At 36.2% G+C, this 72,089-nt stretch overlaps 3 protein-coding genes across 3 annotated transcripts; 1 reads left to right on the forward strand and 2 right to left on the reverse strand.

Annotated features, from left to right (window-relative positions):
• The first annotated feature begins 1,515 nt into the window (after positions 1 to 1,515).
• On the forward strand, positions 1,516 to 31,478 carry LOC129278070 (uncharacterized). Its single transcript, XM_054914287.2, has 15 exons — positions 1,516 to 2,423; positions 9,883 to 9,934; positions 10,446 to 10,662; positions 11,056 to 11,254; positions 11,574 to 11,704; positions 12,988 to 13,055; positions 13,246 to 13,459; positions 14,498 to 16,898; positions 18,479 to 18,516; positions 20,627 to 20,671; positions 21,409 to 21,540; positions 22,175 to 22,257; positions 24,101 to 24,228; positions 24,650 to 24,773; positions 26,629 to 31,478. The coding sequence occupies exons 1-15, from the start codon at positions 1,992 to 1,994 to the stop codon at positions 26,733 to 26,735; spliced, it is 4,371 nt and encodes a 1,456-aa protein (XP_054770262.2). The 5' UTR covers positions 1,516 to 1,991; the 3' UTR covers positions 26,736 to 31,478.
• A 447-nt stretch (positions 31,479 to 31,925) lies between these two features.
• LOC129277658 (ciliary microtubule inner protein 2B-like) lies at positions 31,926 to 41,031 on the reverse strand. The gene is given in 7 exon segments (XM_064110620.1): positions 31,926 to 32,119; positions 32,572 to 32,886; positions 35,858 to 36,005; positions 36,487 to 36,656; positions 37,423 to 37,521; positions 39,981 to 40,126; positions 40,700 to 41,031. Coding segments are annotated over 7 exon segments (1,299 nt in total). The 3' UTR covers positions 31,926 to 32,030.
• A 3,149-nt stretch (positions 41,032 to 44,180) lies between these two features.
• LOC129278074 (monocarboxylate transporter 13-like) lies at positions 44,181 to 59,077 on the reverse strand. Its single transcript, XM_054914289.2, has 5 exons — positions 58,611 to 59,077; positions 49,135 to 49,278; positions 47,306 to 48,268; positions 46,610 to 46,858; positions 44,181 to 46,122 (listed from the first exon to the last, which is right to left on the reverse strand). Exons 1-5 carry the CDS (start codon positions 58,918 to 58,920, stop codon positions 45,971 to 45,973), a joined length of 1,818 nt encoding a protein of 605 aa, XP_054770264.2. The 5' UTR covers positions 58,921 to 59,077; the 3' UTR covers positions 44,181 to 45,970.
• Positions 59,078 to 72,089: the final 13,012 nt, after the last annotated feature.

A 72,089-nucleotide genomic window follows, 5' to 3' on the forward strand; every position in this document is an offset into this window, starting at 1 on the left:
TGATGTGTATAAAAGGAGAAAAATATAAAATAACCTGGAAAGAATATAATGCACGAAGAATGTGATTGATGCCGTGAACAAATAACCGGTAGGAAGGCGGATAAGCGGGCAGGAGAGGAGAAAATAGAGAGGATAGACACAATAATGTATGAGGTTCAATAATGAGCACATCTAAGAAGGACTTGTGTCAGATTTTTATTTTATTTTTTTTTATAAAAAAAGGATAATAATTATTGTATGTTTTAATTGTAGTCTTTAAAGTAATAATGATGACTTGACAGAGATGATGAATTAAACTTAACTTGGGAGTATATTATAAGGTTTTAATGGAGATAATTTTAATTTAGTCTTAAAATATGCCTACTGAGGGCGCGAAATCTGATGATATTATGGCCTGAAAACTGGACATTTCAAGCACTTTTGTAATTATGAATAGGATGCGTGTGTTAATATATTTTTAACAATTAATGCGAGCGCAAATCGCGAGCCGAAATTTTTTATAAACTGTCAGGAAATGGGGATTTTAAGTAAAAATTGTTGTATAATCAATATTGAGACATATATAACTCGCCAATCAAAGTGCGAGCGTGCAGCGCTAGCTGATACGTTTTGACAATCAGGCGTAAAAAGTGATATTAGGAAAACTTTATGGAATACACGAATTTAATAGGTACCTGTCAATCAAAATTTGCGAGCGCGCAGCGCGAGCAGAAAATGTTAATATTCATACCATAAAACTGACATTTTTACAGAGCACTTTTTATTGTAAATCAAACAAAATAATGAAAGTTCGATTTCCGAGGTGAAATATGTTTTGTATATTGACTTCCAAACTTATATTGAACAAGATATGTAAATCACCTAATGCGAGCGCGAAGCGCAAGCGAAAATTTTATATAGTGACATGAAAGATACTTTTTATTTTCAAAGTCTTCCCCTCATCTTTTTTCTTATTTTATTAACTCGTCTTCCTCCGCTTCTTTTTTCTCCTCTCTTTCCCCCTTTTTTTCTTTCTTTTCCTTTTTATTTTTATTTTTGCTCCGTCAATAGGGGGGGGGGGGGTGAGCCCCTCACGCCCCCTGGATCCGCCTATGGGGATGGGGCCGGGGAAACTCCCCAAAAAAGTTTCAAGACAAAAAATATGGGGAGGAACGAAAAAAAAGTAAAATATGATAGCACTTGTTAAATTTATAATTACATAATATTATATATTATGTATTTATTTTCTTTTCTTTTTCTAGATCTCTTGGAAACCCTATTATTATTATTACAATTTTTAAAATATATCAAAGGTGTGTTTTCCATTAGGACTTAGAAAAAATAAAACCCTCCTTTTAGCCTAAAAGTTTAACATGAGGATCAGGTCCAATGTCCTAAAACCATTTCAAAACATGTGAAAAAAATCCCATTGGAACAGTTTAAAAAAAATCATGAATATCAATACGAAGGTATGAAAATGATGATTATTTCAGTTTAGTTGATATCATTATCCGCTTCCGATGCAAAGGGGAGTTCAGTCAGCTTTACGACTTGTGACCCCTCCGATCCGTCGCGGAGATCTGTCACTTCGCGAAACAACGAACTAGCATAGCAACGGTTGTCAGGACGGTTTGCAGCTTAAACAACTGTTTCAGGTGATATACATGCGCTAGTAAAGTATATTCTACACTTGTAAAAATAGGATTAAGAATTCAAACATGAAAAAAAAATATCTCCGAAATATTTTCATTATAATTAAAGGATTTTGAATATACTTAAAATGTATTTAATCTATTTTTATGACAATTATAAGAGCGGCGGATTACTACAAGAAGGGTTTACTCCTAATACATATTCATCAATTATGCAAATTAGCAAAATATCCAAGATGGCTGCCGACCCGGCGCTGCACTGGAGGAGAGACATCACTTGAAAAAATACGAAAAGTGCTAAGAATATGGTGATGTAAAGGCATATTCTTGTGCAAAAAGGCACAAAAGATTGCAGACATCATGCAAGCTTTATCTCCGACAGAAGATTCAGTCAAACAGCCGGTACCGACGACGCTAACATGGAAAGACCCAGTGGAAATAACCCCTCAGTTCAGGGGCTCCAACGGAGTTAGCGGATCGCCGGCTGCTGGGCCGCCAGGAGATAGGCGTGGAATGAACCCTAGGAATGGCCCGTCCTTCAACCCGCAGCAGCAGCTGGGGTCGATGAACATCCAGCAAAATACCAGACCCCAGAATGGTCACCAAGAGTTTGGAAATCCATTAATGGAAGCTTCACAGCAAAGTGGGATTCCAGAGAGTGTGATGGTGATGCCAATTATTGATTCAATTTCGATTTCCAAGCATTCTTCCGACTTCAGATCAAATTCAAGTTCTCCTCCTTCATCGAGAAAGGCCGTTCGATCTCGTGCTCGCCCAAGAAAACCAGAAGAGGTAGGCACATGAATATAAAACACAACAGGAATAGCAAAAATCTACAGGAGTTTAACTTTAACTAGATCTATAAACACAGCACAGGAATGTTTCTAAAATACACAAATCATGCCTAGACAGCTGGCAGCCATCTGTTTCGAAGAGTTTTTTAACATTTTAATTTTTTTAATTTCTCCTCGTAGTCGTACACAGACGGCTCGCGATCGTGCAGCTGCCATTAGGGGGTTAACGATGCAAAATCCCCCGACGGGGCTCATCGATTTTTGTCTAAAAATAAGTTTACATGTATAGTCACATATCAGTAGATAGGCAGGACAACAAGAATTTCAAAATGTGTTTGTTGTCGAGAGAATGATATCAAAATATTCCTTAATATCTAATTTATCATGTGAAACCACTTAAAACTTACGTAAAATTCATTTAAACTGTAAAAAAACGGAAATTCATAGCACCAACATGGTCCGAAAAAGCCATAGACATCGCGGTACCTTTTTAATACACTGTACGTACTATCGATAGTTAAAACGATCACGATGTGCTCGCTAAATGCGCGCGCCCATCGGCGTCTGCTAGCCGTCATCTGCTGTGACTCTCCAATAGCCCCGCATGTGCAATTTTTTGTAAGATCGTCCCATATGCTGTTTTTCATGTTAGTACATACATGCGTGCACGTTATTTGCGGACGCAGATCATGTACGCATCTCCGTCGTCTGCTACGGCTCTCTTTATCAGTCCCAAGTGTGAAATATGTGTACATGGTGTATGTTCATTTGGTCTACATGCAGTTTGCCCACTTGTCATTTAGTCTAATGCCAAATGGGCTAAACCCATTAGGTCTACTGAATTGCCATTTGGTCTACACTACACTTGGTCTAATTCTCATTTAGCGAAATGTCCAGTTGGTCTAATTTCAGCATAACCTACATAATTACAATTTTTTTACTTTGTCAAATACCGGTACATAAAATTGGCTTTATATCATGCAGTTCCACAGTGTGAAATATGTATATATTCGTTTGGTCTACATGCAGTTTACCCACTTCTCATTTAGTCTAATGCCAAATGGGCTAAACCCATTTGGTCTACACTTGGTCTAATCCTCATTTTGCGAAATGTCCAGTTGGTCTAATTTTTTTAAATTGCCATTTGGTCTACACTTTGTGTAATTTACATTTGGTCTACACTACACTTGATCTAATTTTGAGTCCAGTCCAGGGTCTAATTTCAACATGACCTACATCATTATGATTTTATACTTTGTGAATTTTTTTTTTTCTTTATATAATTTCATTTCACCTTATAGTCTTAGCATTGGTTTCAAATAAATAATACTTGAACAGTGGGAAAGTCATGATAATGGAGCCAAAAGTTTTGAAAGGTCCATATATGGTGTATCAGGTAAAGTTATAGTTGTAAGCAGGAGAAGCAAACAACAAAAAATGTTGAAGTGGTGTTCATTAATTTCCTTTTATTTTCCAATGCCAGATCAATCTTTGTTTTTGCTTGTCATTTTTTTTTAATGATATGTTCTGTTCACTCTACAATTTTTACTAATGATCTTTTTTTTTTGGCTTATCATTTTTTTCAGACACATTTGCACCCGAACCGACTCTACAATTAAGGGAAGAGAAGGAATTATTGAACCTCTTGAGAGAATATACTGGTCAAGGGCTGTAATAGTATACAGGGGCACTTCCTGAGAGAAAGTTAATTTTATTTTAATTATGTGTTTTCAGGATATCTAATAGTACTATTGAAATGGCGGTGAAAAGTATTGCCCCTGCTGATGAGATTTTTCAGCTGCACCCCTCCTTTATTTTAGTGAATAAGGTGTGGCACTGCCCTATATGATTCATTTTGAATTTTAATGGGCTCCAAAATGCAGTAATTTATAAATTATAGCATAATCTTATTTCGATAAAGCCTTTGACATAAACAAAGCATATTTAATATTGGATAGAAATTCATTATTTTTTATAACCATGACAGTGTTCTAATTTCATATTTGCTAAATTGTAATAATTCTTTTGATCTTCCTTCATCTTCATGAAAGTATGAATTCTAGTCATCTGCTTCAAAGTCTGCCCAATACAATGGTTACAAAGGGCCTAAGCATCACTTGTCATTTTTTAATAAGTAGTTAAGTCATTAGTCAAGTAAGGGGTCAGACAGTTTGGCTGTATTATATTTGTTTAATTATCTTACTAGTGTCAATTTACTAAACTTTTGCTGTTTGTGATTGAACCCCCAAATTGCTCGATAGTACCATTATGTTGGACAGACGTTAATATTGACTAGAGGACTATTATTACTTTCCAAACCAACCTGAAGATAATATGATACTTCACGTAGTACAGGGGTATATTGTCTCCCTTCCATTGTTGTGATGTATGGGCTGGGTAATATCATCTAACTTGTCCTGGAATAATCATTCTCTGCAACAAGTTCCACTTCAGCGACTCTCAGTTGAACATCATCATTCCTGGCATTGGCGGCGGAAGCCAAAAATTTTAGGGGGGAACCGCCAAAACTTTTTGACAAAAAAAAAAAAAAAATAGTGACCAAAAATCTTAGGGGGGGGGGACACAGGAAACAAAAGTGAAAATTGACAAGCCAAAAAAAAAAAAGAAAAAAAAAAAGGTTATCAACAAAAAATTGAGGGGGGGGGGGTCGTCCCCTCCCCACCTAAAATTTAGTGGGATACGTCCCCCCCCCCCACTTCCACCGCCTATGATTCCAGGTGCTTGGAGATCTTCAAAAGGCATGCTATAACATCCACTTAAGTTCCAGTTCCTTTCATGTTTTTTCCTCATCTTAGTGAGCATCTCCAAGTGTTCATATTTTTAGTGTCCTTTTTTAGATTTACCAAACTCAGTTTTATTACCTGATAAATGAAATTACAAAATTCTATCCCAAAAATTGAACACTTTGATCAAGTTTGGTTACTTAAACTTAATGTTAAATAAACTGAAAATATGTAATAAAAGGCAAAATAATAATAATGATGAAAAAAATACCGGTAATAAAAACAAAAGTTACTCAAATTCACTCAAAACCATACACTTATCTACTCTCCTCAAAAATCAGTTCTCACTTTTAGGTATTGATCATTCATTCAGTCAATGAAATAATAAAAAGAGACAGGAGATCCTCATCAAAATAAACACAAACAGTGTCTCACACACACACTACACATTAATAGTAAAATCAGTTTGTATCTTTCGTGGGATTTTTTTAAATGTAAATCTGGATTCTTCTTGGTAGTAGGGCCTTAGGTCGCTCTGACTTGAACTTAAAACTTCCAATCTCAAGAAGGCAAGATATACCTCGGGAGATAGTCATCATCAAGATGTTTAGGAGTTCAACCTGGTGGTGAGGTTATTCATGATGGCATCTGGTATTCTGGCAGAAAGAATCAGAAATATAAAATGCATAAATACAATTGTTTATTTTTTTCAATACAAATTAAATTACCCGAGTCATTCAAGATAGTGGGTATTTTTTTTAGGGGGGGGGGGGTGATGGCATGACAAGTTTTTAGTCAAAATTATTTTTATCTTCATTTATCTTTTTTTTCCCACTTTGTATTACCATTTATTAAAAAATTGCAATAAACATATCAATAAATGAGTTTTTAATCTACCGGTAGTTGGCAAAAGAAAAACCAGTGCAAAAGTAAAGCCAGTATTGGCAGTAAAACACTGACACCACGGCACTGACACTGACAGTGAATGTTCATTTTCCAGTGCATGCACATCACTGCCCCATCATCTTCACTCGTTTTCAGAAAATATTTAGTTATTTCTTAAATATGACCATGATTATCTTATTCATGTCATTACTCTGGTGTTTATTCATGATTTTAAATTCAGGAAATCATTCAGCAAACGAAGAAAACAAAGCATTTCTTGACTGTGATTCCGTGTGATTCAAGTTCAATTTCATTTCTGTGTGTATCACAGGTACGCACGTACGTGACGTAATCTTAATCTCTATTATGATGTAAATTAATCATCCCGCGCGCGATTAAAATGGCTCGAAATTCGACCAAATTCAAGGACAGCTCAGCTTGCAAACCTCACTGAGAAGGGCTTCCCCAGCCCTTGCGATTCCCCGCGCTGCAATTTCACTGCAATACACAGAAAGGAAATCAACTCAAGTTTCACAATCAACGGAAAATCCGGAACCCTTCGAGGCCCATTTTACAAGAAATACAACTAAATAAGGTAAGAATTGAAAGCAACTCAAGACATTTTCGACTTACCGACACTTTCATGTTTATTTTCGGAAGATTTCATGGAATTTGGGGCACGAAAATGGTATCGGTAGCTCGCGAAAGTCCTGTGCAATACGATGACATATTTTTCATCGCACGGGAGGACAATCACAAAGAGAAAATATCATACACATCCGCGCTAACAGGGGCTTAATTTTGACGATATCGCATCGCTATGCGATTGCAATGATTGACATGCGAACGAAGCTTGCGTACAAATTTTGAGCACTTCCGCGACAGCGCCATCTAGTGACTACGGCCGTGCCTACAGTAGAGGCGCACGGCCAATATTGGAGACTGTCTCCAATGTGGGAGATTATCTCCAATATCAGAGACTTTTGTAAAGAATTTAGGTATCCAATTTCAGAGACAGTCTCCAGTTTTGGGGTCCAATTTCCTTTGTTTACATTTGCTGCAAAAGGATTAACTTGGCGGCAAATAAAAATGTGATAAGCAGATTCCTCATGAAAAATTACCCCTTTTCACCGTCTACTTTAAAACTTCACCGTCTACTTTTGTTTTGATAAGGATTTTTGTTGTCAATCACACACAAAACAAATGGGCTTCTGACCTCAGTGAGACAAAATTTTGGGTGGAAAAAATCATGCTTTTGTTGGTGTTGTTTCTTTTGTCCTTTTGCAAAGCAAGTCTCCAATGTGGGAGATTGTCTCCCCTATTGGAGAGAGTCTCCCATATTGGCCGTGCGCCTCTACTGCATATTGTTTTAACCCAGGGAGCTCCCGCCCGCTGTATTTTACCATACTCACGGGACTAGGCTTAGGGTGATTTATGGTCTAAATATTTCTCCAAATGAATTGTGAAAACAGAAATTATGCACTTACCACGAATATATGGATGAAGGTCTAACGAGTGGCAGTTTCCTGACATCTGGGCACAGACTGGAACCTCAAAAAACGAAAAGTTCTCTCCTTCTACCCCCGTCTCGATCGGCCATTTTTTTTTCGGGCGGGAGCTCCCTGGGTTAATATTGCTTGTATTACCGGACACTATCATGATTCCGGACGCGCATATTACTGCGTTCGAAAACAATTTCGCACCGTAAGACTTCCGCAATTCAATTTCACAGAGCAATACATAGAACAATATTGCAAAAACAAGGCAAAAATATCCAACCTTTACCTTATTTATCTCTAAAATGACAGAAAATGCGTAAAATATATAACAGTTTTGCATTAACAATTGATATATTTTCTGACGGAAATATGGGCATGATTTGCCGAATTTTAATCTCGTCCGCTCCTTCGATCGAATGATGAGGTGTGGTGGGTGATCGTCGACGGCTAGTTCTCGAGGTACCCGTGCGCGAGGTTTACCGTGAGTAGAGCGATAGAACTTGATGAGCATCACGATACGAACGAGCATAATATTGGAAAGTGCCATGGAACATGCAGCTAACAAGAAAAAAAAAAAAAGTTATCAAACACAAATTTATTACCAACATCTGCTCATATTCGATATGAAAAAAGCAAACAAAAACTTAGAATTTAGAAAAATCACACAAATTCTTTCTTACATCATTATAATGAATGATATCTTTACCCGTCCGGCGCGCGTCCAGAATCATGATGTTATTTGTCACGCACGAAAAATAACTTTTTTTGTGGAGGGGTATGCGACAAGTGCGAGGCAAAGAAAACGGTTAGTAAATATAAAATGATTTTATCATTTTCATAATTTTCATAATATTTGGAATAGCAAGTGCAATTTTTTCTTGATTATATTGTCTCTAGTTGTCATTTCTAAAGCACTGAAATAAAGGTGTCCGGTAATAGGATACACTGCCATACTTCGGCTGTCGCGCAACTCCCACTCCCTGGTTTATCCAAATCGAGTCCCTGTACAGATCGAGTTAGAACTTCGGTCTCTTTAAATGACTGTAATTGGTGAGTGGAGCCAACAGAGTTCAGTGGAACAACCAATATAACACTTAAAACAGACGGAAGCTTATAGTCTAAAATCATGCCATGGTCCCGTGACTCCTGACCTTGCTGAGTGCTGCATGCTGCTGCCTCTTTTTCCTCTTTGTATTTTTAGTTTTTGTTTCATTATGTACAGTTTTCACTTTTCTTGTACTGTTAATTTTTGCATTGCTAGACTCCATGCAACTTTATACACAAATTAATGCAAGGTTTGTATACCTCTCTAGCTCCTTGACCTTGGTCCACGTCTACTCAATACTCATTCAATCCACAAGAAGTTGTGACTAGACGTAGGGAACCACTGGCACTGACACTGTTCACTTTTTACAGTCAGTGCTTTATTCAGTCATGTGTATATTTTTTTATGTATCAAACTCAGCGGGCTACTCTTTCTCTGGATAAAGATTTTAAATAAATAGACCTCTAAGTGAATAGAGTCTAAATAAATAAATGAATAATTATGACCATTGGTTCCTCTTTTTAAAATACAAATGCATAGGCCTATGTTTATTTGAATGAATGCTTTCTTTAACCAAGGATATGATTACGACCCAGCTATTTTGCAAATGACTATAGCACACCCATCACCCACTGAACAAAGTTAATTTGATAATCTCACAAAGTGTCAGGGACCAATAATTGTTGGTAATTATCAAACTTAAACATGAAATGTTGGATAGAGCATGGATGCATTGTACATGCATAGATCTAGATTCTCTCTAGGCCTTTTTTTTTTTTGGGGGGGTCTTCTTCTTCAGGTTACATCTTCCTCCTTCAGGGTTGAAGATTCTTGCAGATGGTTTATTTGGCATGCGTGTATGGCCAGGTTTAGGTGTGCGGTGCGAATATATATATAGGTGCAAGTAAAAATTCCCATCTGATTTAGCTCTGGCCTTCCGCCAGTCTCAGGCTGAAGGCTTTTGGAGAAGAGGCATTGATTTTGTTGGGAGGGAGAGTATTCCATGCCTTGATCGTCCTTGGAAAGAAGGATTGACGGTGGTGGTCAGTCCTGCAGTGTGGTAGCTATAAAGGTTGAGTCAATTCAAATTCTCTGTTGATTTCCGCTTATGATATTGCAAATACTGTACAAAGATGGCTCACACTAGGCTAACTGTAAATGTAGCAAGCCTGGTTGTAAAATGTTCAATTAAGGATGTCGACAATAGTAATGATTTAAAACATGTAGTCTATAGATCAAGCTTTTGTTATATGATTGTTTTCTTTTGTTTTTCTTGCCTTTCAGCCTGCCCCATTTCTTAGTGTTGATACTTTACCAGCTGACAAAGTACTGATTGGTAAGTAATTTCTACCTATTTCTACCAATTACCAAAGCATCTTAGCATCATGTGTATTGCCTGAAAATTGAAACATCAATATATTTTTATAATATCCAAGTTCTATTATTATTTCTCCCTTTTCACTCTGAAAAAATAATTTTGTGATGAGTCATACTTCAAGTGCACAATTATTAATTTTTTTATATCATACCATGACAAATCTTGATTCAATTGGTTTTTCTCCATTTACTAGTAATTGATAAGTTATGAAATTAATATCCGGTACTTAGTAATGTAATATTTAAAAAAAGGTCATATTTTTTGTTCAGTTGAAAAATCAAGTATATCGTTTAATTTCAGCTACCAACTTCCCAGTCCCAGAGGGGACTTAGTAACCCATTTTAGAACAAATAATATGTTTAGACAACATGATGCCGAAATTTCAAATTTATTGTGTGGTGTTTGAATATAAAATTTCTTAAACCCTAAATCCATTCTTCTACTCCAATCTTGTTACACAATCATACAGAAGGAAAGTCAAATTCCAGCAAACAACTCTCCAAAAAGCCAGGTAGATCTGTACCAAAGAGAATCAGTCCAGACTTCATACCACCAACATCTGGTAGGAGATCACAAACTCCTAACCATCCTCCCTTCTCTCCTTATGGAGGAGGAAAGAGTACCCCAAGGGTGCCTTCTAGGGCTGGATCATCACTACACAACTACAATTCTTTCTTTACTCACAAGTGAGTTGAATAACAAGAGACTAAAATGCTTCATGCTATTCACAGGCATATGTTGTTTTGTTGTTCAATACATGCTCAAAGTGCAATATTTGATTGCAGGATTTCTATTATTTGTGTGACTGTATTAGACTTGCATAATATGATTTTTTACTTGAAAATTATTGAAAGCACCTCTTTCTATCAAATGTACTAGATTTACAGACCTTTGATTCAGCAGTACACAATTTGATCGCAATGGATATCTACCTACTTTGGGATATTTTTTATAAACAAAAGGGAGAGAAAAGCAATAATAATTGTTCAAGCATTCAAATGTATGTGTCCCTTACCTTTAATGCTTACATCAAACCATCTTAAGTTATATTTTGTCTCTTTTTTTTTCACTCCTGATAGAAATTCTGCATTTTTGGCTGGTCCTCCGTCATTGTGGTCACTAGGAAACCGATTCTGGCCTCACCAGGCAACTCCTAATGAGGGGAGACGAAGGCTTGCTCCTATTCAAGCTCCTTTAGCTCTAGATGCCTCTACACTCAAGGCTAACTACCAAGTCTCGCAGCCATTCAAACACAGTGTGGATAATTCAACACCAATAGTAAGTGAATGAATCATTTAATTTATGAACAAATGCTCCATAATTTTGTAAAGAAATATTTATATATTGTTATTTTGCTACAGAGGTTTTATGATGGTTCAACCTCTTGATTTAAAGTTTTTAATGCCAGTTTTGTAAATTACATTAATATGTTGCCATAGAAGATTTGTAATGCTCCAACATTGTAATTCAACTTTCAGTGACTTAACCATGAGATTACATTACATCAGTCATATATGAATAGAAGAAATATGATCAAAGACACTTCTGAGGTATGATGTTTATATTTAGAAACATAATTTTAATATTTTCCTATTAGGAAAGGCCTTTGTCTCCAAGCCAGGATTTGAAGGAATCTACACTATTAGCCTTGCATGAGGTAACCCAGGCTCTAGCACGGCAACAGGACCCACCTTCAAGTCGCAAAGGAGGCAGGTTGTTAAAGGGAAAGTAAGTTTATTGTAATTTCTTTCAGCTTTTATTTTGATAAAATGATTAGCATTCTTAAATATTCATGATTTGCATTTCTTTTGTACACCCTGTACAATTTAAACTTTAGGCCTAACCCTAAAAGAGCCGGGTTATTTGGACCCATCTCACAGCCGAGGGGGGGGGGGGCGGATTCCGCCCCCCCTTAAATATCGGCCGTCAATCGCACGAGCGCCGCGGAATTTGCACAGTGGTAGTATGCGATAAAATCTACAAGGCTGTATGACTAATTTTTCTGAAAAAATATGATTTTTTTAATGAATTAATTATGCTTATTTATGCATGAAATAAAAAATTTGCTCTAATTAACATATTATGGCCCCAAAATTGCAAATTTTTTATTCACAGACTCTTTGTAGGATTCTGATCAAATGTACATCAAAAAAAATTTGGTATCGCAAATTTTTTTAAATGTATTTTTTTTTTTTTTTTATTTATGTATTGCTCTGTTTTTTTACTTTTTGTTTTTTATTGTTTTTTTATGGAAATTGTTGCAGACTTAATTCTGATCATAAACAAGACAAAATTAGTTTATTTTAATCAGTAAAAGTAGAAATAATGATACATTTATGAATTTGGCTAAATGCACAATTTGCATTGGATTTGTACATGAATTCACGTTTTTGAGCAATTTTGGGTCTGACATGCACTTACATAATGTTGCGTAATTTCGTAACCGCGTACCCGGGCATCGCAAATTTGGTCTCAAAAGTTGCGCGAGACTTGAAAGTAAAAAGTCAGCGAGTGGCGCGGTCAAAAAATTTCGTGTGGCGGATTGATCGTGAAAAATGTCGAGGGGGTGGATTCCGCCCCCCAGGCCTTTTAGGGTTAATATACAACTCACCGGGAGATGGTAGTGAAAGCTAATTACATTAGAAATATTTAATCACCTGACACATTAATTACACTTTATTTGTATCAAATTTATGCTCATATTCATTGTGAATGTATTGAAAAGGGCTCAAGCAAAATCTTAGTCAACAAAATGATGAATCAGTTTTGTGATATGGTGATAATCGATCAATTAGCAGTTGGTTATATTACAAACAAATAAAATTACCTGTTTTCCAAAAAGTATTTCTTAGCTACTTTACATCATTTTAGTTTGCCCAATGTAATAAATTTACTTTCTATGTCCCTTTATTCCAATTTTCATATTAACTACATGTAAAGCCAGACATGGAATTGAATGCAGATATCGATTCTAATTTTGAATTGTGAAACCTCTAATTTTCTTCATCTAGGCTAAAGCCATTACATACATTTAAGATGGATGGACCAGGAATAGAGGAATGCCAAGGAATACTAACAGGTAAGATGGGTTTTTGTGTAAATAGAATGCATAATTATTTGTATTGAAATACTTTATGAAATGTTTACCTTTCCAACCATAATAGGCTGAAGCTCAAGTAGAATATTCATGATTAGTACTTTTCAGTAAGCGAACAATTCTAAAATTCTGTAGTAACTCTAAAACAATTTTGATATCATTTCCTTATCAGAGGATGGTAATGAAGGCCAAACAGCAGACAAGGCTCGTCTACTGCAACGGAAGAAAGAACTACTTAGTATGCTACCTCCTGATGTCTTCCAGAGGTCATCACCAGGAAGCACAGGACATACCAGACCAGCCACACAAGGATCTATCCATAGGAACTCTATTGTCTCAGCACTGTCCTTAGATAGAGAGAACTACCCTGCCAGCCAACCATCCATGTAAGTGTGTTTATTGATTACAACAGTACTGTCCTACTTTGACACAAGGAAGCATGTGAGATAGGGTTAGTACCATAATACTGAAATTGAACTTTTGCTGTGTTTTCAAATTGATTTCTTCTTCCAGGAGAAATCTAATAGAAAAACACTGATCATGCATTGTGCATCGTGATATGTCTAATAAACCACCATTTTATTATTTGCTTCCTTATGTTAAAGTAGGGCAGAGTAGCACCGCATTGCTGTAGTTAGGTGAAGATTTAGACAGCATGATATTGTGTGTTAACAATGGTTGGATCCTCCAAACTTTTGGTCAGAATGTCCTGCGTAGATTGAGATATTAAAGGAAGTCATCTTTGGTATTAGATTAAGTTTCCCAGAACTTAGATGAAGAAAAATTGAGTCGAGAGGGTAATTCAAAGTGTGAGAAAACTGTATTTAAAACAAGAAAGTACAATCACTGACAACTTTCCAATAATCCAAACATAACCTGAATGCTTGTTGATTCCTGTTAGTGTACAATGCTATTATGGGAGTTGTATACTTGTCTTGTAAAGATATTGTTGGAAATATTTTGTTAGCCAGCTCAGATTCACTCTGAAAAAGAATCCCCAAATGTCATTTATTCAGTGACACCATCATGTCAATGAGTGAGTTGACAAGTGAGAGTGATATGAAGCTTCACACGAGCTAATTGATTATAGTTGGACATTCTATGTTAGCATTAAGGCTGTCTTATCACATTTTCTCTTTTACAGTATAGATATTCCTTTTTCTTTTCATACTCCAAAATATTAGTTCCTCAGATTTTTTTAACGAAGGATGATTCTGATAAGCTAATATCTTCTGGTCGTGTCTTATTCACAAATTTAGCAGGTACCACATATGAGCTGTATTAAACAAACTACATGTATTGAAGCAGTTTTGTGGAAATTTTCTTCAGTCTAAACTGCTATGCTTTTCCAATCAGACAATGAATGCTAGCTTGGATATTTATTTAACAGTGTATCTATGTTTCATTCGTTTTTGCAACAACAGGCAACAAGGCCAGCTGAGATCACAGAGTATGGTGGAAGGAAGTGGATCCATAGCTCCATTCAATAGCATGGTGATGATAATAGATGACAGTGTCATCAACCAGGTTGATATCCCTGCTGTTGACCAAGATGCTAAGGGTCCTGAGAACACAGAGAGTTCAAGATCCAAGGAAGAGGGTGTGGCTGTTCAGGATACAGAGCATCTGACTGCTGGGGGCGATGCAGATAAGCTATGTGATGCTACTAGTGAGTCCAATATGAGTGACTACCTTAGTGAACTTGGTGGTGGTAGAGCAGAGATCCTGTGTAACATGGTCAAGAAGAACTCTCAGGCCAGAAATGACCTGACACAGGTGGATGATGAACCTTCTGATGCTACTGAACTTGAGAATGGCTATGATGATGAGTACCCTCTGGAGAGTGTCCAACAGAAGGATCTAGCTTTAGATACTGTAGAAATAGGTGATGACAGCAGTGAAAACAAAAATGTACCTACGGCAACGAAAAGCGAATCTCAGCCCAATGTTGATAATGAGGTTCCAATTAGCAATAATGTTGAATCAGAAAATGTGCCTAATGATAGAAGAAAGTCCAATGGTGATTACCCTGAACAAAGTGGCTCACCATCCATTTTGAAAGACAGTATTACACATAGTAATAATGTGGCAGATATCAGTGAACAAAACCAAAGGACTATGCAAAGCGAGTTCGAACAAGAAGCAGTCACTACACAAGAGCATCTTGAACAACTTCCAGTGTCAAATAAAGACAGTGGAGTATCCGAAAAAGCAACAGATGAGGATACAGGGATTGATGTTGTAGAGCCAAATGTACAAAGTGAGCCTAATATGCAGAATGCGTCAGATGAGTCAAATGGATCAAAACTTGTAGAAAATATGAAAGAGACAATAGATGAAAGCAATAATAACACTGTGCCTGTTGTGAATGAATCCCACAGAAAAGAATTTCAAGATCTGAACAATAATCCGTCCATTGATGATTCAGTCAGTGCAGACGTAGAAAGCCATAGTGTAAGCAATAACGTAGAGAGAAACCCTTCAAGGGAACAAAGTGCCACAGGGGATATTATCCCATCTGATGATGCCATCTCGCGAACAAAAAACTTTGATCCTGTTAAGACAGCAGGTACTGATTCAATACCAATAATTATCCATGAAAATGATAGTAGTATTACCAGCAGCCAAATAGAACCAAAGACTCTACCAGCTGAAGATCATCAGCAAGCTGAAATGTTACCTCCAAGTGAGATTGTCTGTAATACCGCAGACCACAAAAGTGATTCTGGTCAAGCCACCACCTCTGTATCAGGTGTCACTCAGGACTGTGAGAATGATGAAGTCAGAGAGGAGAGTAGTGAAATTTTATCAAGTGCAATGAAGGAAGAGAAGAAAGAAGAGGAAGAAGTGGATGACGATGCAAAGGACACAAAGGAAATGGATGATGGAGATGATGGTGATAGAGGAACAGGTGGTGATAGTGGTAATAATGGTGGGGATGGAGCGAGTGGTGGTGGGTCAGGTCAAGGTGGTAACAGCAGCAATTCTAATGGAGGTGGGGCTTCAGGAGGTGGAGAAGGAGGAGGAGGAGATGGGAACAATAAAGATGATCCTGGAAACAATCCAAATGGTAATAATGGCAATAATCCTACTGAGAACACAGAAGCCAAAAGTGATGAAGAGGACCAGGAGATCGATTTCAAGAACTTAGAACAATTGCTGAAAGAAATTCAGGCTCAGACTTTGAACAGGAAAGAGGAGATGTCCTCTTATGATGACATACCAGAAGTTGATGATCCATTCCTGTTTTGTGATAACTGCGGACTTGATGAGGACACCTGTGTTTGTCCCGATAGCTCTTTACATAGATTCCTTGGACAAGATAACATCCAGAATTGTTCAGAGCTTGAGGATGAGGAACTTCTTGAGGAATCCAGTCAGCAGCAGAATATTGTTCTGGAGTACAAGATGCTTCTTGGTGACCCTCATCCAGGTACTGGGTGCTATAGTGATGATCTATTGTCACCAAGGGAAGCATGGAATGAAGATGGAGATGACCATCGGACGTCGAGGTCATCAAGGGCAGGACCGAAGTCTGGACTTCCAAATGACATTATGCTAGCTACTGGTGTCTCCATGACACCCGTGCAACGTCCTATCTCCGCAAAGCTCAGACCAGGCTCATCAAGGCTATCTCGTCCATCCAGTCATCGCCGACCAAAAGAAGGAAGAGAAGCCAAGATCATCTCTGAGGATGTTGATACAATGAGTGATAGTGGATGCGGAAGTGAGATGTCTGAAGCAAAGACCCAAGCCAGTCAACTCTTCTCAGATGAGATGGAAGAAGATTATAACTTGGATCATTATTTGGATCCAAAAGCTCAGGTAGGTGTACACTTATTTCATCAAATATATCTTTTCACTTTTTGACTTGGACTCTTGGGCAAAGATAGCAAAGGTGTATATAGTTATCACACATTTATCTTATTTGTGATATCTCACTGAAAATGTATCAGTATTGTAAAATGAAGCCTTATGAGAAAATAGATCTGAACAATGATTTTGACAGATATCATTGAAAGTTATGTTCAACTTGAATTAGAAAAGTTACATACTTAAAATAAGCCACTCATGCTTTTGTTTCTTTAGATAAGACGTCTGAAGGTACATGTACAAGAAAATTATTTATTGTTGATCATCAAAAGATATTCCATGCAAAAATAAAATTATGTAAACTTGTCAATTGCTGAACTTTTGGAATGTTAAATACTGAAAAATTATCCCTTACATGTAGATTTCTTGTTAGTAAAATGTAATATGGTACATGTAGCTTTTTTCTAAAAGCTAAGGTATTCACATAAATCTACATACAGGAATATGTCATATCAAGAAAATACATACATGGATATTATCCAGGGGTGGTATTCTGGAAAACTGTCATAAATTTTGTCATTTCTCTCCGAGATGTGACATCGCTATGATTGTCGCAAATCGGTATTCTGAACATTGTCTTTTCCCTATCATATCTCTCAAAGTTCCCGCCCATCTTTTTGGAAGCAAACCAATCAAAATCATTGTTAGTTCCCAGTGGGAGCCCTTCTAGCCAATAGGAAAGCCCCGTGGCAGGTAGGGCGTATCCCCAAAACAGTTACTGGCATCGCGCAACTATGCGTATATTGATGCGCCTAATTACAAAGAGAGACAAGGAGCTTTGAAGGATTTTAGAGGAGAAGTAGAAAAAGAAGGAAAACAGATAAAAAAAGGAGGAATAAATATGTACATTGTAGGGCCTAACTAATTAGCATGAAAACTAGCATGAAAAAATAATTTTGAAAATTGTTATGGATGATGAGTGAAACTAATACCACAATCTAATCTGAATAATATCATTATTTTCTTGACATTTAGTCGGCAGGGTATCGGGATATTAATTTATGACTGCTACCTCCTGTCATAACTTTTGTCATATCTTTTGCTTGTATAAAAGGATTACGCGCATTTAAAACCGCATATTTTTGGTGCGTGTTAAAGAGAAGAGACAAAATTTATGACAATTTTTGTGACAAAAGTTATGACATCAGAATACCGATTTTGTCATATCTCTGAGAAACGATAAAATATGGAGAAAAGACAATGTACAGAATACGGCCCCAGGCTTCCTACGTTCTTCTTTTCCATTATTTGAAATTACTCTCTCTTCTACAATTTTGTAAAGACTATTATATTTCAGTATGGAGGGAATGCTATCTCGTCTCTTGAATATTGATTTGTGCTTAAACTGTTTTTGGATAACATGTCAACAGGGTGATATTTCTTCTTTGAACAAGATGATTTTCATTATTTTTAATACATTTTAAATAAGTTTGAATCATTTAGTTGAAATGGTACAGTCTCTTTTTATTTCATTGGTTATATTTACCACCTGAATGTTAATATTTTTTACATTATTCCTTATCTAAATTCAGCAACAAGAACATCTTGGAACTGAAATAACAGAAAATGAGTGAGTATTGTTTGTTTTATATAACTTTATCTACATGTAAGTGTGGATCTTGTGCGTACTGTGTAGGCATTAAATAAAATCAATTTGTGCAATATTCCATTATTTAGTAATTGTTCCATGGTATTAAATAATGGTTATATGAATGTATGTGATGTGATATAATATTTATGTGCAGATGATTTGTAGACTGGAAGAAAATTAAATCATTTGAAAGTGTGTTTAAACTCATAATTTTTTAATATCAATTTTCCCCCTTGATAGGCAGTGTGGAATATATTTAATATTTTTCAATATCCTGATATATTTTCTCAGCTGTTAGAACTGAATAAATCCATGTCAGTGAAATGCTACCTATTCTGTGCAAAGTACATAATATGGTGTAGACTAATAAAACTCATTTCCATAGATGAGAGTGTTGTTGCTAGGCAACCCAAGCTGTGCTATCTGACTCCAGAGTAGAATCCACCTGTTGCTTTGCAACCAGAGGAAATGGAGACAAAGACCGTGTCTATAAAGAACAAATTGCTTCTCCAACATACCCAAGGCCTCTTTATTAGCTTTTTGTCAATTAATAATTTACCCCATAGTCAGGCATTCACAATCGTTTAGAAGAGCAATGTTAAACTGTACTCCTTGGCAGTATCTCATTGGAGAGTGAAGAATTTGACAGCAGAGGCAGGGGGCTGCTCTGCCTCCTATATTTGCTTCCCACTCCTTGACCTTTGTAAGAGATACGGCTCTATGAATTCTCTTACATTATATCTCATTAATAAGAACTCTTGATTAATCGTTTTTCTTATAAATGGACAAAAGTGCCTTCAGTCATTTCAGTAGAGACTTTGCCATCAGAAATGGTTTGTCAGTCAAGCAGTGAGAGATGCACCATTGGCTTGCAAGGAAGGCTTCTGAATGACTTATAGCTTCTTTAGGCTTTTGTAAGTCTTATCAACTAAAAAAAAACATGCTTCTGGATAAACAGCTGTACAGAGACTTCCCTTTTTAAAAAATAAGTCTTCGGAGAGCTGAGTAGGTTTTTGCTTTGAGAAATACAGTGTGGATCAACTGGTTTTATTATTCTCCTCAATGTTGTAATGTTGCGCTACCGACGAAGGTAATTATCTTGAAATTAATCAAACCTCAATTCTAAGTTCTTGCATTGAATGTATACTCCAATCTCTTATTAATTGAATTCATGTGGTCAAATGTAGTGAAGGTATCTCTTTTTTACTCAAGGCGAAAGCATTATTTTTATGCATTTTTTTCCCTACACTTTTTCAGTTTAACTGTATATCCAGTTACTTTTCTTGTGTTACATGTACATCTGTTTTATTTTCAACATTTTACGTGTACATGTATGTATTTTTTTATTCCTGTATATTCAGTTTTAAAGGGATGGTTCGGGTTGAAAGTATTTATAGCTTAATAAATAGAGTAGAATTCACTGAGCAAAATGCAGAAAATTTCATCAAAATTGGATAACAAGTAACAAAGTTATTGAATTTTAAAGTTTAGCAATATTTTGTTACATCCCCACTTGTTCTTTTGTATTTTATATGAAATTAGGTTTATTCAAATGTTTTCCTCCAAGAACTAGAAAAATTAGATTGACAACTGATTTAGTGCATTATATATTTATTGCTGCAACTTATTTCATTATAAGGGAGACATACATTGTATTATTCACACAAGTACGAAATAATGAAAAAATAATGATTTTATGTAATAACATAAGAAAACGGAAAGTGGGGATGTAACATCATCAGCCCACCTAATGAATATTCATGACGACTGTTTTCACAAAATCTTGCTAAACTTTAAACTTCAATAACTTTATTTTTTGTTATCCGATTTTGATGAAATTTTCGGCATTTTGCTCAGTGAATTCTATGATAATAATAATAATAATAAACAGTTCTTGTATAGTGCATATCACGATTATGAATAATGTCTCTATGCGCTTCCAAAGGACTTCGATATTATTACCCCAGCTGTAGCTTGGCAGCCGTAATTACTAAGATTCTATGTATTACGATATAAATATTTTCAGCCCGGACCATCCTTTAAAGATATTTAGCAAGGTTATTAAAACACTTATATTCATGTCTTGCAGGAGTAAATCAGCTAATCTTGAGGTTATTGCAAGTTCAAAACCCAGGTATGAATTAAACCTTTAAATTACACGTATGATTCATTATAAAGATAGAACAATTTAGTAATTAACATTATTGATATGAAATTATTGTCCATTAGTTTGATTGACATTTCATGAGTTTCTTCAGTGATTTCATGAAATATTTTGTAGTTTTTCAATGTGTTATTAAATTTTTGAAAAATAAGTTTAAAAATATTGCAAGTAAATTGAAAATTGATCCTTGACCCATTAAATGTATCAGCAAGGAAGAGGGGGGGGGGGGCTGGCCCATTCATTGTTTAAAAAATTGATGTTCTATTTGAATCAATTTACCCTTTGATATATTGTTTTAGTATGCTTTGATTTGTTGTTTTTGTCCTGAAAATATTATAGTGAATAAAATTAAAAATGTACTTAGAAAATAGTGATTTCTGCTGTAACTGTTTTATCTGGCTTTCCACTGCAGATAAGTATGTAAGTACATGGAACTAGAAAAACAGTGCCCGGCATGAATGCAAAATATGTGCCTTTTCCAACATCATGCTGAAATTATCTGCAGTCCATTATCACAGCAATTCATTTTCTATTCATCTCTTCAAAAATATCTCTCTTGTTTTTGGTGTGCGTTCTTGTTTTCTTTCCCCATTCTTACTTTTACCTTTTTGTGGCTCCTAGAAGTGCACCCCATCGTACTGAATATGAACCACAGTGTGCTTGAATTGAATATACAATTACATGTATTTACCTTGTGTCCTTTCTAGGCATGCCAAGACTAAGACTGATGATGCTCCTGTTCTAGCCCCCTTCCCACCCCTCTGCTTTAAGATCAATGCCCGACCACCCCCAGGAAAACTCTACTTCTTCTCATATGGACCCACGATGAACCCAAATAGGTAAGACAATGATTAGAATAGAATATAACAGAATATATAATTTATTGTCTTCTTCCCTCTCCCCTCGAAAAGAAAGAAAATGATGCCATCCAGGTGTACAAACAGTATTCATGTAATTATAGCAAAAGAATATCAAATCATTCAATTATGTATAGCATTTATGAGGTACCAATTATCTAGTTGCCTATTAAATGACACACTTGATATTACACTACCTTAAGTACGGACAGTGATTTTCTGTTTAAAAAAAAAATGGTCTTTATGTTGCTTAAACCTGTTATTATGTCATAGAAAATGTACACATCATAACATGAATTCTGTTTTGCAAAGGTACATTCAATGAATTTTCACATGAAAAGTAAAAACCAGATTTTGAATTTTGATTTATCAGTAGAATTTGATTTACCATTAGACAGAAAACAACTGCCCCTACCTAAGCCCCAGCTGAATAAAGGTGCTTGGTGTTCTATAAAGCTAACAATACAAAAGTTCGGAACTTGAAAATGAAAATCATTTCTTGTCTAATTTTTGTTGTACCAATGTAATTGATATATTGATAAGTATCTTGAATAATTTTTCCAATTACAGATGATAAGAGAATATTTTTTCCACTGCATGTGTTTTACATTAACAGGTTGTCTATGTATATTGGATCACAAGCCGAGCAGAGACTTTGGGGTATTCTGTTCGGATTTGCTCTCAAATTCAATAAGAAAGGTAATTTCACATCACATATACAATCAATATGTAAAAGCTCTTATTCAATATCACAGAGACATTAATTGTTAGCAAGACTTCTGTATAAAAAGATAAAAAACAATTAGTTCTTAACTCATTACTTAAGGGTGTTCATTGAATGGTCAAAATGGGCCAGCTGTTTGTAAATCTCAATTATAAGGTCAGCCACTATGCCTGATTAACTTAGATGTAAAATGTTTACTAGTTGTAATTGGTTATTAACCAGCTTGGCATTATACAAGCAAAAAGCTGTCTTGTTGAGTTCATGCGGGAGTTACCATAACATAAATCAATAATTGCCCTTTTTTGACACCTTGATATCGATCCTTTTTCCGATGAGATATTTTTTGTTCACTGAGTTATTTTGTTTATGCTCATGATCATATGGATTATGCTTCCACTAAAATTTAATGACTTTTTTTTGTGAGTTTTATATATAACTTTTTTACTTGACTTCATTATCCATAATTTTTATTTTAATGGTAGGCCTATCAGATTTAATATTATGGTCGGAATTATTCCTGATATTTGCCTATGCTTTGGAGATTGGCCCCAACCTAATATTTGTAAACTTAGTATAGGGGAAGGCGGGGTAAGTTGTGACACTTTTTGCATTTTGCATGTTAAAATTGATATGACTAGTAATATTGTAGAAATAAGTACCTTGCCTTTAAATTTGATTCTTGGGAAATATTTTTCACCTATATATTACTTTCTACCCCCACACTGAAAGTCGTTGTGACCTTTGAAAAAAATGATGTCAAATGGCTCAACTTGCCCCATCTGTGGGGTAAGTTGTGCCACCGTCTGGGGTAAGTTGAGCCACAAAAACTATGTACAAAATGTATGCGGGAGAACCAGGATGTAAATTTTTCATTTAAAGTCTTTTCACTTGCTAATTCTCTATAAATACTGACATCTTCTAAAAGTAAAAGAACTGTCACGTGAATTTGCTCCTTTCTGCCTGCATATCAATGGCTTTTTATGTTTTTTAAATTTTTTATTATATATTACCATAAGAATTACCATGGCTCAACTTGCCCCATGTTCGTTGGCTTAAATTAGCCCCGTCCAAACTTTTTGCGATATTTTCACATCCACACATTTCTTATGCATCCATCATGTAAAAGACTATGACAAGAGTGAGAATCCATACCTGGACTAACAATTTTATTCTTATTTCTATAATATATTTAAAGACGTGTGTGGGTAAAAAGCACTTATCTATTTCACACCCTTTTTCACTTTTTTTGCTGAAATTTTTATTTTTCTCTCTAAAAAAGTACTTTTTGTTTCAAACTTGAAAACAATGTGGTGGGGTTAAGGGTTATGCAATGGGTCATCAATTAATAACACCATCACAATGTCTGACTCATTCATTATTAGCCTGTGGGTGGTGGCTCAACTTGCCCCTATGCTCAACTTACCCCGCCTTCCCCTACATATGTATGTATGTTTATTCTTTTTCTCTTTTTCTAATATTAACCCTAACTTTTGGCTATTATTTATCATTTCACATACTCATTTTAAAGATATTTTATATGTATATGTTATGTACCTGTTACTTACATCGAAACTGTACATTAAGTTTTATACTACTGCCCCGCATTGACAGTAATGCGTCATGACCTGGGCCTATCTTAATCTTTATTATGTTTTGTATTGACTTTGTAAATTTCTTTCCTTCATTGTGATTTCAATAAAGTGATATCAAATCATGTATGTTAAATTAATTATGATGAAACTTTGGGGGAGTATATGAATGAATTCATTGAATATTAATTTAAGAAATATTTTGGGTGTTTTTCTTCAAAATGTCCAGGTGAAGACTTAGAAGCTGGAGGTTTTGCTAATATTGAGTTTTCTCCTGAGAGTTCTGTAGAGGGTTGTGTATACTGTATGAATCCATCTCAGCTAGAATCCCTTGACAAGTTTATGGGCTGTCCAGAGGTAAGAAGAGTCTTGTATCACTGTATGCCTACGTCCTCAGTAGTTGTTTGCCGGAGGGGTTATGTTTTCAGGTCATCCGTCTGTATCATTTCATTTCTCATTATGACAGGTCACAATTAGAAAGATTAACTTCAAAATTGGTTCAAGCTTGCATATTAGGAGTTACGATGATCTGAATAATTTTTTTTTTTGGGGGGGGGCATCAAGGTTAAAGGTTAATTGTCATAAGTTCATTAGATACCTGAAAATGTATCTTGTTCTTGCAATGAGTAAAGAACCATTTAGGATTCATCTTCAAACTTGGCTCATCTTCAAACGTATTGGAGTGACGATGATTTGAATAGTATTGGGGTAATGAAGTTGGATATCTTAATTTATTTGAAATTGCTAAAAGTATTTACATGTTGCTCATCTCTTTCAGTTCTATACCAAGATTGTTCTACCAGTTTGGATGGTAAACTGCCAGGACCCCAATCAGCTTGGAGTAGCTCAGTACTGTGTACCAGCTGTTATGTACATTGCACAGGACAAATGGACACATACAGGTATTATTGTCTAGAGATTTCTTTATATAACATAATCAAGCTTGTATTGTGATTGTGCAGTTTATTGTTGTTTTCTTCACTCTGAAGCCATGTTAAAAGTTTCATGAAAAAACTCTTGGCAGAAGTAATGAAAATTGACCATAAAATGAAGCCTAATTTCGCTTTTGTTAACATTTTGATTTCCTCTCTCATAGACATTGTGTAAACTTTGGGTGTATATGTTTTAGAGTAAGTAATCCCTTATTCATTATGGTGGGACTTTCATGCAAAAATGTCTTTGGCAGTGATGTTTATCAACCTATGGGCGGAATCCTGAGAAAAAATGAAATTGATTTATGGATGAGTGAGCATGCATTAAAGTGATCATTTCACTTTGTTCTGATTTTAAAAAATTCTCCTTTTGGATCCTGAAAATGGGCTAAACATTAGGCTTATAGTGTAAAAATACCATCCCAAAAGTTTCAAAGTATTATATTTACAGGATCAATTTTAAAACCTTGGAGATGTAAACCAAAGTTTGAAATAATTGGGAGTTGGTTTCAATGACTATGTGTATACAGGGAATCTGTGCACCACAACACATTAATTCTAGATGAACACAGCATGACCTACATACAGTGTGTACAAGGTATACACTGACTGTACAGTGCAGCTAATAGTGTGTGTATAGGAGATACACACAACAGCAGAGATGCCAACCGTTACGGATTCGCCGTATTTGTTCCGATTTTATTCCTCCAATTACGGTGTTACGGCAACAATAAAAAGGTTACGGAAAAAACAACTACAATACATGTGTATTGTGTATTGCTTTGCTGTGCATGTGTATATACGCGTGTATTGTGTATTGTGCATGTATATGCGTGTATTGTGTATACATGTATCGTGCATGCAGCGTGTGTGTGGCCAACGGTAAACCAACGGGAGTTTCTCTACTGAGATTTCTATTGCAAGCGCCTCCGTGCGCTGCTGCTGAATACACAGCGAAGTGCGGAGTGCAAGCCGCGGATCATGCATGCACAATGTCAATGGCGATTGGGTGGTTGAGCGTATAAACGATGCTACTTCGCGGGATGTTCCTGAGAAACTCCCATTTGTTCCTGACAAATATGGTAAATATTCCTGACAACCATCCCTTTAGGTTGGCATCTCTGCAACAGAAGGCAGTCAAAATAGCCAACAGACTTTTTGAATTGAAGAAAACTGGTCATAACTCATAAGCTGAACCCGTCTACTAGACGGTTCTCAAAATCAGGCTAATAAATTGCTACTTGTATCTAAATTAGAGTTTTTCATCCTATATTGTGGTCTGTTTCAGGGTTTTTGAGGACAAATACAGGCACTCATACGCACGTTTCAACTCAGTTTGAGAATTTTTTTTATCAGCTGCTCACAAAGTTAAACGATCCCTTTAAAGGGAGAAAAATCTCATTTTCAAAGTCACCAGACTCATTTTTAGGGGTTGTAAACACGATAATTGGGGGGCTAATGATGGATTAATGATGGATTATGAAACGGTATAAACACCATAAAAGTCAACAGAAACAAATTTTGCCCAACTCTGTTACACTACCCCCAAAATGACTCTTGGGACTTTAAATAGTTGTCATTTTTACTTTAATCTTTGATAACTCATGCATGACTCAACCAATAAATCTCATTTTTTCACAGAAGTTGCTCAATGAGTGAAGAAAACTATCTGCGAAATTCTTTATCTCAGAATTATCCCATTGGGAAGTTACAGCACTTTGATTAAGGGGGTACTTAATATTTTTTGTTGAGTATAGATCACTTGTTCTTACTTCCTCTCGGTGATGGTCAATAACTTAATATATCTCTTTAATTTCCCATTCAGATGAATCAAGTCCTCTTGCCAGTGGATACAGCGTCCGACAGTGCATGACTGGTGCAGACCTTCTCTCTCCAGCCTACAAGCAACATATTCAGACCCTGGTATGCTGACCTCTGACCTGGTAACCTGACCTAATAACTTCCCTGGGAATAAACCTAGATGATCACTCTAGCAATGTGTCCTTGGGATCTGAACTGGTGGCATGGTACATAGTAAGATACCCTGCAGGCACGGACAATGTTTGATACTACAGTATAATAAACAAGTCTAGCTCAAGTTCCTGCCTGAACTTGTTCCTTGTGAACTTGCAAGGCAAGCCATTATAAAGATATAATCTTGTGGCGTGGGTCCTGTTACATAAAGCTTAGCGATTGACTGTAAGGCTGATTTCTATGATTGATTGCATTGATAATTGTGTATGATCAGTCATAAAAAGCCTCACACTCAATCACTAATCTTCACGTTACAAGGTCCAATCATTCTCACTGGGAAAGCTGATGCACAGAGGATCACACAAAAAAAAAATCCACATGCAATGAGAATGTGGGTTGAGTTTTTAGACTTATCTGTTAAACATTGATCACTCCCCTCAACTTGAAATTAAAGCTGTGCTGTTGAGAGAAAGAAACCCAAAACATTTGAATCTATATGATTTACGGTATAACAAGGGTTGCATAAAACTTACAGTTAGAGTCAATGGACACTGGCTTTTTAGAGTTATGCTGCATTCAACTTGCATTAGGATTATAACTTCAAAAGGAAACAATTTAACAAATTCTATAACAGAGGTTCCACCCCCACCCTTTCAAATACCATTGTGGAACCATATAATTCTGAATTCTCTGAATGAATCTTTGATATTGTTGTAGAATAACTGTTTTCATGGGTTAAGTCACATCATTTGACAACAGATGATGTTAAATTACAAGCTCTGATGATATTCAACCCACTTTTGTGGGGGTGTATTCTCATAGCCATTGTTTTGCTAAACCTTGGTATACTTATGCCACACTTTTATGGAGTGTCAGTTGTCGACTCATTAACAACTAAAAATTTTACTTATTTTGCTGCAAAAAGTCAGAAAATTAATTATTTGAGACAAAAAATTAGAAGAATAAAAAATAAAAAATCATGAATTTTTAATGAATTGATACATTATTATTGCCATGAATATAGAAGAGTATTATGAATCCCAGCATTCCATAGAGGTGTTTAAAATTCTAGTTTAGATTAGGACTAAACCTAGGTTTAATTATCAGTATACAACCCAGGGGGGTTGAATTCGTCCCATTAGGTTATCATGTAATTTAATCTAGGGATTGAAGCTTCATGAATTCTGGCCGTAATGGTATTTAAAAAAAGAAAAAAATATGAAACACCAAGATAAAAGGTAAGACTATCATTTCGAATAGTTTGTTTTAAATTGAAATAAGGCAAATGAATGGATTGTAATTAATCAAAATAATAATGCACAAAAAGTGGCACTTTGTTCTTTTAATATTTGTTTTGATATGCACCCTGATCCACCTTGTTGATCATTACTTTCTTTCATCCCACCTTCAAATTGGCAGCACTTTTATGAGTACAGTTGTACAAGTTACAATGTAGTTTGAATGTGAGTGATGGTTTTATTATTTTTTAAATAGAAGGAAGAAGATACATTTTAAGTTGAAAATCAGTTAATAGTTTCATCTAGATTTTGATATTTTCACTGCTTTTGTGTTCTTTTCAAAATGGATTAATTGTTGAGTAAGTGGTTACTTTGAATGATGCATGTATGATTCTGATAAAGGTACATGTATTGCCAAGTTGAAGAAGTACACTTTCCAAAATTGATGAAAGAAAAGATACTTTGCCAAATCACCCGACCTGTTTCCTTATTGTGTGTAAAACCTCAACAAAATTTCCTTTAAGCGGTTTTATTTATATCACATTGAAGCCAAAAACGTTATCATTGACCGTTATTGTAGGCATCTACATGTATATGGACAACGGATTAAAATAGATACATGTATACAACATGGTCAGTGAGATCTACAGCTGAAATGATTAGTATTAAAAATCGAGATCCCTGATGCGTTGAGTTAATGATACTTGTATATTTCCATTTTCTTGAATGAATTACTCAACTATGCTGTGAAAATATTTTTGGTATAATTTATTGCTGTAGTGAACTCTGAAGGAAGCTGTGAATGAGCACTAAAACATTCTTAAGAATTATCGTAAAAGATGATGGGATTTTTATGATACATTTCTTGTAATATTGATGCATCTTAAGAAAAAATACATGTATTTCAAATCAAAATGTTTGCATGATATCACTGTGGACTCTGTTTACACCATTTGCCTCCAAATTAATGATGATTATACTTCTACTGAAACAAATGTCTTTCACTCATTTATGTACAGAAAAGAGTGTTTTATATACGTGAGTGGACTTTTAGATTTGAATCCTAACGTCTTAAGCGTTGTTATTTACAGTACTGCTTTAAAAAAAAAATCGTATTTATCTTCGTTTACGTTTGAGTGTTGTGTTAGAGTTTGCTGCTGTTTTCTGATATTTTGAAAATCGTGTCAAAGGTCATAAAGGTATGATTAATCACAAAGTTGTGTATTCACATTGTATATTGAACTCTTGAATTATTTTGACTGCATATTTTTGAAATCAAGTTTTTGTCTACAATGATTTTGAACACATTCATTCCATTTACCTAAATCTGTAGTCAATGAAGAGTAGCACTATTCAAATCACAATCTTATGCATTCACATATTTTACATTAAAATCTGAAGTGATTTCTTTTAAGTGTTAAACTTTAATAGTTTAATTACAATGTTTGCCTCAGAAATAGTAAAAAAATAATGTTTTTATTGATTATTTGAAGTATGATGTTGTTTTGCCTAATTATGCCAAGCAAGTGTACACTGTCTTAAAAGAACTGCTGTAGATAAAATTTGTATATGTTAGGTAAATATGTATCTATTCTTTGAATGGGTTGTGTGTGCATTATGTTAGTCAAATTATTAATTTGTGTGCATCATAGATGTGATATTCACCGCAAAGGACATTTTTGTATCTCAACCATATGGAAGCTTGTAAAAGGATTTCATCATATATATTTGTAGATGAAGCCAATGTCATGCAGACTTGTATTCTGCACTCTGGTTTTATTTAAACTCTGGTACCAAGTTGTGCTTAAACTATGGCTAGCCAATTGCAACATAGATTTGTGACAGTACAGGTTCAATTGAATTTGACACTGAAACATTCATAAATGTCTGAAACATTCATAAATGTCTGGGAATAACACCTTAAATAGTATTCTTCACCATTACAAGCACAAGAAAAGAGCATAGTAAAAAAGTATTTAAAAAAGTCAACTTTGATATATTGGCTTTCCATAAGTTTAGCACATCATTGAACCATGGCCTAATTGAAATCAGACTTCAGAGCATGGTCAGTGTCTTTATTGAGGCTCAGTATTGCAGCTATGGTAATATTTGATTTATTTTACATTTGTTGCTTTTGATTTTGGGACATATTCCCAATTTGTATGAACCCTACAGCTTTATGCCTGTGGTAAATCCATATAAGTATATGTTGGATGGGCTAAATTACACATTCTGTTTTTAAATTAAGTATGCTTTCTTCTTTCCATCTCAATTCCATATTAAGTTTATGCACATTTGTTCACTTTTATCAATCTAAGTATGTATGTATATTTTTCATAAGTGATGATGATGATGATCTACAGCATTTATATTGTGCCATATTTCTGTTCAAAACATTCATAGGCACAGGCTCAGCCAATTAAGCTAATTACTACACATCTGCTGAAATAAGTGACTGATTTAACTTTATTAATGAATTGAATGAAAACACTGAATATAATTTTATACAGCAACTTAGCAAAATTATTTAGAATTTTTTTTGATAATTTATTTTTCAATTTGCTAGGTATGAAGTAAGTATCACTCATAATTCATATTTCATAAGATATTGTGAAATATTTGATTTATGTAAAAAGAAAATGAGTTTAAATGTGAAAATTAAAGTGGCATAATTGAGGGAAATATATATTTATTTTAGACTAAATAATTAGAACTGAGATGACAAGAACCAAATAGTCACATTTTGCCAGTTTTTTTGTTTTTGAAAAAGAAACAAATAGATGCTGGAGACAAGCCACGTATTGCACAGAGAAACTACTGACAAAATAATTTGCAACGTGAAAATGGTTTGAAAAAAATAGTAAATTTCAATCATAATTTCAGCCACTGATTATTTTTTAGAAGGTATGCCATACAGTCTCCTGTGAATTATCAGTGATAGATCACAGGAGACTGTATGGCATACCTTCATAGACTGATAGCTTTTAAACAGATTGTGTATTGAATGATTTCTTTTTTTTTAGTTATTGCAATAACAATTATACCTTGGTCACATTTGCTCTACGGCGGCCGTACGGCGAGTCGAAAACAGCCGTTTTATTAATTTTGATTCAAACCACCTATATGTAGTTGGACAAAAAATGTTAAAACGGCTGTTCTCGACTCGCTGTACGGCCGCCGTAGAGCAAATGTGACCAAGGTATTATTGTAAGTAGCATTTTGTTATTCATGCAATAGCACACTACTTGATGCTTTTTTTTTAATTCTTCTGAAATTCTACCAAATTCTTTCTCATGGAACCTGTAGTATTAATGAAAGAAATTCTTAAATTATAATTAAAAAACACTATATACCTTGATCAATTTATAAAAATTTAAATATATGTAAAAGGTTTGTATGCATTTGCACATATTCTATAGAAAAAAAGAGCAATAAAGTGTATTCCGTCCTGAGTGAAAAATGAGAGGATATTGTGTCTATCATGTTTTTGATGTCATTTGTAATCTTGTGACATGTATGGTTTGTTAAAATGTATTTACACTGTTCTATTAGAAGGGTATATACACTGATAGTTTTTGAGTGGGTTTGTTTGTTTAGATATTAATGACCTCACTAGTGAGCGTCCTAAACGGCTTGAAAAAAAAATCTACTAAAAACCTTGTAAAGCACAATGCACCTGATCATTTCTCTTCTCTAAGAAGGAAATGTAAATGATTACTCAACAATCTCTCTTTTCATATACATTTATTATTATTGTCTAATACTAACTCCGTGTTTGATGTATTCCAAAACGGCAGTGAACCTAGCGAAATGTGTATACATTCTAAATATTTTATTTCTTGATATTACAAAAATATAATCAGACTGGTTAAAAAACGAATATCCAATTACATTTTTAAACTTCCCTGGGTAAAACATTAAAATATTCTATATTACAAACTGGAAACATGAGGAAATTAAGTGAATTAATAAATTAATCCCTTTGAAGAATGGTAGTGATTGAAAAAGTGAATATTTAAGAAGATCGACTGCACGTTTTGTTGGGTTCCCGTTTTACATTCCGTGTGCTGTGCCCGAAAGTGGTCCCATAACGGAACTTTTGGCCTATAGAGATGACAAAATATGAAAAGACAAAAGCAGGTTTTAGTTTCAGTCCTTTATGACATACGTGCAAGCTCGGAAATCTATTTCAAAACATAAGACTTTAAACAAGTTCAAATATCTGCCAATACTCTTAAACTTGATCAATGAAAGACAGTATTAAATGAAATATTTATGAGGTTTGTGAAACGATACTGATATTTTTTCAATATAAGAGAAGATACTGTAATGCTTGAAAAGGTTGAAAGGGAGGAAACGGACGAGAAGATGTAGAAAAAGAATATTGTGAAAGGAAAGTGGGAGAATATTGGGATAAAGAATAAACTATGAGGATTAAGGTTTTACAAGTCGGCAAGGTACTTTTAATAGGGAAATTCTAACAAAGTCTGACCGACTTTACTTTTCTGTTAAAATGTTTGTATTGGTGTTATTTTACGATGGAACTGCAAGCTTACCTGGAATATGTCCTGTGTAATGTGGTACCAAGCCGGATTCAATCGGATAGATGACCGGAAGCTGCCGACCACAAAGTCGTCTCATCTCATCAACTATCTTTTCCTGCATCGGGGGCAGTTTACCCGCGGTAGGACCGGTACGAACCGGAGGACCTACCGGTACCTTACCGGTTGCATCCGCCTTACAACATTTCTCCTCAGGAGGGACCAGGCGGTGATTCGGGTCGTTGGTGAATTTGACTAGGGCTCGGTTGGTTAGGACCGGATATCCGGCGCCAATTACATCCCTTGCGTTAGGTACGTTACCCGTGTAGCCTGGTTGTTTGAATAACAAAAATGATTTAAAAGATATGAAAATGTACTTTTCATTATAATTATATATAAAATGTCATCATCGAAATGACGTCATAAAAAAGAATGACAACCTTTTTTAACGGGAGGGGGGTCCTAATTTGTTCATGATGCCATGCATATTGTCCATATTATGCTTAGGATGCAGTGGTTTTTTTTTTTTTGGGGGGGGGGGTGTCGGTGGACTTAGTACGAATTCGGTAAACTTTTATCTGAAGTAAGAATTATTCCTGTCAGCTAGTGATCTATTAAGTATCCAGCTTTTTGAGAAAGTAAGCATTTATTTTGCATAAAAACGCTTAAATGTTTATGACACTGTTGAGTTTGATTTGTTGAATTAATTTCTTAAGTTATTCTTCACCCTCTTTACCTCTTAATTTCGTCTCATTCATCAACATTACCACCACCACCATCAGTGGCGTACCGTGGGTCACGGCATTGGGGGGGCACCAGCAAAAATTTCGAGTCACATAGGGAGCGCGCAAAGCGCGCTCAGTTGTCAGGTATACTGACCTTATATAGGTATTTTAAGGACATGCAGTGCCATTAAACGGATATGTATCTCACTGATTAAAGGACAAGTCCACCCCAACAAAAAGTTGATTTGAAAAAAGGAGAAAAATCCAACAAGCAAAACGCTGAAAATTTCATCAAAATCGGGTGTAAAATAAGAAAGTTATGACATTTTAAAGTTTCGCTTAATTTCACAAAACAGTTATATGCACATCCTGGTCGGTGTGCAAATTGGCAGACTTATGACGTCACCCACTCACTATTTCTTTTGTATTTTATTATATGAAATATTCTCATTTTCTCCTCCTTGTCAAGTGAAACAAAGTTTATTTTCTCCCTGAACATGTGCAATTACCATTATTTTAACAGTTTATGGTTAAGTTAAGTTGGTCCTTATTGTCAAATCTGTAAAATTTGAGATATTGTATTATTCAAACAATAAAAAACAAAAGAAATAGTGAGTGATGGACATCATCGACTCTCTCATTTGCATATCGCTGAGTTGCGCATTGAACAGTTTTGTGAAAAATAAGCGAAACTTAAAAATGTCATAACTTTCTCATTTTACATCCGATTTCGATGAAATTTGCAGCGTTATGTTTGTTTGATTTTTCTCTATTGATTCAAATCAACAATTTTCTGGGGTGGACTTGACCTTTAAATAATGCGAGCGCGAGCTGAACATTTTTGATATTCAGAGCTAAAAAAGGGACATTATAAGCAAATTTTTTGTAATCATGATACGTAACTACCTTGCTAAACAAACAATGCGAGCGCGAAGCGCGAGCTAAAATTTTTGTATATATTGACCCCAAACAGGGAAATTTAAGGATTATATTTTAGAATCCATTAAGAGTATAAATATCTCACCATTATAGTCATCTAATGCTATTGCCATCCTTTGCTGATTTTGTTAGAATTACATCTAAGCCCAGTCATATGAAGCACCTTTTGTAGTTATTGTAATCATGATTGTCATACGCATCTTACTAATCAAATACTGCGAGCGCGAAGCGCGAGCTGAAAATTTAGGAAATTCAGACCTGAAGAGGGGCATTCTAAGGCTTGTTTGTAGGAATTCCCTAAGACCGTACGTATTTCACTAACCAAATGATGCGGGCGCGAAGCGCGAGTTGAAATTTTTGTATATATTGACCCCAAACATGGATATTTTAAGGACTATGTTTTTTAGGAATCCATTAAGAGTATACGTATCTCACCATAGTCATCTAATGCGAGTGCCAAGCGCTTGCTGATTTTGTTAGAATTACATCTAAACACATGAAGCAAGTTTGAAGTCATTGTAATCATGATTATCATACGCATCTCACTAATCAAATGCTGCGAGCGCGAAGCGCGAGCTAAAAAAATTAGGAAATTCAGACCTGAAGAGGGGCATTCTAAGGCTTGTTTGTAGGAATTCACTAAGACCCTACGTATTTCACTAACCAAATGATGCGAGCGCGAAGCGCGAGCTAAAAAAATTAGGAAATTCAGACCTGAAGAGGGGCATTCTAAGGCTTGTTTGTAGGAATTCACTAAGACCCTACGTATTTCACTAACCAAATGATGCGAGCGCGAAGCGCGAGCTGAAAATTTTTGATATTCAGATCAGAAAAATTGACATTTTAGGGACCGATTTTAGGAGTTCATGAAGAGCAGAAATCCCACCAATCCACTAATGCGAACGTTAGCACAGACAGGAAATGTTTTATATTAAGACCTTAAAATAGGGCAATCACTTTAAGTAGTCATGAAAAATAATTATGTCAGTTGTCACTACATAAAACAATAATAACTCGAATTGCAAGGAAATATATTTGTTGAATATTGATTTGAAAACGGGAGGTTTTAGTACAACATGATTATATATCTCGTTAAACAGTCTATGCGAGCACCAGGAACAATGAAGACACAATGAAGCAAATAATGTTTCATAAAGTTATGAAAAAATGCTTCTTATGTAATATAACATAATATAATATAACATAACATAACATAACATTATTTCTTTCAATAATTTCTTCTTTCCCCACTACGTTTCTCTTCCTTTTTCCCTCTTTTTCTCCGTTTTTTTTTTTTTTTTTTTTTTTTTTTGGCCAGCCGATTGGGGGGGGCACATGCCCCCCCGTAGTTACGCCACTGACCACCATCATCATCACCATCATTATCATTATCATCACCATCATCATTATCATCATCATCACCACCACCACCATCATTATCATCATCATCATCATTATCATCACCATCATCATCATTATCATCACCATCATCATCATTATCATCACCATCATCATCACCATCATTATCATTATCATCACCATCATCATCATCATCACCACCACCACCATCGTCATCATCATTCTTCCTCCTCCTCCCCCTCCTTCTTTCTTCTTATTACTTTTTGGAGATAACTTACCAGACATGAACCATTTTTGTGGGTCGTCATCTTTCATGTAATAAGGTGACATAGAATGATGTTTCTCATTTGTAGAAACGTTATTGAACCGACCAGGTTTGTTGTCTGGTAGCTGACGTAGAGGGCAGGAGCGACAAACCTTTGTTCCCTTTATTAAAAAAAATAAAAGAAATAAAAGAAAAGAAAAAGAAAGAAAATAATCAACGAAAGTAGAATATTCTCATGTTTTTTTTTTTTTTCATCATGACTTGTGTAAAGCTAATATTGAAAAAAAAAACATAAAACATAAAACCTAAGAAGAATAGAAAAGAAATAAAGAACGATCACGATCAGTGTTTCCAATTAAAAAAAACATACAGTAAATGTCATATGGCATCTCATATGGCGTGAATTCAGTAGACATAACCATAATTATCATATAATTGCCGATCAATGACGATACACAGCTCTCTAATTACTAGGCACTAAAACGAAAACGACTCAAATCCGACCGCTGGTATTTTATTGAAAATTACGTAACAATTTCTGATCGGTCTGTGCTCTAGCTTGGCTTTGTGACTAATTTTCCTTGAATAAAGTTTGCTATAAAACATTCCAAAAATACGAATAAAATTGATTTAACTCTCTACCTCTGGTAATGATGAAGGCTTCAGTTTTCCAGACTGGACCTGTTGAACTGTTTTCATGTTATTTTTTTTCTTCTTCTCTCCTTGTTGATCTTGTTCAAATGAAGCGATAGCATCTCGACATCCTTCAGCATAACGGTTGCCATAGTAATGCTGGGATTTGGGTATATAACCTGCAGTTTAAAGTAAATATCGATTTTCAATCATAATTGGAATTAATTTCCATCTTTAATAACCTTCCCATAAAAACATTGGCGATGTGAATAAACCAAGAGATCACCCGATTTTAAAACATAAAAAAAACATTACCCCCACTAAAATGCTATTCTAAATGCTATCCCTCGCTTGGCATTTTATTCAAAAAGACTCTCCACACATGCTTAGAAAGGTATATTCGTATATAATTATATAAAGATACAAAATCACGTACTGTATTCGTTATATATTGGTAAAGCGGTTCTAAACTTTGAGTCTAATCTTGTTTGTACCAGGCCGCAGAAGTGGGGGGGGGGGGGGGCTGCCCACCCCCCACTTTTTTTTCCAAAACCGTGTACAAAAACGTGAAAATGACCATAGGATTGTGATTTTTTTGCCTACCCCCCCCCCCCCCCCACTTTGAAAACCGTTCCTCGGCCCCTTCTGTGAATGGGTTTTATAGTGAAATAGGAACGTATTGAGGAATTTGAATATTCATATTGAGAGGGAATTATGAAATAACAAAATCATTAAGTATTTCTAAGGCAATCAATGAAATGAACATCATCCATTCTTTGATTTTTCCCCAAGCTACGGGTTACACTGTGCACGATAATACAACAAATAATCAAACTCTCTTTCCTCTATATACCATAATATTGGATGATATTTGAACCTTTGAATATTTAGTTTAACGTTATTTATATTAACAATACAAAAGTAATAAATTATTGTGCACTGTACCTGTATAACCCGGGACCATCTGGCCAGTAAATTTCTGGTCCCCGAAGCTAGCCTTCCGAGATTGGAAGAGAAGTTCTTTCCCAGCTGGAGTGTTCCGATCTGAAAGACATCAGGATTAAAAATTTGATTGCAAATGATATCTCAGGGGCGAATCCAGGAATGAACAAGGAGCAGTGATGTAAATATGATATAAATATTCTGCCTAATAGGAATGAAAATAAAAACAAAAACAAAGAACAAAAAAAATCAAAGGTCACCATTAGAAAAGCAATTAGTCAAAGATAAATGCTTAGAATTATTGACAAGTCCCAAAAGGAAGGTCGGGGTGCAGAGGGCCTTTCGCCCCCGGATCTGCCCTGCTATTATATATAGCTAATGCCCTAAAAACGGAAATATCAAATGAAATCATTAAATTGGTTAAACACTCGTCGGGTCTTCGGTGCAGCGGCGTAACAGGGGTCGGTGGCAAGGGGGGGGGCAAGAACCAAAAATTTCCCGGTCATATCATGGTATGAACAGGTGTAATGGTGTAATGAGGCGACTATTTTGAGAAGGCCAGATATTGCGTATCAGGCAGAATTTATCTTTAAAAAAAAAGTTGCGAGCGAGCGAAGCGAGCGAGCAAAAATTTTGACCTTTTTAATACAAAAATCAAATTTTGTGATAGATTTTGACATGATATCCAGAGAATAATATATTTCACTTTTCTTTCTTTATATTCCTTTTTTGTGGTCTGCGTACGCCACTGTGAACAGGATTCTGTGCGGCAGTAGCGTGAAGAGTAAAAAAAAAAACCGAAGGGCGCATTATAGCACATGTGCTAAAAAGCTGCTTCATATAAGTCCCGAGCGAGCGAAGCGAGCGAGAAAAAATCACATTTTCCTGATAATCTAACTTTGAGCTATTTTTTATTCAGTAAATAAAATCATATCCTACACTTTTCCTTTGCTTTTCTTTCCTCCTTTTTTTGTTGTTCATGTTTGTAGAACTTTTTGAAGCCATGGCCCAATCCTTCCATACGCTGTGCTGTGCGGTTGGGATCCGGGGCGGAGCCCCCGGAACTTCTTGATATCAAAGCCATTTAAACCTCGCAGATTGCCGCTATTTTAATCAAATCGCGGGCATATACAGAATATAGCTTAATTTTACACAACACATTTATTCAACCCAGTTGCGTAATGAACCAAATATTTTGAGGGAGCAAAACATTGCAATGTAGGAAAAATTTGTAAAAAGTCGCCAGCGTGCAAAGCGAGCTGAAAAAAAAAAGCCTATTGAAATTAAATTCTAATTATGTGATATATTTTTCCATTATATTCAGCAAATAACACCTTTTATTGTTTCCATTCATTTCATTTTACGTTGTCTCATATAATTTATTTGATTTCCTCTTGGGTGTGGAACCAAGACCCCCCCCCCCGCCTGTCTGCCAGTGATTAAACTGGCGTTATGGAGCCATTTGAAGGTTATAAATGAAGAGCCCCTACTGCGTGGGGTCTGGGGCAAAGCCCCGGTAGCTTATTTGCATACAATTTAGCCCCGCATTTAGCAAGCTTAAAGCACAATGTTGTATGCAGTCCATTAGCTTTTGACTAATTACATTCTACCTTCGTTTCCCGCCATTGTTTGCAATTTTGTCATCTTTTGATCTATTTCCCACTGTGCTATTGCATTACATCTTTCTCAGATGTTCTTCTTTCGTACATTTTCCCGCTTTCCTTCCTTTTCCATTAAAAAAAAGTTTTTTCTTCGTTTTCTTTTCACTTTTCCCTTTCCTTTTCCTCCTTTCCTTTTCCCCTTTCCTTCCCCTTGCCCTTTCTTTCTCCCTCTTTTTTTTTCTTTTCCCCGTTTTTCTTATATTTTCCCGGTGAAATCCGCCAGGGGGGGCAACTTGCCCCCCCTGCCCCCCCGCCTGTTACGCCACTGCTTCGGTGATAATGGTAATATATGCCAGCGAAAGAAACGACCGAGGAACTAGCAGTAAGAGTAAAACATAATATAGGGAGCATAAGGGGGGGGGGGGGCGGGGTGATTGGGACTATTAATTATTAAACTGAAAAATTCATCCATTAAACATGATTACATTTCATTTCCTTTACATCATAACAGACGTTTTAGGGCATAATATTAACGTTTGAATAAGAGAAATGATGAAAAACGTATTATGGGGAGTTTCGCAGACTTAGAAGACAAGGTTCGAAAATAACGCATATAATATTATAGGTATTTCCGACAATCATTATTCACGACGGAAAAGTTTATGTTACAATCTTTATCTAATCAAAATTCTACTGATCATTCTTAATTTTATGCAATAAAGCTCATGAAATCATTACATTAATGCTTTATTTACTCACATCACAATATTTCGTCAATATCATCTCAACAAATTTATTTTGTGCATCTGTCTTTGTCTATTTCTTTTTTCTTCATCTCTCCCTAATTAAGCGTTTATTTTCCCTTCTTAACTTTTGCTTACTGATCTATATTTTCAACCATCCTTTCCGTTTACCATTGTTTATCTCTGAAACATTGCATCTAAATATAATTATTAATACCTGGATATCCTGGTGAAATTGGTTTGATATTAGCCAGAAGAGTCCTGTCTGATTTGGGTACGTGTGGGTCCTTTAATAGTCGGGTCGTTGTCCGACCAAAAGTCTCCCCGATTTGGAATTTGAATTGAGGGCAGAAACCACAATATCTGGAGAAAATAAGACAGAAAAGTAAAACACATTATCATAACCGATTTGAAACGCGATGCATATTGATTATCATCCGTACATTTACTTTCAATAAGCCTGCAATAATATGTTATTGATATAAATTTCTCCTCGAAAAGGTGTCTGTCACGGGGAAGGGGGATTGACAAGTTTGATTTGGTTTATAGGCCTATAAAACGCACCGGGTTCCTATTTCCTTGAAAAAAGACTAATGCTCGAGGCCTATACAATTTTCTTTTTGGAAGTTGGTACATGTACTTTTTCCGCTATTATTTTATTTTTTTTGGTTGTGATTAATAACAAAAAAACAGATGCCAGACACTGTCATAATCAGAAACCAAACGCACATTCGTTAGAATATCATTTTCTGATCCGGTCGGTAAACAATTCATATTGAATATTGATTTTGTGCTTGTTCTTATTATTTACTTATAGTCAAAATATATTTTGTTCGAAAAGCTTTTGATTTACGAGAATAATACCCTTTTTAATGTGTATAAACTTGAAGAGCAATCAATCATGGACGTGTAATTACAAATCAAATTTGAACTTACCCTGGGGTATGATAAGGCTCTCGATTAGTCAGAATACTCTTCCCTGGCACCATACTCTGATTGGTTTGTACAGCCACTGTCTTGGATTCACTACGGGTTGCCATTATTTTCCGTTAAAGCCACAACAGTCTAACATTTGTTCTATGATTTATCTTTTGTTGTCTTGTACTGTAGATTTATGATACTAAGACTATACAATGTTCGTTTCAGGGTTTTGTTATTTGTTGGTGATAATTTGGTGGGTAATAAACGATGCGACTTACGTTCTTCAACATGAAATTAACTGAAAATGTAAACATAGCCTTGCGCGCGCATCCTATTGTTGACGTCATAACACTCCACGCGCGAGTTGTACGGTCTTTCGGAAAATTGAGCTAAAATTCATCATGCATAAGATATTTATGAACGGCTATTGTTTTCGTCTTGATTTTTCTTGCCCCATCCCAGTTCTGTCAGGCTAATGATTAGTGACAATGTTCTATCGATTACTAGTTTTATGCAAATTTTCCATTATTCAAATTAACTCAGTTGATTGAAAGTTGAGCATAGTGTATTGCCATATCATTAGCCCGACAGAAGATATAGGGAGGGAAGGGAAAGAATAATAAATAGAGAAGATAGTGGAAAGATTCAGGGGCGGCGCTATAATGGGTGAGGCAGGGGGCGATCGCCCTTATGGAAACAAAACTTAAGAGAAAAACGGGTGCATGGGAGAGAGCATGAAAGGAGAGAGATTAAAAAAATATTTTGTCGTCTTGCACACCCCCCCCCCCTTCAAAATTAAAGGCCCTATTACAAAAGAAAATCAAAGGCAGAGAAGCAGATACAGGTAAGTTTGACAAAGCTTAGAAATAACAATTTAAACATGTTAAACGTTACCGGATTTTAAAATGTTTTCGCTGTACATATAAAGGGATATTAAATTGCCAACATAGGTCATGTAGGCCTATTGGTGATAAAGGACAAGGACATAATTATTTTCTTTCATGATGGTTTAACAAGAAAAATGCGATCTATTGCAGTCGGGTTGGTTAGGAATAGGACAATTCTATTGGTTTTTTTTTTTTTTTTTTTTTTTTTTGGGGGGGGGCGATTTCTTTCAAACTTTCACCATGTTGTTGTTATGGCTTGTTCCCCCTTGGCCTATAAAAAATGCAAATAAGATTGAGGCTCTGCGGAGAGCGCTTCATCAAAATACTTGTGTGACAAAATGTCGGATCTTAAAACTTTCATTGATTTTGACTGGCTTAGAAGCAGTTCCTATTAAAATCACCGTCGGATTAAACATCCACAAGACCACACAGGTGTCATAATAACAAAGATACACTCAATCGTAAGATAGTCTAACTAGGTCATCCGATAGATTTAAGCTGTTATCTTTCAGTTTTGCTTTATTGAAAGTCACCACCCCAGAATTTAACATACTTGTATCATCAGGGGATGGAGTCGAGGACAGGAGGTCGAGTCAAGAGGCCGGCGCGAAGAAAACCTTATCCCATATAGGCACTTTGTATACACGCACTGGCGTAAATCCGTGTTGATGGGTGGGGGGATGACTGAAATATTTTGGCTCTTTTTTGCAATCATGTTTTTAGATATGCAAGGAATTGTCATTGATATGTCCACAGTGGCGTACCGTGGGTCACGGCATTGGGGAGGGGGGCACCAGCGAAATGTTTGAATCACTGAGTGATCGAGCGCGCTCAGTTGCCAGTTAAACTGACCTAATAGGGACATTTTCTGGACAATGTCATTAAACGGATATGCATCTCACTGATCAAATAATGCGAGCGCGAAGCGCGAGCTGAATTTTTTTTATATTCACACCTAAAAAGATACATTATAATCAAATTTGAGTAATCATGATACGTACCTGTCTCGCTAAACAATACGAGCGCGAAGCGCGAGCTGAAGTTTTCGTATATTTTGACCCCAAACAGCGAGATTTTGAGGAAAATATTTTAGGAATCCATTAAGAGTATGCATATCTCACCATAGTCATCTAATGCGAGTGCCAAGCGCTTGCTGGTTTATAAGAATTACATCTGAACACATGAAACACTTTTTGTAGTCATTGCAATCATGATTATCATACGCATCTCACTAATCAAATATTGCGAGCGCGAAGCGCGAGCTGAAAATTTAGATAATTCAGACCTGAAGTGGGGCATTCTAAGGTTTCTTTGTAGGAATTAACTAGGACCATACGTAATTCAATATCCAAATGATGCGAGCGCGAAGCGCGAGCTGAAAATAGTTGATATTCAGATCAGAAGAAGGGACATTTTAAGGACTGGTTTTAGGAATTCATGAAGAGCAGACATATCTCACCAATCCACTAATGCGAACGTAATCACGGACAGGAAATGTTTCATATATACGAAGACCTTAACCTGGGGCAATCACTTTTTGAGTCATGAAAAAGAAGCATATGTCACTACATAAAACAATGATAACTCAAGTGCTAGGAAATATATTTGGTTTATATTGACTTGAAAACGGGATGTTTCAGTACAACAGGATTATATATCTCGTTAACAGACAATGCAAGCACCAGGAACAATGAAAACGCCCTGGGCAAATTATGTTTCATGAAGTTATGATAAAAATTTTTCTTATGTAATGTAACATAACATAATTATAATATAACATTATAATGAATAATATTTTCTTCTTTCCACTATACGCTTCTCTTCCTTTCTCCCTCTTTTCTCCTTTTCCGGTTTTTTTTTTGGTCAGCCGCTTGGGGGGGGGGGGGCCGTAGTTACGCCACTGTATGTCCATATGGCAAATACCCCTCCAATATTATTATCTTTTTACCCCATGATGGTTTAATGGTTTTATTAGAGATTACATTAAAAAAGAATTGACATTCCTTCTTAATCCCTTCCCAAAGACCCCAACATTGATAAAATTGGAAGAAACGGGAGTTTCTCTTCAATGTTATAATAAGGACATAAGTATTTCGTTTGGAAATGGTGAACTGGCTCTTTATTTGCATTTTATGATTCAATAATATTGTTTTATTTGTTAAGCGGTATTTCAGGAAGAATCTTCACCAATAAAACAATTATCTCTTGTGACTTTTTTTTCATTTCTTTCTTAAAAAGTGGGGGGGGGGGTGTTTGTACAGGCCATCCCCCCCTCCTCGAAAAGTGGGGGGATATATCCCCCCATCCCCCCGTAATTTACGCCAGTTTTAAAATACACGTGACTCGGGCAAAGGGCGAGGGCGGCAAACTGTGGTCTCGACGCCATCCCTGATGGGGCTCGTCGTTGAAAGAGCTGCGTTTAATCGCACTGAAAAAAAAAATCAAGGGCATGTTCTAAATACACGCATTTGATTGGCACAAAATTAAGCTGCGATTGATTGCAACCCTTTCTGCAACGAGCCCGGTATGTTAAATTCACAGTATCCCCACAGCCTGATTTGCATGCAGCAATATTCCACACTCAAAATAACGATACAAAGAGAAAATAATTATATGAATGATAATGGTTATGTTTCTGAAACAGTTTATAGATAGCACTAATTTCATAACGACTGAAGAAACCTATATAGCAGGGTGAATATCAATACATTTTCAGGAGCTAAATAACCAATATAAAACAAATAATTAAGTATTTGTCACTTCCTTTCTTTCTCTTCTGCCTCATCTCAAGCCGTCGTCTTCTATTGATGTATTTTCATCCTAATCCATTCAATATCCAAGAACATTCAATCATCAAAAGGCTATATAAATTGCGCAAAGAAATTTGTTTCATCAAGTACGAATAATGAACAGAACTTGACATATCATCAGCGAAAATTTGTTTTCTAATTCTATACATACAAAACTATAGAATAAAGAATATACATGGAAGTTGGTTTTCAAAATACTGCATTCGTCACAGGGGCAACTGAACGGGGGGGGGGGGGGGGGAGGGGTGTATTTTTTCGGTAAACAAAATACAAAAACGTTAAAATTCTATCCATTTATACTTTTCAGATCAATGCTCAGCCTCCAATTTTCAAAACCACTCGCGGACCATTTTTATGTGATATCAATTAAAAATAAATGGAATATTTTCCCAGAAAAGCAAATAAACATCTCTAAATCTTAGCAGCAATAATTTGCTTTAATGGCATATCTTCAAACAACAATTAATGCTTCACTCTACCGTCAATTACCCATTTACATACTTCTTTGCCAATTGCGCCACTATCTGGGGAGCGTTTCATCAACATTTGTGTCCGATAAGTTGTCGGATCTGTCAACTTTACTTGATTTTGATTGGCTGAGAGGCACTTTACTGATAATAAAAATAATAATAATAGCGGTATATTAACCCAGGGTAGCCACTTCAGTTCTGAAAACTGTTCTCTCAGCGGGCCCTGCTATTATTACCCCGGCTTTAGCTGGGCTGCCTAGGCGCTCAAGCATTCAAGGAATCCTCACCTGGGTCGAGTGCAGCACAGTGTGGATAAATTTCTTGCTGAAGGAAACCACGCCATGGCTAGGATTCGAATCCACGACCCTCTGTTTGAAAGGCAAGAGTCAGAACCACTAGACCACGACGCGACCACTATTTTACTATGGCAACCGTCTGATAGAACATGATTCGTTGTATGAAACGTCCGACAAGTCCCCAGATATTGTTAAATATTAATTTTTCCAAATTATTTGTCACTAATCCTGTCTCGGGAAGACTGTGTCATGACAGGTTCTCATAACGTATTTAATTGTCAGCTCATGACAGCTTCAATAAAATCCCTTTTTGATTGGCTGAGAAGCAAAAGGCCTCTGATTCTTATCATGCGATGGAAACTGTTACAGAAAGTCAACATGTCACTACTGAGATTCATCATTACTGGTACCCAGCCTTCTCTTATATGTCTCGTCATTTACGGTCAGACGCGATGATCAACCTGTTCTCGGCGTCGACAATACCTAGCCATAAGAACTAACAATCCTGATGCCTCATTAATGTTTTAGTTTTATTAATCAAACAATTACTTGAAATCCCAGAACAATTCTTAGTATGTGAAGTGACCAAATAGTCATGACAATCTTATTCATCCATTATATCGTAAAACCACGTGACCAATCACGGCATATGCCAGCGTCACGCGCCTCCTACGTTTTGGCGGCAAATTAAACTTTGATCGCAGTTCCGGGATTTGCATGTTGACACATTTTTCAAACCCATTTGCACATTAACCGCGACAGGCAAATTGCCTACAGGAAGACAAGAGAGTCCAACCATGATAATGTCTTGGTTATGGGAAGGTTAACTCGGATCTTTTTTCCGGTTGTTTTGTTTCTTTCTCCTCATTCGTGTGACTACAGACAAGGTCAGATTGATGGCAGCTCCGAATAGAAGGATGTCAGCAGAGGTGTAAAATGACATGGAATAACTTCCGGTCAGGTCAGTCAACCATCCTGCAAGAAAAGAAGAAATACATCATCTTTGATATTGAACTTTCAGCAATGGCAACAGAATATCCAATTATCATGTAATCCTGGAATCTTGTGAAAGATATTATTTGAAGCAAAAACGCGATATACTTCAGGAAATAATTCAGTAATACCATAAACTATCAGTCTTTTGTTGAAGTTTGTTCACAAACTGATTTGCTAGACCTCGAGACTTCGTGATCACGACTAAGTTAAAGATGTGAAACAATCATGTGACTGATAATCGTCATTGAAAGAAAAACGGGGCTTGCAAGAAACTTTCGTTCAATTCAAAATCTAGCGCAATTCCTTTGACTAAATAAAAATAAAATTGTAGTTGATTTTGAGCTCAATTCCAACTTCCTTGCAACGCCAGATTATGCTTCATTCTGGGACTCACGCTTGACTAGTAATTGAAGATGTAAGTTTCTTGCAACGCCTAATTAGACAACATAACCTGTAATATCAATACCTGATACAACTGCACCGATGGTCATACCAAATCCCGTGGACATGACGACAATGCGCACGTTATCGCTCATGAAGGGCGGCGAGACTACTTTCTTAGCTTGGACGATACGGATGACGATTGTTGATCCGATCCCGAGGCCAGTGAAGAAGATGGTTGCGGCGGCATGAGGAAAGTTAGAGGCAACGGACGGTAGGATGGCAATGGGAATAGCAGTTAGGACATTGAGTAGGCTCATATAGGAGTGGGGACCTGGTTATAAAAACGAATAAAAATATGCAAAAGTTCAAAAACACGTTTAAATTTGCCCCCAATAATACTTTTTAAAAACCCACCCAATTCCTCAGTTTTTGCCACTGTGTAAATCAAACGTACTAAATGAAACCATATTTCGATACTGCTGTCTTTGATTCTATTCAGCTATGTCCCAATTAACAATTTCAAGAGAAAATTCGAGTTCGAGATTCCAGATCTCACATCTTAATCAGTAATTCTCAACAAACAGGTATTGACTGACTTCCAACATTAGTGAAAATCGTGGGTTTCATGCAAATGCAGCATGACCCAATCTAAACTATATATCTTCAACAGGACCAAAAAGAAAAGAATGTACAAAGGACAGCTAGCAAGAAAGGGAAGAGAAAGAAAACCCCAGTACACCTTGAACATGTTTGGTCACCTTTATGATCACGGACCTACCTATTAGTTTCTTGTCCACGATGACACCAGATAAAATGCGTCCAGCCGTTCCACCAACCCCGAGCACGGATAGAAGAGCAGCGGCATTGCTGACTGACATACCACGATCCGTTGCCATGGCCATGACATGAGCTACGGGCATGAATGTCGCTATCATGACTACCGTAGATGATATATTCTGCAAGATTGAAAGGGGTTCGTTCCTGAAGAGAGTAATTCCAAACATGTCTGCAAGGGTTTTGCAAAGATGACCCGAACAACCCTTTCTTTCGGCCTCATCATCTGCGTTACTTCCCGTTTTATCATTCGTGGTATCCTCTTTTCCATATTTCCCAAACTTGTCAGACGTAGTAACTATTTTATCAAAATCGTCAATTCTGATCTTAGGAATATCGGCAGGAACACGGTCAGAATTAAGGTCACGGTTGTCCTGTGCGGATGGCAGTGTCAACTTCTCTAAACGTCGTTCCAGTTCTAGTGGGGATGCTTTCAGATGGTGCCCAAGGTTGTCAGGTTTCATCAACAAACCCTTTCCTCGTATACTTCTATTCACTCCATCGAGATCACTATCTACAATGATCTTGCGTCGTCGTTGGATAACGGGTGTGCCTAACGGCGTCGAGAGTGACGGCAGTGCCTCAAGTTCAACAACTTCGTTCGTCTCAAAGGCTTTGTTGTCGCTCTCTCCAGACACGGACTTCACAATGCACTTTTTCTTCCTCGTGGTTTTCAGTGGTCTAAGAAGACAGGAGGCAGCGATGCTGTGGCACATAATAGCACTGATGATCTGTAAGGTACCTCGCCAGCCGTACTGGGACACCAGGAAACGGGTAAGGGGTGGAACCCCGATCTGACTCAGACTGGTTCCGATGAACATAATGCCGTTGGCCATACCGAATCGCTTGTTGAAGTAGACCGCCACCATGTTCACTGCCGAGATGAAACATAGACCAACTCCTAGACCTGAATGCAAGACGGGGAAATGTAAGATGGAAATAATTGATTTGAGATTCCCTATTAGGAGCAAGCATAGAGAAAAGATGAAGGTGATATTGCTATAAAGATGTATTTTATCACTCCCAGATCGAGGGCTAAAGAAAATTGCCCAGGGGGCCGTTTCATAAAGCTGTTCGTAAGATAAGAACGACTTTAAGAACGACTGGTGAACCTTTCTTACGCGCTAAACCATCGCAAATGAATATACCATTTACCACAAGAAAGGATTACCAGTCATTCTTAAAGTCGCTCTTAACTTACGAACAGCTTTATGAAACGGCCCCCATCAGGTGTGCCGTCGACCATCTTTTCCGTACATAACATTACAATGTCCACTCAAATATTGGCAGTTTTTTTAACGTATTGACTTATCAACATGACAAAATTTGTTTCATTTTCTGCACGAAATGAAAGTGTAAATGCTTTAACTTTTACAGCTTTATTTATTTATAGTCATTATAATCCATGGAATCATATTTTATACAAAATGCTAAGTCACAGCAAGTAATGACTTCATCGAAACCGAACACCCTCTCGAATCCCTTGTAATTGGTAAGAGAAATGTCAGATCAGGGCAGAAATTGAGATCGAACCTTGTATGACAGACGGTTGAGAATTTGAAATTTTTCCCAAAATTTCCCATGTTGACATGAACTGAATCATTATTAAGGGAATAAAGGTGACCGTTTTATGTACAACTTGCAAGAAAGCAGCAATTTTGGTAGAAAAGACAAAAGGGCTTTATCGCAGCAGAACATACAATAATGGCAACTTAATCAAAGGTTCTTTACGAAAGAGGTTTATATCTATGTTTCCCATCTTCTTCCACCTACCTGATACTAATCCAATACTGATTGCTATATGGAATGGTTTAGTGGAAAATGCCCCTCCTAAACATCCCGCTGAGGCCAGAATGGATCCTACAATCGCCGCGCTCCGGACTCCGAAAGTAGTCCAAATCTTTCCAATGACAATACCTGTATATGGAAAGACGAATAAGATATAGAAACAGAAATGCATAAATATGACATTATTCGAAAAAAACAAAATAGAATTGTGACGACAGCCGCCGGGGAGGAGGTGGTGTCACTTAAAACCAACAAGTGGAATGCCTCTGGCGGTCTCACCTGCATCACGCGATTCAATATAGCAGCAGTGCTGACTTTGAAAACTATAATTATTCACAAAAAACACCATTCATATAATGATACAATACTACGTTCATTGATATTTGACCTTGATCATGTGACCTAAAACTTGTCAGTGATACTTGATTACCCCTATATCCCCATTTTATACACTATATCTATGGATTTTGAAAGTTTTGACAGCAATCTAATAATTACCTCTAAAATGGCCAAAGTTCAATGACCTTAAATGACCTTTGACCTGAAACTCGCATGAGATGTTCAGTGATACTTGACGACTCTTATGTACAAGTTTTATGAACTAGACCAATATACTTACAGAGTTATGATGGTAATTCAACAAATACCCCAAACATGGCTAAAGTCCATTGACCTTTGACCGTGGTCATGTGACCTGAAACTCGCACAAGATGTTCAGTGATACTTGGTTACTCTTATGTAAACATTTTATAAACTAGACCAATACACTTACAGAGATATGATGGTAATTCAACAGATACCCCCATTATGGCCAAAGTTCATTGACCTTTGACGTTGGTCATGTGACCTGAAATTCGCACAGGATGTTCAGTGATATACTTGATTACTAGTATGTCCAAGTTTCATGAATCAGATCCATAAACTTTTAAAGTTATGATGGTAATTCAACAGATATCCCCCAATTTGGCCAAAGTTCATTGATCCTAAATGACTTTTCACCTTGGTCATGTGACGTGAAACTCAGGCAGGATGTTCAGTAATACTTGATTACTCTTATGTCCAAGTTCCATGAATCAGATCTATAAACTTTCAAAGTTATGATGGTAATTCAACAGATATCCCCCAATTTGGCCAAAGTTCATTGATCCTAAATGACTTTTCACCTTGGTCATGTGACGTGAAACTCAGGCAGGATGTTCAGTAATACTTGATTAAGCTATGTACAAGTTTCATGAACTAGGTCCATATATTTTCGAAGTTATGATAACATTTCAAAAACTTAACCTTAGGTTAAGATTTTGATGTTGATTCCCCCAACATGGTCTAAGTTCATTGACCCTAAATGACCTTTGACCTTGGTCATGTGACCTGGAACTAAGGCAGGATGTTCAGTAATACATGATTAACCTTATGGCTAAGTTTCATGAACTAGGTCCATACACTTTCTAAGTTATGCTGTCATTTCAAAAACTTAACCTTAGGTTAAGATTTGGTGTTGACGCCGCCGCCGCACAGTGGGCCAGAATGAGTTGAAAGTGCGCCAAAATTATATTCCGTGTTATATTTTTACTGTAACATGTAATTTTGGGCGTAGAATCGACTGAACATTATTTAAAGCCGATATGACGTCACTTTGATACCAAATGTTGATTGGCTACTTAAAACCTATCTGTGAAAAGACAAATTACGCTAAACAATGTGTAGTATATAAACTTTGTGTTATGTGTTACTTTAAGATTGACCAGAGTGAATGTCGGTTTATGCGTCTCACATGCCAAAAAAGTGTGGATGAGATCCTCAAAATAATTTTATGGCATCAAAATGATCATTAGATTAAAAAAATACTTAAAAATCTGAAAAATATTAACCGTGCTTTATCAAGCGGCGTAGACTTGGGTAAGACGCGGAGTATATAACACCACGAATGTTTTCCTATGAGGAGGGTTTATGGCTGAAATTATTCTACAAGTAACTTTTATCTCTGGAAGAGGGGCGGGTAGCCCTAATATGCGTGATCAACCTTTATTTTGTTTGCATTAAGCCCGGAATTCATGTCATTTTCATGAAATGGAAGGGGAATCGTCCTCGCCGTGCAAAAATGAACGGCAATGTACACCCCACACGGTGCGCTGCGATGACTGCGCGGTATAAAATTACCGTTTTTGAACAGGTTTTGGGGGTGTTGTGTCAAGTAAAATCGGCTCTAACATGAAAACGGGCAAAAACGGGCAGCTAAATTTGGTATTGCCTTAACGCTTAGACATTTAGCAAAATGATGATGATATAATTTAAACGGAAATCCACGGAAATCCAAACGTTTCTAATGTAAATGCAAAAAACATGGATTATCATCCTATTTCAAGGAACAATTATCCTATAAACCTCCTGAAATGTGTCTTTTATCTAATTTGAACCCTTTCACACGAAAAAAGAATATATCAGGATTATGTGGGTGCCATTTCAGATTCCTACATGAAAAACCTCCTGTAAAATGGCCTGTTTTTCAACTAGGTTGTCGAATGCACGGCATTTCGCAAAATGTCACATTTTACGATTTGAGGTAGGAAATTAAAAACCTTTATGCAAATTCCCGAATGAAATATTTTGCTGAAGTATTCTTCAAAGTGTTGTCTTTCAGCTGGGCATGATAAAAATTAAAAATCTGAAATTGCCCAAAATGACTTTTGGCGCACTTTTGTTTCGCCCCGGCCCACTGTGCGCCGCCGCGCCGTCGGAAAAGCGGCGCCTACAGTCTCACTCTGCTTCGCAGGTGAGACAAAAATGACAAGCAATAAAAAAGGTTATCAACACTCATCACGGGGACAATTTCCCCAAATTTGGAAAGAAAAGGGATCTTAAAATGCAGGGTATCTTATACGTACCATTTGCTCCCCCAGCGGCAGTAGTGATTATGGTGACATTAAAACACCACTATGACATTTGATTGGTGGTAGTGATGATGATAATGATCAGAGACATTAAGACGAATTGGACATTCGACACGCGACGTTGATAATAAAGATGTTGAAGATAATGCTGTAATTATGTTATGTTTTGATAGGTGAGTAGCGATGGAGAGTATCACAAGTCCGGAACATAATGTCTCCGTCCGAAAGACGCCATTTGGAAGTGGCAGAACCAGGGAAGACTTAAAAAACACCAATAGAAACATGAGTACGAATATCTGACCACCCCCCCCCCCCCCCTAGGCGTCAAAGGGAGGGAGTGGGTTGGGGGTAAGACTGAAGATAGCAATCTTATCAAAATGGAAAATTTGCCCCTTTGGGGCTCCCTCCTCGAATAAAATTTTGATCCACCACTGCTCATTTTTTAACAAGTGCACACCCAGTTACCAACAATGCTTAAAGCATTTTCATTTGAATGCAGAATTAAAGTGCATTGGTACCGTGGCCAGGAATCAAACCCCGGGATTTCCATGTATAGCCAGGCGCTTTAGACCACTCGGCTACGGCCGAGGTGACGATATTACTGAATATTATATACCCCTGTAGTCGCGAGATAGTAGATGATGATAATAAAATGACAAAAAGAACTTATTCTATTATGTCATGTCTGTAATTTTCTCCGTCTTGAAGGCTTTGATTTTTTTAGAATAATACTTTTGAAGAATTGAAGCAAAGCATCATTTCATAAAAGAACGGTATTTCCCCGTAAGTTTAGATATCACATGACAATTAAAAAAAAGACAAAATGCATAATCATGTTTAACCCGATTTTCGATCATAGTCATGATTTCATTTCACTATCTCATCCCTATATTCATATTTCTAACTACAAATTCACATTCTCTTATTCATGATATAGGCCTAACACAGATAAAGCTAATTATATAGCGGATGCCTAATCTGCTTCAAACATCTTTCCCGAGATTCCATATTATTACTTCTACTCCACTGAATTCTTTCCTTTTTCAAAATTGTCACGCATATATTTTAATTCGGTATATCAATTTATCATGGGCCTTGAAATAAATCAAATATTATATATTCATACCATTCATATCTATTTTTATTTCATGTTATTCACCATTTCCCTATTCTCTCTCTTCCAAACTGAATATCATTCCATGATTATGTGTAGTTTCGTTGTTTTGATTGTTTATTTGTAAATCAGGGACCAGTTCTTCACAAGCTGCGTTTCATTTACGATGTTTACCATTTATTATTCTTATATGCCCATTGCTGTTCATCTTGATAATTTTGTTTTCTGAAAAAAAAAACATTGAATCTTCAATTCAATTCAATTCTTTATTCCATTTCCATTCAAAACATAATACAAATCAAATACAATTTTACAGACGAGCATTCTTACTTCGTAAAACAAAAAAAAAACAGTATAATATTGATCATAAATGGAAATGAGGGGGGTCCACTAATCTTGAATCGGTTCGTAATCATAAACTGTTGATAAAATATGTTAGAATACAATACACAAATTTAGAACATGCATGTATAACCAATAAGAAAATAGCACAATCTTCTGTGTTTCTTTCACTCAATCACCCTTGACCAATATTCCTGCAATGCCCATTTCCAATCTAACTTGTTTTGTTATCATTCTCTTGAGATTTAATTATAAGACCATGAATACCAAGTCAGTTCCGCTTCCTGGCGCTATATTTCAGAAGAAAAAAACATGTCAGGAATCCTCTTCTACCTCCGTTACATCCGACCCAGACCCCCCCCCCCAAGAGAGACATACCCTGAGTAGGATGAACTATGGCGAATTAATGCATAATGATGATTTACTGGGGACAAAAAAAATCACCACATTATTGAGATTTTGGGGTATTCTAGGACTCCACCTCCAAGCCTTAAAAAAAATGCGCGCAAAAAGTAGCGAGTACTCTGTATACAAGACGGTTTCATTACCATGATTACATTTGCTCCGGCGACAATAATTTGCTCCGCTATAAATTCCACACACTATATTGAATGACTAACTTCGACCCTCAGGCTGAACCTAAACCGGACCTAAACCTAACATAAGAACCCTCAGACGAAATAAACCCCGGAGCAATTGTCGCAGGAGACAATGCTTTGTGAATATCTTTACTTGATATGTTTTTCTACAATTTTTTGATGAATGACACAAATTTTAATCAACAAGTTATCTATTGTCAACTTTGTTGACTTCTATTACACATGTTAAACTTATTTTGCAGTCATGATTTGAGTGAAACAATATCTAAATTCCAAGGCCTGTAAGCTGTAAGGTAAAAAAGGACTAGGCTATTTGAGATGTATTGAGGATGGGGGGGGGGTGATGGCCCCCTTCTGATCTCGGCCGCCGTTCGCGCAATCGCGCCAAAATTTGGCAAGCACATTTTTCACCACATAAACTACAAGCCAGTATAAAAAGAAAATTCGGAAAATAATTTATTCGTGAAAAAATATTTGCATATTCAACACCGAATTTCACTTCAAAATTTGTTCTTCTTTTCCAGATGTCATCTTTATAATCTAATTTAAAGGTTTCCACAAAGAAAATTGAGAAAGCCAATTTTTTTCCTTATGTATTTCTTTGTTTTTGGAATTTCTTATGAATTTCTTTGTTTTTTCATCTTTTGTTTTTTATTGTTTTTTTCAATGGAAATTATTACAGACCATTTAACAACTAAATTAAACCCTAAATTAATTAAGCAGACCAATTAGAACGAAAAATAACCCTTTTATGAATTTCATCTACCTTATACTTTGTACACAAAGTATAAAAATGAGCCATTTTCGGCATGACATTGTCTAATAAAAAAGTCACATAGCATCGCGATGCTATACCTGTATGTCGCGAATTTGGTCTCAAAAGTTGCGTGAGACTTCAAAGAAAAAAGTAATAAAATTTTGCGGGGCTATCTTTTGCGTTCCGGAAATATCGCGCGAAGCGTCGAGGAAGGCATCATGCCCCCCCCCCCAGTCATTTTAGGGTTAATAATTTTCTATAGACATATAAGAAGACTTGCAAAACGGTTATTCCCATTCCTTTATATACTTCTTAAAAGCAACTTGAAGAGATGTGTAGCAAGGGAAGCTTATATTTTTATCACTTCGTATCATATTTTCTGGTCCCAATCGTGAATTTTGTATTGTCTATAATGCCATATAAATTATGATAAACGACACTATTATATTGTGTGTCATATTGCATTGTGAACAAAAACTCAGGGAGGGAATATAAAACTGGCTCAGGACAGGGAATAGTACACCCAGAACTTAAGTAGGCCACGGAGAGTTATGCATGGAAGAATAAAAACACAAGTGTCCTGTAACTGTTACACGAACATTGGCAATCGATCATAAGCTTCAAATTATGACCAATTACACTGATCATTATTATGCATTCAATCATAGGAATCAACTGAACGAAGCATCTCTATGTTTTGTGTAACTGGGGTCTCCTCACCACGGTAGAGAATAGATGTAGATCGGTTTAACAGGTGTGGAGGTGAACAAATATGAACTTGTCAGTTATGGGGGAATATCATTGCCATGGAAACTGTAGTCTAGTTCGTATGCAGGTCGATCAAGGATATATAGACAAAGCGCTAAATGAAACATTCGTGGTCATATACTTTTTTTTCCATTGCAAACTTTACGAATCGAAGGGTAAAGATGGGAGGACTCGCATCACCCTGCTAGTTCGAGGTTTCATTCTTTTTATTTGACTTCGGTGTACAATGTACCTACTCTCATTTCATTTGTTCATTTCGTTTATTTCCATTTTCAACAATTACAGTTTGTTTTGTACATTTTGAAATACAAAAAACAAAACATATTTCAAGTATCCCTGTACAAAAATTATATTCAAGATTATTACCTATCTGTGTCTGGTTATGTGAGATTTCTTCGAAAGATGGAAGTTAAGAATTCACTGATGTGCTTTGATGAGATTTCATGTGATGCATAATTATAGCCGAGGGGGGATACCTCCCAAATTGTTTATTGTTTATGAAAAAATGAGTGCCCCTCCCCCTCTTCACACAAGGAGATGTCATGTGCACGGTCTGTGTAGAAAACCTTGTGACCGGAAACTTAAAGGGGAATCCAGCCTTGGCCATAAAATGTTGTGTTGGGAAGGAGCAAAATAAATTAAACAGAATGGTGAAAGTTTGAAAGAAATCGGACAAGAAATAAGAAAGTTATAGCTGCTTTAAAATTGAGATCACTATTACTATGTAGATTTCAAATTGGCAACTGAGAAAGTAAATTATGACAAGGGGCAAGGACAACTTTCCCATAGGCCATGTACTTTATTATCAGGGATTTGTGGTTTTCTCCTAAGTATCCATTCCCCTGGGGCAGTAATCTAAATATAACCCAGGTAGTATATTGTTTTATGTCCTCATGAAAGAAAAATATAATTTGAAATTAAACTTTTGGGAAAAATGACATTTTAGCCATAATATGTATTGGAGTACATGGAAGAGTAGTCCTTGCCTTGCATCACTATGACATCCCATATGCGGCCAATTTGAAGTCTCCATGGGTATAGCGATTACCAATATTTACAACTTTTGAAAATTCATAACTTTCTTGTTGTTTGACCAATATTGTTCAAACTTTCACCTATCAGCTTGTCTGATTTTTCTTTTCCTTATAAAAACATGTTTTTATTTGGGTTGGATTCCCCTTTAAGGATTTAAAGTGCCAACTCTACGTACAAATTCCATCCCATGCACGCTGGGGCGGCGCTACAGGGAGCAGGGGCAACTGCGCCCCCATGACGTGTCAAGTAGTGAAAGAAAGGGAGATTTAAGATAAAAGAGAAGAGGAAGAAAGGATGAAAAAGACAGAAGATCATAAAAGAAGCAAATGTCTGAGTCACATACCCGGGTTCACATAATAAGAAGATTGTATTGACGCCCAGACCTCCACCCTCCATATCAAAATACACTTGCACTACCCCTGCCCCGAAGAGCTATTACAAGACTCCAATTCCTAGCTCTGTTTCTATGCCAATTTGATAATCATATTCAAATGCATTTATTCCATTTTCGATAATCAGCCCCAAAAAACCAAAAACAAACAAAAAGAAAAATCATGGAAATGGGATTTTTTAGTAGAAGAACTGAAACACAAAATGGGGGTCAATAAAGAGAGCAGGCCTTAGATAACGGAATGGGGGTCTTTAAATAAAATTATTTGAAATAGCCTCCAAAATGTCTCCTATAAATGCGACCCTCACCCTTTAACATAAAATGCATTTTGGGAAACATTAGTTTCCAACATTATCGCATTCGGATACCATCAACTTCTACATCATGGAATTCTCATCATGGTCTCAAGTTTCACTCCCCGCCATTCACCAACCTTGAAACGACTTCATTGCCAAGAATGAGGAAAAAACAAGGAAACGATTTTGCTATTATGGTATGCGTTAATGAGTCCATGTACAAGATCTAGTCTATTGTGTTGTAAATAGAAACCAGAATTATGGTACTTCTCCTACAAGAGATTTTCTTGTTACTGAATCAGGAAATATGATGTCTATGATAATCATCCGGAAAAATAACATGTCACATGATTTAACATTATGTAGGCTACTATATTACAAGGCTATTATGTTATACATTTTGCTTGCAATATAGTATAGTGGTTGTGGCGGATCCGGGATTCAAAAGGCGCGGAAGTATAGGAGCTACATTTTGTGAAGCCAAAAAAAAAGTAAATTAAAATAAAAAGGTCATCATCTACCACTCCCCAAGACATGTAAAACTATTACTTTACAGTATTACACGATTGTTGAAACATTTTCTGGTTATGATAACTGCACCTGAACTGGACAGGACAACTATTTTGCTGGTATAACGCCAAGCTGGCCTGGTTTATGACCAATTTACACATGCGTGACCAAATTATTTTTAAACACCCCCTAAACGAGTTTTTTCTCTGTTACCTTTGGGTTTAGTCCTGCCCCACCTCGCTCAAATCGGTCTCTGGACACGTAGTGTTGGGGGCAAAGAGTACATCCTTTATAAATCAATTGATTTTGTTTTATACCCTTGCAAATTTGTTCGTAAACACGTAGCTTTCCTAGCGAAATATATAGACCCTTTTTCAGTATATTTTGGTGCTTTTGACACCCTTATACTACATGTACGTAACATGCCTAATATTGAAAAAGAGATACGCGTTTCTTTAGTCAGCGGCGCCTGGTATATACTCGTCAAATGGAAGCCCCCCCCCCGGCCCCCAACTTAATTGGTAAATGGTAAATGTATATGGAGTCAAACCATACAGGCCTCCAGGTAAACAATGAATTTCCAAGTAGAATAATAATAGTCGACCAACATTACGAAGAACAAAAGTGTAAAAAGGAGAATGTCGAAAACGGAGGGCCAATTCTAAAATAATGATTGCAACTTTAGAAAGTGTCAGACCTGGTCAGACGAAGGGGATATTATACAAAACAAAAATATAATAAAAACTCGAGAAATAACTTACTGACAAAACCAGCAGTCCCGGGGAACAGAAACCCAATCCAACTCAACTCGCCTGCACTAACATCAAAATATTTGATCCATTCTACGTACAAGACACTGATCAGAGACGTGAATCCTGCCGACACTAACCCGTTGATAAACGCTCCTAATACCACCATCCATCCCCACCCTCCATCAGGAGCTTCTGGGTTCGTATCTCGTATCGAAAGTAGATTCGCTCCACCATCTTCCTTTTTACGATTTTGTGAAGATTCCTTTGTATTTTCTTTGACATTCCCTTGTTGTTGAGTGTCAGCATTTGACGCCTTCATTTTGAAACGACAGCTTATACCATGGCAGTGAAAGTGGACTTCTATTCAAGTTCCGGTACAAATCTTTCATTCAACGACGTTCGGTTTTCTTAGTACGGTACGTGTTGTGCATTGTGTGGCGACCTTCTGAACCCCTGAACGCCCCAAGGTTTTGTCCACTCCTAAAGAAAGTTTGCTTACATTTTAATAGAATAAACAAAGATCGAAAAGTTTACAACGAACTGAAGAAAGGAACAATATTAAAGAAAGATACTAGATGCTGACATAAATAAGGAGTAGATAATACAAAAAAGCTTCATCTTAAAAGAAGTATATGATGAGAAAATTAAATGGCAAAATTCATCGAATGTTCTTACAATGCGAGCATTAGCGTACCTAAGGGGGGGGGGGGGCAGGGGGCAGACTGCCCCCCTGACGAGTCACAACACATGCAAGGGACGTATCTCTGCCCCCCTGACGAGTCAAAACTGATCCCTGACGAGCTAAGTGGGCCCCTCCTTTGAATTTTTTTTTTTTTTTGCTTGTCAATTTTTTTCTGGTGCGAAATGTCCTTTACTTGCGGTTGAAGACCTTTTTTTTTTCATTTCGGTGGACGGATTTCCCCCCCCCCCTCTGGAAAATCCTAGGTACGCCACTGAATGCGAGTTCTTCATAAAGTCCCCAATTTTCTCTAATTCGAGAGAGTTCCTATGCCTAAAAAAATATGAGTTCAATTCTCGCCCTCTCTAACGAATGCGAGATCTCGACATCTTCCCAGATCGGGATGCAAACCCGATCGTCAACGCATCAAGGAAGCAGATTTCGTGAGCACCTCTCCCGTTTCATGCATAATTCATTAGGCCCGTTTTCTGTACCTGCCTCATGAATATTCATCGTGCGTAGGGTGACGTCAACATTATTCATTTGCTAATAATGTTATCTTGCATTGTTATGCTAATCACACTATTGCGCACCTAGAATGACTTCCTTTCTGTCTATGGAACCAGGGCACATTCACGATGGATGCATATCGAGGGGGATTTATTGCCTCCATATCTGACAAATTAAGGCCAATTATGATGGATATAATATCATGATAAGGCCTATCTAGAATATTTTAAAGTCTGAATTCAGGGGTATATAGTGCCAGGGACAGGCGATTTTATTCAGATCACAGCGATGATGAACCTTGGAGATCCGCGGGGAGATGTGAAAATAAATTATGACCGCGTTTTGATACGGGGCACTTTATATCGACTAACTTGCGAGAAAAAGAGAGTTATTCAAAGATCTTTATTTTTTTAATTTGTTTAGCGTGAGAATTAATTGAAGTTATTATAAAATGAAATTTTGATGAAAGCAATGAAATATTTCAATGAAAACTGGGTGTTTTTTTTTTTTTTTTTTTTTTTTTTTTTGGGGGGGGGGGAGCTCTGGGCTGGGGGTGGAGGGGACATCAGTTGCCAACCCCACCGCTCCATGCAGTCTGCAGGCACCGTGCACCACCAGGCTGTTGGGCCTATTCCAATCGAATTATATCGATGGATCTATTATGATACATTTCATTTCATAGCTAGTATACTATCCCAATAATGTCAAAACAACACCAACCACGTTGTACACAAGCTGACAAGGGAGTTAATATATACCAATAAAACATTTTAGAAGAATCAAAGGGGTCGAAAAGTACAGGTGCCTAATTCATTACGGCCATGTTTTTGTAGGCCTTTTCAATGTTTTTTAGACATATTTATAAATATACCCATAAACTAAACATTTTCTATGTTAAAAAAATAATCTCAGTGGCGCTCTCAACACTGCAGGGAGATCCGCATGTTTACAAAAAATGGCGATTCGATACGTGCCTGGTACGGAACTTTCGAAAACAATTTCTAATCTTTTAGCTGATTGCTTGAGCAATAATAATTCAATGATTTTTTTGTCAATGATAAAGTTATAGTGGGTAGTCATGTGAAAAACTGATTACCAACAGTAATTGTGGGTGAATTAAAGAAGAAAATGTTGTATGTCGTATGGAACTCATAAATGTCACTTACGACACGCAATCGTTCACCTCTAATTCCTTTATGGACAACGTTTTGTTGGTTCTCATCTTTTTATATATATATAGTATAGTATTTATTCAAACCATATCAAACACAAACAGTTGTACAAAGCACATCATAGTACTCAGCACAGCTTGTTGACGGGGCCCCTTTACATTGTGGTATATAACAAAAGTAATATTTACAAGGAGTATAACTTAAATGATTTAACCGTAATAATAAAAGGGGTAGGTTATATCTACCCAGTAGTACTTTGATATTACCGTAACACAAATTGAAGTTCCTCGTTTGTTTGTACAGTAGATTGAAAAATGTTGCGAAAATGGCTGATTTTTCTCGCATTGAATAGCTCAAAAGACAGTGTTTAATCGTTCCATGATTTTTTTAATCTCGAAGATCGATTTTGGTACGAGCTGTCTGTGGGAGACGGTTGTCCTCCGTTTAACCAAGGATAACAATCGGATAAAAACTTTCATGAAATCGCCGCGCATGCTTGCAATTCAAGAAATTCATATTGCGAGACATCACTTTTTTTATATCCCCGATCAAGGCAAGTAATAAGGTCATTACTCTTGACCCTGCCACACAGTACTTCGTCAGTCTATAAATCAAATCATATAGGATTTGCATTATCCATGTTGCCATATGGAATAATGATTGATCAAATTCGTGAATATTGTGTGGGTTTTTTTTTCTGTTTTTATTATAATAAATTGAAATAAATCACAAAATTTACAAATGATTATTAGGTGATTGCAAATCACATAAACACAAGTTAGTTACACAAAAAAGACAAAATAACAACCATAATAATAAAAAAAAAACCTACACACTTATCCTCCCCCACCCCCCAAAAAAGGATGTGGCAAAGTGATGACTTAATATCAGTGTTATCTTAACAAAGATAGGTGATTTGGTAAATAAAGTAGAAAAAACAAAATATGCAAGCTGTGATTATAAAATGGTTTCCCAACAACTATTGATAGGATATTGTGTGGGTTTTATTGTATCCTATATTACTTTATTCCAAAGAGAGATTTACGGTGAAACTCATCCTCGCCTCCTTCATGAATAACCGCAGCATAATAACAAATTCATTAAAAAAAAAATCAAGATCTTCGAAGAAAACTTGAATTAAGTGCAGGGGCCGCGGAACCGGGGGGGGGGGGCTGGGGCTTCAGCCCCCCACTTTTTTCCAAAACCTTGTAAAAAAACGTAAAATTGACCATATGATTGTGATTTTTAGCATGGTCAGCCCCCACTTTTGGCTCAGCCCCCCCCCCCCACTTTGAAAACCGTTCCGCAGCCCCTGAAGTGAGTCTTTACGAACGTCGTTTTAGTCACAAGAACAACTTGGAAACATGCTTGAAGGATGCAATAAGATGATCGCTCTGAAGTTGATTGAAAAACTAAGAAACTAATCGTTCGTTGGAATTAAGTAAAACTTCTGGTTCATGAAATATGAAATGATACAGTTCGCATGAAAGCTCGTGTTGTAAACTGTTCATTTTTTATTATGAGGGCGCTGTTCACAAACTGATGTGAAACCACTGAGGTGTCACGCGCGTAAAACATTCCCCTTAGACTTGTGTGTTAAAATGGCACTTAAGAAAAATTCATATTTACTACCTTTGGATAGGATATATATCTGACATTCCATATCTGACCAGAGAAGGGCGTCGTAGCCAGCTCATTTTAAAAATAAATCGCCATTCATGAAGATAACTATGATGGGATCAAATTCATCAAGTGAAACAGTAAAATAGCCCCAATTCTTCCGCCAGTCAAAAAATAGTTCCAAATCATCGATATATCTTCCCAATTTGGGCAAAGGAAGTTCAGAAGTTACCATTTCTAGAATCAGTGTTAGATTTTGAATCATATTCATACACTTTTGCCAATCAGCAATAACAAATTGAAAAAAATCGAATCGGTTGGGTCGAACGAATATCTTTAGCCCTCCTGATGTAATTAGGCTCGTGGCACCCTGAACCCTTTAAAAACGAACTCGACATTTATTTCGTTGTACATTATGCAATGTGCTAAACGAATTTTTGAAATATGACTACAAAAAAAATCTTCGGAATCTTACGAATGGATGCGATTCTCTACCAAGATATTTAATCTGACTTAATTATGACAGGTCAGGAGTACTGTTTTCAATTTTTTTGTGTGTTTCTTTTATTACTCATGCCTAGTATTATACTACAACGATAACAATAATAAGCATTTATATCGCGCCATCTATCAAGACATATTTAGCTCAAGAAGCCTTCCAGCTCTCAGTGCATTTCAATGAATTAATCCTACCGGGTACCCATTAACCTCACCTCATTATAGTCAGTTGATCTTTCATAATACTAAACGATAAATTACCAATTGGTCTACACCGGTGCTTCATCTTCTCTCAGTTTGGTCTCATTCATAATCCAGTTCACCTGCAACCAGTTTTTCTACTAACAATTTGGTCTATTTTTTTTTTAGCCCATTGACAATTTTGTCTTATTTCCAATTAGGCTAAACCCATTTGGTCTAATATGCATTTGGTCTAATACCGCTTAGTCCATAATGCTCAGATGTACTGTTTTTTAACAAAAAAATCATTTGACAAATAACTGAAAGAGTCAGTATATAGACGAAGTTGACCATCAGGGTCCGTAACATAAAAATGTGTTCTACGATGATCAGTGTGTTATGGGTCCTATAGTCAGACTAATTCAGACCGAATGAGTACTATACTACTATACCAATTGAGCGACAATGATGGGTAGATCAATCAATAACTATACCAATGGAAAGTATATGATAGTTGATTAAGTGGGTTTAGCCATGATGGTGAACTGACCATGTGTAATCAACCAATTGGATACAATCCTACAGGCCCGGTCCCACAGCACTTGTGGATGCAAAGCGGATGTAAAACGGAAAAAATCCCTTGGAATACGCTATGCATCCGTTGTGTACCCATTGCATACGTGTTTCATACGAGCATCCGTTTAAAAAAAATTGAGCTAAACAAAACTTTCAGAACGGAAGAACTTTCCGCCGTGTACGATACATATACGCGACACATACGAACAACAAACGTTCTATGTCCGTTTTCATCCCTTAAAAATCCGCTCTATCCTCTCTACATCCTCTGGGCAACTCAGATCCACTGAAACTAAACAACTGAATGATGGGGTAGCTCCACCCGTTTTCATCCGCTCCAGACAATGGACAAAATGGGCGAACAATGAAATCACAGTGGACGGATGCTCGATGGATATAGAGAGTATGAAACACGTATGCAAAGACATAAAAGAGTACACAACGGATACATAATGATTTGAAACGGACGGCATGATTCTTTTTCGTTTTACATCCCACTGCACCAAGCCTTAACCAAACTGGTTATTCAGAGCTGACAATCAAATCAGAATGCTGCCACCTATCATCGGGTGTGTGTGTGTGAAACTATTACCATGATTACTATAAAAAGCATAATCATCTAGCATGTGTCTGGAGAAATTGAAGAGCGCCATCATATTCAACCACTACTACTGCTACTTTACTACTTAGCACACTTCAAAATATATGTATAGTTTTTTAAACAAAATGTAAATGAATAAAATAGTATTATGCAAGCTATCGTATGGCTCACTGATAGGATCATGGGCTCGAAACCGAAATTATCCGTGAAATCGTCGACAAACTCCTATATTTATGAGACATGTATTCAAGACATGTTTATATATATATATATATATATATATATATCAAAGAGTTCTGCGTCGGCGTCATAATGTAGAAACAAAAAAAGACTTATGTATGTGTATATATATATATATATATATTTATTCACGTTTACGGGGATGTCCCGATCAAGCCAATTGGTCTGCTTTTCAAAGGAGCCCTGTCGAATGTACAAACATTATAAACATGACTTACACAGAAATAAAAACATTGATCGAAAATAAATAATGACAAAGATTTTCATAGAAAAGTCACATGAAATTAGCATAAAACATGGAAAATAATATATTAACAGAAAGACAAATCGTCATGGATTGGACAAATATCTTAACAAGTAAGGAAAAAAAAAGAGACATGATAAGACAGTGGTCATTGTGAATTCGAACGTAATAATATATTTTTTTCTTATAAAACTGTAAAAGGCCCAATGTTATCACTATTCGTACATTTGAATAAAGAGGGCGTTAAATTGTCGGTCCCAACATTAAAAAACATCAACGAATTATTATTGTCATGGTTGTGATAAGGCGAAGTGAATGGTTAAGACTAGTTAGTATCGGTATATAAACACTGTAAAAAAATATATAGGTGTTTAAACTAGACAGGTCTGTGCAATGAAATGACTATACACCAGGGGTTCTCAAACTTTTTCTTTGAAGGGCCAGATGAGACTCCAAGTAAACCTGAAAAGGCCAGGGTGAAGTGGGAAAAAAATGTGCGCGAAGCTCAAAGACCCTTGCGATCCGGGTCCGAGATGCTCTCTTGTCGCTTGTGCAATCTGGCCATTATTTTGGGAGCTTTTAATCCAACAAATTTATAACAGTTTCATATGGAACACAGGCAAAAAAAAATACAGCGAGAGTCAATATCAATGATAACAAAATTGTAGTACTTTGTTAAAAGGAATCTAGATTGTACCTATATATACCTGGTATTGGGATCCTTTTGGGGAGACAGATAATGTCTTGAAGTCAAAGGAGATTGAATAATAGAGCATGTCTGTTGTAGACTCTAACAAGAATGTCAGTCTCGTAGTCACTTTCAATATGGGGAAAGTGATAGTCTGTCAGCAACAAGTTGCCTGAACCTTGGCACAAAAGGTGTAATTGCCAGACGAAGGCACTGGTGCAAATGTTGGCCCAAGCAGGGGCCGCGGAAGCCCCCCCCCCCCACTTCTTTCCAAAACCATTTACAAAAACGTAAAAGTGACCATTTTGATTGTGATCTTTTGCATGGCCACACCCCTTCCCACTTTTGGCTCAGCCCCCCTCACTTTGAAAACCGTTCCGCGGCCCCTGTCAAGGTGCTTAGGTATGAGTTAGTTCTTTAAAATGTTTATTGTGGAAATTAAATGCACTTTCGCACCTGTATGTAGTTCCAATCATGGTGAGAACAGCACTGGTCATCTAAGAAAGTAGATCGAACAGACAGAAAAGACTCCGCTGAACTTTGTTTAAAAGTCAAATTTATTTGACTGCCATTACTTTTATTACGGTTAGGTCTACATGGATACACAGTGTAATCATATTGAGTTATGTTTCATATCGTGACTTAAAAGTGATTGAAAAAACCCAGGCAGCAGAGTCTCGCGGGCCGGATTGAGAAGCTCGGCGGGCCGTAGTTTGAGAACCCCTGCTATACACCAAGCATGTTACACCAGTGTTCATGACATGGTGTTAGTTATAGTTCAACACCCAATGACGGTATTATATTTTGGCATGTTTGGTGCTGCTTTCCCTGTCAGAACACATTTTTATTACACCGTAGCTTTAACAGTATGTAATTGGGAAAATAAGATACACGAGATAGCACTGTCTTACACAATAATGTTTGGACCGAATATCAATTAACAAGTGGAATGCCTCTGGCGGTCTCACCTGCATCACGCAATTCAATATAGCAGCAGTGCTGACTTTGAAAACTACTATCAAATAATTATTCACAAAAAACACCGTTCATATAATGATACAATACTACGTTCATTGACATTTGACCTTGATCATGTGACCTAAACTTTTAGTGAAACTTGACTACCCCTATATCCACATTTTATACACTATATCTATGGACTTTGAAAGTTAGATAAGAGAGGGCGCTCTGAGGTGTTACGACACCATTTTAGTACCCTCCTGGAAACCTAACTAAAATCGGAATAAATCTTAGTTAAGAGGTAAATATTTTTGTCTATACTGGAGCTTTGTTAAAGAACTAGATTTGAGCATTTATATTGTGACATTTGGTGTATCATTTGATTTATTCTGAACCTGATATTTGGAATTAACTTTTGAACGCTTACACTATGTATGCTAGCAAGATAGAGCCACGCCCAGAATCATTCCTACCGAAGGGACCTAAACCCGTTTTCCTTCGTGCAGACGATGTGAGGAATGCAGAGGATAGGGCTCTCTCGTCGGAGGAACTATACATTTATCTGTCAAAAGTTGTTTCTACCGGAAACATTACAGGGATTCAACAGATACGCCGACTATGGAGAGTTTATCTCAACTCACACGACGATCGGGTGAAGCTCATTGCGGATGGTCTACCCATTCGAGGGGCGATAACCCCCATCTATGATGTAAATCCATTCACGAGACTGAGAGATGAAAACCTTACAAGAATCATCATCAAGGACATCCCCCTATCAGTCGGCGATGACCTCATCAAAGCTGAGCTCCAGGCTTTGAAATGCGACATACAAGGGGACATTCTGCGCCAAAAACTACGAGTTAATGGGCAGTTAACATCATGCCTGAATGGTGACAGAGTCCTGCACATCAGCCATCCAACAAAGCCCCTCCCCAGAAAGATGACCTTCGGGGGTATCTTCATGGGGCGAGTCTACCACAATGGGCAACCTGAGCAACCAAGAGAGAATGCGACATGTTCCAGGTGTCTCCAGGTGGGTCATCACTCGTCCAGGTGCATCGGAGAGCTGATATGCAGATACTGCAAGAAACCAGGGCACGTACAAAGTCAATGCCAGCAAAACGAGAAAGTGTCACGAAACGCCCGGGATACTGCAACAGTCATCCTAGATGTTGTCGATCAACCGAGATCAGCCGACATGGAGAAAGCGAAACATGTTGAAAAGAAACGCCAAGCAACACTCGCGGACTTCCTGCGTCAACAACCTTCGCTCCCCATGAATGATCATCGTGAGAAAGCGTCCGTCGATACCGTTGCTACGTATGCATCCGACTCCGCAATTCAATATGTTGGCTCGCAAGCGGCAAGAAAGATACCGAAGAATAAGAAAAGTGAAAACAATCAAAGGTGCAATGATGGAAATAGCGCTGATGATGAAAGTGAAAGTGATCAATCCATCGTATCACCTGAAAGCCCACCAGTAGGGTCAACTGGCAACAAATCCACAGTAAAGCCTGTAAAGCGGAAGCAAAAAGCAAAGAAACCAAAACACAAGTAAAGCTTGTTAATGATCAGATTGAAAATCAATGGAGTAACAAATTTGCACAGTGGATTCACCTATGCACTTTGTTTCATTGAATGTTCGAGGAATAAGAAATAAACAAAAAAGAAATAAAATATGGTTATGGTTTAGACAACAAAAAAGTGATGTAATATTTCTTCAGGAAACTTTTTTGTCAAAGGATCTTGAAAAGACTATATATGCAGAATGGAATGGACCGTGTTATTTTAACCATGGCACCCATCATTCATGCGGAGTTGCTATACTTGTCCGAAAAAATGTAAACATAAATATTGTAAATGTTCACCACAAACACGATGGAAGAATTATTGCAGTACGTTTTATTATTGATGAAAATAAATACTTATGTCTCAATGTATATGCACCAACAAAAAAGAACGAAAAGAACAAATTTTATAAAATGCTTAATGTTTGGTTAAAAGATGTAAAAGATGAAGATGATATAATCATTGCAGGTGGTGACTGGAATATAGTTCAGAATAAAAAGGTAGATACCTGTGGAATGTCATATACGCATTCAAAAAATGAAGTCTTTAATTTTTTTCAGCAAAAAAATAATTTGAGTGATATTTGGAGACAATTTCATCCGTCAAAAAAAACAGTTCACCTGGAGACAGATGTCTTTAGGTATCTTTTCACGTCTAGATTATTGGTTGATAGCAAAACATTTAACTTGTATAAGGTACACTCCACAGATATCAGGCCAGCATTAAAATGCGATCATAACGCTATTTCTCTTAAACTGAAAATGTGTAAACAAAATAGGGGTAAAGGGTATTGGAAAATAAATAACTCTCTTCTAAATGATGAGAAGTACATTGCTGAGATAAAATGTGTTATACAGAAAGTAAAAGCAGAATATTCATATTTAAATGATCAACAGAGATGGGAAATGTGTAAGATAAAAATTAAAGAATTAAGTATTAAATATTCTAAAGATAAACAAATTAGAAAGAAAATGTACTATTCCAAATTGGAAAAGGAATATACAGAAATTTGTGAGAAAATTGATGTCAGTGCAAATGTACGAGATATTGAAGAGATGGAAAAAATAAAATATGAGTTAGATGCCTGGTATAAATATAAATGTAAAGGTGCGTTTGTGAGATCTAGGGATAAATGGCTAGAGCATGGTGAAAAGTGCACGAAATATTTTTTACAGTTGGAAAAAAGAAGAAGTGTTAAAAAAGAAATAAATTGTGTAGAAATTAAAGGTAAAATAGTACATAACGGTAAAAAAGTTTTAGAACATATATTAGATTATTATGAAAATCTGTATAAAGGGGATTGCAATCAAGATCAAGAGTTCGATGAATATTTTACAGGATTAAAATTAAACACTTTATCAGAAGAGCAAGCAAATTTATGTGAAGGTTTATTAACGGAAAGGGAGTGTTTTTATATACTCATGTCAATGAACACGAACAAAGCCCCAGGTAGCGATGGCCTGAGTGTAGAGTTTTACAGGTGCTTTTGGAATGATTTAAAAGATATGTTAATTAGTAGTTTAAATACTGGTTATGAGGAGAAAAAAATGTCATCCTCCCAAAGTCAAGCTGTTCTCACATTGTTATATAAAAAGGGTAATAAAGCTTTATTAGAAAATTGGAGACCAATATCACTCCTTAACATTGATTATAAAATAGCTGCAGGTGCATTGGCAAAAAGAATGAAACAAATTATTCTGCATATTATTTCGGATGATCAATCGGGATTTAGGAAACATAGGTCGGCATTAGAGAATGTGCGACTTGTACAAGACGTTATTGACTATTGTAAAATGAATAATCAATCAGGTGTTATCATGTACATAGATTTTCAAAAAGCGTTTGATAACGTTAGACATGATTTTCTGTTCACCACTTTACGTAAGATGCAATTTAAAGAGTCATTTATTCATTGGATACAACCGTTTTACACAAATGCAAATGGTAATGTCTTGAACAATGGTTGGTTGTCACAAAAAATTTATTTTAATCGAGGTGTAAGGCAGGGATGCCCGTTGTCGGCTTTATTGTTCTTGGTAATTTCTGAAATATTAGCTCAAAAAATTAAACAAAATCCATTGATTACAGGTATAGCTGTACCAACTAAAGAAATATCTCTAGCCCAGTACGCCGACGATACTATAGTATTCGCCAATGGAACAAATTCTGTACAAAATATAATGACTGAGATTAATAGATTTGGAAATATAGCAGGGCCGAAAGTCAATTGGTCTAAATCTAAAATAATGAAGTTAGATGAAAATATAGAGTTAAATGACCTAGAATGCACGGTCGATCCAGTAAAATGTCTTGGAATTTATGTTGGTAAAAACCATGTTGATGTAGAAAAAAGAAATTGGGAAGGGAGACTTGGAAAAGTCGAAAATATACTTAATTTATGGAAAATTAGAAATCTGACTTACTTTGGAAAAATATCCGTCATTAAGATTTTAATTGCATCACAATTTGTTTATGTTGCTTCGGCAGTTCCTGTGCCCGATTATATTTCAAAGGCATTGAATAAAAAATTATATACATTTTTTATGGAATTCCAAAAAAAATAAAGTTAAGAGAAATGTATGTTTAAACAAAGAAATTGATGGTGGGTTAAACATGGTTGATATGAAAGCCAAATTTTCATCACTTCGATTAGCATGGATTTATAAATATATGGATGAAATAAAGGGAGCATGGAAAACTCTTTTTACCTATTGGACAAATAAGATTGGTGGTTTTCCATTATGTTTACATTATAATTGTAATAGTGTAGACATTGTTAATTTAGGGAAAAGGTATAATCTACCCTCCTTTTATATCGATTTTCTATATGTTTGGGCAAATTTGAGATACCAGAATTTTTAAAAATTACTGATATTCCAAAACAAGTTTTATGGAATAACAGTAATATAAAATACAAAATGAAACAATAAATTTTAATAAATGGAGGAAGTCTGGTGTATTGATGGTAAATCATGTTATAAAAGAAGGTAAATGGAAAAACCTCAATACGGTATTTGATGATTTTGAAAACAGAAAATTATTGTACAATTTTGAACTACAAAAGGCTGGAAAATAGATCAAATGCACAACAAAAGGAAGTAACGATTATACCTAATCTTATTGAAATATCAAATGGTGATTTAATTGATTTAAATATCTTGAAAGCTAGGCATTATTATCATTATTATTTAGAACATAACAAAACAGAAGCATCTTTCTTTATGTTTTGGCAAAATTATTTGGGACTTCAGATAGAAATTAATTGGGACAAAGTCCTGTATTTTAAACTTAGACAAATAAAAGATAACAAGGTTAGAGAATTTAATTTTAAGCTCCTGCATAAAATACTTCCGTCCCAATCAAATTTATTTAAATGGAGTTTGAAAAATGATGATAAATGTAATCTTTGTTTACTTAAGGGAACAATTATGCATATGTTGATAAAATGTGAGAATATAAAACCTCTATGGAAAATGGTAGAAGACACAATTCTTACTGTTTCTAAAGTACAGGTCTGTGTTAATGAAAATATAGTAATTTTAGGTTGGAATATACAAGAACCGAAATACTGGTTAATTAATATCATTTTGAATTTTACTCAATACACCATTTACAGAAATTATATTGAAACGAGTATGAAAAAAGGTTATTACTTTGTTAATGTAAATAGATTATGGATGAATTTGAAAATGAAACTGAGATGGTATTTAAGTTCAAAATATGTTACCAAAAATAAGAATACAAAAGAAATTGACAAATTGCTGGAACTCATTTATTGATTGATTAATTTGATTACTGTATATACTTTGTGATTTGTAAATTGTATTATAGAGATGTAAATAAAGTCCCTCGAAAGAGGTTTAAAGAGAAAAAAAATATCCACATTTTACACTATATCTATAAACTTTGAAAGTTATGATGGTAATTCAACAAATACCCCCAACTTGGCCA

The sequence above is a fragment of the Lytechinus pictus genome, chromosome 15 (assembly GCF_037042905.1).
Source record: "Lytechinus pictus isolate F3 Inbred chromosome 15, Lp3.0, whole genome shotgun sequence".
Classification (NCBI taxonomy): Eukaryota; Metazoa; Echinodermata; class Echinoidea; order Temnopleuroida; family Toxopneustidae; genus Lytechinus; species Lytechinus pictus.

Excerpts from the sequence above, each read along its gene's own strand:
- LOC129278070 (XM_054914287.2), top strand. The coding sequence starts at position 1,992 with ATGCAAGCTTTATCTCCGACAGAAGATTCAGTCAAACAGCCGGTACCG. Across the intron at positions 20,672-21,408 it reads ATTGCAAGTTCAAAACCCAG|GCATGCCAAGACTAAGACTG; the intron begins GTATGAATTAAA and ends TGTCCTTTCTAG. Across the intron at positions 24,229-24,649 it reads AGTTTATGGGCTGTCCAGAG|TTCTATACCAAGATTGTTCT; the intron begins GTAAGAAGAGTC and ends CATCTCTTTCAG.
- LOC129278074 (XM_054914289.2), bottom strand. The coding sequence starts at position 58,920 with ATGAAGGCGTCAAATGCTGACACTCAACAACAAGGGAATGTCAAAGAA. Across the intron at positions 48,269-49,134 it reads CAGTATTGGATTAGTATCAG|GTCTAGGAGTTGGTCTATGT; the intron begins GTAGGTGGAAGA and ends TCTTGCATTCAG. Across the intron at positions 46,123-46,609 it reads CATCGGTGCAGTTGTATCAG|GATGGTTGACTGACCTGACC; the intron begins GTATTGATATTA and ends CTTTTCTTGCAG.